This window comes from Phyllobates terribilis, unplaced genomic scaffold (genome assembly GCF_046119375.1).
Source record: "Phyllobates terribilis strain yellow unplaced genomic scaffold, ASM4611937v1 Scaffold_7__3_contigs__length_470593459, whole genome shotgun sequence".
Classification (NCBI taxonomy): Eukaryota; Metazoa; Chordata; class Amphibia; order Anura; family Dendrobatidae; genus Phyllobates; species Phyllobates terribilis.
In genome coordinates, this window is record NW_027362767.1 from 273,185,207 (window position 1) to 273,257,295 (window position 72,089).

Sequence of the window (72,089 nt, forward strand, 5' to 3'; positions counted from 1 at the left end):
GTCACGCACACACACAAACATATACAGACATATACATACACGCATAAACACATTTGAAACACAAAAATACATATAAACAGACATGACACAATATCTGCCCACACACACACACAAACAGACATCACACAATGACATCTGCCCACACACACACAGACATCACACAATGACATCTGCCTACACACACACACATACACACACAAACAGACATCACACAATGACATCTGCCTACACACACACACACACACACAAACAGACATCACACAATGACATCTGCCCACACACACACACATACAAACAGACATCACACAATGACATCTGCCCACACACACACACACACACCCACACACACACACACATCACACAATGACATCTGCCCCCCCCACACACAAACAGACATCACACAATGACATCTGCCTACACACACACGCACAAACAGACATCACACAATGACATCTGCCCACACACACACACATACACACACAAACAGACATCACACAATGACATCTGCCCACACACACACACATACACACACTCACACTCACACTCACACACCAACCCCCGGCTCGGCTCCAGGCCTCCTGGCTCCTGCTCCTCTCCCGTGGTAAGTAGCAGTGCAGGCCGGGCGCGCACTGCGTGACGTCACAGCTAGGAGACACGGCCGCGCACAGGGCCGTGTCTCCTAGCAGTGACGCGGCCGGGCCAGCACAGGGAAGTTAACTGCTGCAGTGCTGGCCCGGCCGATGAAGAAGTAGCGGCGGCTGCTGCTGGGGAAGCGGTATGGGGCCCCCCCTCCCGCCACTGCTACCGGTATGTGCCGCGGCGGCCCGCACATATAATGAGGGCAATCCGGCATTAGACACCCCGCCCGGAGCCGCGGGCCCTCTGCAGGCTCGGGGCCCCGGGCGGTCGCCCGGATTGCCCTCATTATAATCTGCCTATGATGGTGATTCATGAGTAAGTACACAGGACCCGGTCAGGGCAGAGTGTTCTCATTCGCTGACAGCAAGCAGAGACCTTGAAAATGGTGAAGAATTAAAAAACAAAGTGGGCAATTTATCAAATGTTTTGCATCGGGATTTTGGGGCATTTTGTGTAAATTTTAGACAGTCATGCTGCTGTAAATTTTAACCCATTACTTGCCAAATTAGCAATTTTTATTTATTTATTTTTTTTGGATCTAATTGGACCTAATTAGAAAATCTTAGTTGCTAGAAGCAAAAAATTAGGCGTCCCAAAAAAAGGGCATTGGTAGATAATGGGTTTTAAAGTGCTTTCGCACCAAATCCACCGTTTTTATTTTCAGCTCCTTATGGTCGTCTGGTATTATGACATTTTTTTTATATTGCTCCAGTAGGGGATGGCGTAAAAAGGGGAATATCACGATAACCTTCCCTCCTCCCAAAATCCTTCAGGAAACTGGAGAACTTTCCATGTCAGGGTGAATAAAGGCAACAAGTGGCCATTACCACTTTTTAACCTCTTGAAGACTGAAGTAACTAGTTATTCCTCATAATAAGTTTTACCAGCCTCTGACAGCTCACATCATATTGTCCTGACTCCCAACCTATTACTGCAGTGGATCCATCCCAGTGACCCCCAGTGCCGCCAGGGGGAGGGGAGGAAGAGCATCCCTTGACAGATGGTTGTATCCAGTCCTCCATTCACAGAATGACAGCAGGAGGCTGAAATCCATACTATGCCCTGACCACATGGTATGTGCCTGAGGGTGGCCTCGGGTAACCATTTCAGGGCCAGTCAAGGCGCTGCTTGGAGGAGTCAGAAAGTTTCAGGGTCTGAGATGTACCAGTGTATTTTGGGCATTGCTGCAGCCTCTAATGGGAATCGGAGGCCTGGGAAGCTCGAGAGATTTCAGATGATTTAAGGTGGAATTCTCCTTCAAATGGGAAAATTCTCATCAGTGTAAAAATCAGCACTATTATTAAAGGGGTTGGCGGCAGGCCCTGAATCCTAATAGGGCCTATGTTTGGGGGTCACTGTACAGTTTTCTGATGCTGTCACCTGAGTTGTCAGTTTAACTGTTGCCAATAGAACCACAAGTACCAGCAGGCTCTGCATCCTATGATTTCACTGATGACCCAGGATTGACTACAAGTACCAGCAGGATTTAACATGCTGTAAGTTGCAATCACAGCCCTGCACACTGCTGGGATTTACAGCCCCCTGACAGCTCTTCCTGTCACCAGTCCCTTGGGCACTGTGCCTGCAGCCATAGCCAGCCCCCCCGGGACCCTTCCCCCTCCTCCATGGCAGCACAGCGCCCTCCACACTCCCATTCACATGGTAATGAGTGAGCATCAGCCGGATCCCTCCGCAGCCACAAGTCACAACTTTTGAAGTTTATACAGAAGTCCCTCCCTCTGTCGGCGGAAGGAGACTCGGCGGTCGCGCACACCCTGCGCTGCGCTCACTCTGGCATTTCTCTGCTGAGAGCTGGAGCAGAGCGGGGGCTCTGGGGACTGATAGAGACCGGACAACTGCGCGGAGGAAGCCGGCCACAGTGCGGGAGACAGAGAGGAGCCGGGATTATACCGAGGAGCCGCGGCACTCCGGGACTTATGTGTCTGCTGTAGCCGCATCCAGGAGGAATGGAGCGGGCAGGAGCCGCCGCTATACTGCTCCTGGCGCTGACAGTCACTGCACAAGGTAAAGCCTGAGCCCAAGAGCTGACACTCCACACAGACCGACAGTGTCACAGTGCAGGAGCTGTGTATATATACTGATACAGTGTAACGGTGCAGGAGCTGTGTACAGACTGATACAGTGTAACGGTGCAGGAGCTGTGTACAGACTGATACAGTGTAACGGGGCAGGAGCTGTGTACAGACTGATACAGTGTAACGGGGCAGGAGCTGTGTACAGACTGATACAGTGTAACGTGCAGGAGCTGTGTATATATACTGATACAGTGTAACGGGGCAGGAGCTGTGTGTATAGACTGATACAGTGTAACGTGCAGGAGCTGTGTGTATAGACTGATACAGTGTAACGTGCAGGAGCTGTGTATATAGACTGATACAGTGTAACGGTGCAGGAGCTGTGTATATATACTGATACAGTGTAACGGGCAGGAGCTGTGTATATAGACTGATACAGTGTAACGGGGCAGGAGCTGTGTATATAGACTGATACAGTGTAACGGTGCAGGAGCTGTGTATAGACTGATACAGTGTAACGGTGCAGGAGCTGTGTACAGACTGATACAGTAACGTGCAGGAGCTGTGTATATATACTGATACAGTGTAACGTGCAGGAGCTGTGTACAGACTGATACAGTGTAACGGGGCAGGAGCTGTGTACAGACTGATACAGTAACGTGCAGGAGCTGTGTATATATACTGATACAGTGTAACGGTGCAGGAGCTGTGTACAGACTGATACAGTAACGTGCAGGAGCTGTGTATATATACTGATACAGTGTAACGTGCAGGAGCTGTGTGTACAGACTGATACAGTGTAACGTGCAGGAGCTGTGTGTATAAACTGATACAGTGTAACGTGCAGGAGCTGTGTACAGACTGATACAGTGTAACGGGGCAGGAGCTGTGTATATATACTGATACAGTGTAACGGGGCAGGAGCTGTGTATATAGACTGATACAGTGTAACGTGCAGGAGCTGTGTGTATAAACTGATACAGTGTAACTTGCGGGAGCTGTGTGTATAAACTGATACAGTGTAACGTGCAGGAGCTGTGTATATAGACTGATACAGTGTAACTTGCCGGAGCTGTGTGTATAGACTGATACAGTGTAACGTGCAGGAGCTGTGTATATAGACTGATACAGTGTAACGTGCAGGAGCTGTGTATATAGACTGATACAGTGTAACGTGCAGGAGCTGTGTGTATAGACTGATACAGTGTAACGTGCAGGAGCTGTGTATATAGACTGATACAGTGTAACGGGGCAGGAGCTGTGTATATATACTGATACAGTGTAATGTGCAGGAGCTGTGTGTATAAACTGATACAGTGTAATGTGCAGGAGCTGTGTGTATAGACTGATACAGTGTAATGTGCAGGAGCTGTGTGTATAGACTGATATAGTGTAACGTGCAGGAGCTGTGTATATAGACTGATACAGTGTAACGTGCAGGAGCTGTGTATATAGACTGATACAGTGTAACGTGCAGGAGCTGTGTATATAGACTGATACAGTGTAACGTGCAGGAGCTGTGTATATAGACTGATACAGTGTAACGTGCAGGAGCTGTGTATATAGACTGATACAGTGTAACGGGGCAGGAGCTGTGTATATAGACTGATACAGTGTAACGGTGCAGGAGCTGTGTATAGACTGATACAGTGTAACGGTGCAGGAGCTGTGTACAGACTGATACAGTAACGTGCAGGAGCTGTGTGTATAAACTGATACAGTGTAACGGTACAGGAGCTGTGTACTGTCACAGTGTAACGGTACAGGAGCTGTGTACTGTCACAGTGTAACGGTACAGGAGCTGTGTACTGTCACAGTGTAACGGTACAGGAGCTGTGTACTGTCACAGTGTAACGGTACAGGAGCTGTGTACTGTCACAGTGTAACGGTACAGGAGCTGTGTACTGTCACAGTGTAACGGTACAGGAGCTGTGTACTGTCACAGTGTAACGGTACAGGAGCTGTGTACTGTCACAGTGTAACGGTACAGGAGCTGTGTACTGTCACAGTGTAACGGTACAGGAGCTGTGTACTGTCACAGTGTAACGGTACAGGAGCTGTGTACTGTCACAGTGTAACGGTACAGGAGCTGTGTACTGTCACAGTGTAACGGTACAGGAGCTGTGTACTGTCACAGTGTAACGGTACAGGAGCTGTGTACTGTCACAGTGTAACGGTACAGGAGCTGTGTACTGTCACAGTGTAACGGTACAGGAGCTGTGTACTGTCACAGTGTAACGGTACAGGAGCTGTGTACTGTCACAGTGTAACGGTACAGGAGCTGTGTACTGTCACAGTGTAACGGTACAGGAGCTGTGTACTGTCACAGTGTAACGGTACAGGAGCTGTGTACTGTCACAGTGTAACGGTACAGGAGCTGTGTACTGTCACAGTGTAACGGTACAGGAGCTGTGTACTGTCACAGTGTAACGGTACAGGAGCTGTGTACTGTCACAGTGTAACGGTACAGGAGCTGTGTACTGTCACAGTGTAACGGTACAGGAGCTGTGTACTGTCACAGTGTAACGGTACAGGAGCTGTGTACTGTCACAGTGTAACGGTACAGGAGCTGTGTACTGTCACAGTGTAACGGTACAGGAGCTGTGTACTGTCACAGTGTAACGGTACAGGAGCTGTGTACTGTCACAGTGTAACGGTACAGGAGCTGTGTACTGTCACAGTGTAACGGTACAGGAGCTGTGTACTGTCACAGTGTAACGGTACAGGAGCTGTGTACTGTCACAGTGTAACGGTACAGGAGCTGTGTACTGTCACAGTGTAACGGTACAGGAGCTGTGTACTGTCACAGTGTAACGGTACAGGAGCTGTGTACTGTCACAGTGTAACGGTACAGGAGCTGTGTACTGTCACAGTGTAACGGTACAGGAGCTGTGTACTGTCACAGTGTAACGGTACAGGAGCTGTGTACTGTCACAGTGTAACGGTACAGGAGCTGTGTACTGTCACAGTGTAACGGTACAGGAGCTGTGTACTGTCACAGTGTAACGGTACAGGAGCTGTGTACTGTCACAGTGTAACGGTACAGGAGCTGTGTACTGTCACAGTGTAACGGTACAGGAGCTGTGTACTGTCACAGTGTAACGGTACAGGAGCTGTGTACTGTCACAGTGTAACGGTACAGGAGCTGTGTACTGTCACAGTGTAACGGTACAGGAGCTGTGTACTGTCACAGTGTAACGGTACAGGAGCTGTGTACTGTCACAGTGTAACGGTACAGGAGCTGTGTACTGTCACAGTGTAACGGTACAGGAGCTGTGTACTGTCACAGTGTAACGGTACAGGAGCTGTGTACTGTCACAGTGTAACGGTACAGGAGCTGTGTACTGTCACAGTGTAACGGTACAGGAGCTGTGTACTGTCACAGTGTAACGGTACAGGAGCTGTGTACTGTCACAGTGTAACGGTACAGGAGCTGTGTACTGTCACAGTGTAACGGTACAGGAGCTGTGTACTGTCACAGTGTAACGGTACAGGAGCTGTGTACTGTCACAGTGTAACGGTACAGGAGCTGTGTACTGTCACAGTGTAACGGTACAGGAGCTGTGTACTGTCACAGTGTAACGGTACAGGAGCTGTGTACTGTCACAGTGTAACGGTACAGGAGCTGTGTACTGTCACAGTGTAACGGTACAGGAGCTGTGTACTGTCACAGTGTAACGGTACAGGAGCTGTGTACTGTCACAGTGTAACGGTACAGGAGCTGTGTACTGTCACAGTGTAACGGTACAGGAGCTGTGTACTGTCACAGTGTAACGGTACAGGAGCTGTGTACTGTCACAGTGTAACGGTACAGGAGCTGTGTACTGTCACAGTGTAACGGTACAGGAGCTGTGTACTGTCACAGTGTAACGGTACAGGAGCTGTGTACTGTCACAGTGTAACGGTACAGGAGCTGTGTACTGTCACAGTGTAACGGTACAGGAGCTGTGTACTGTCACAGTGTAACGGTACAGGAGCTGTGTACTGTCACAGTGTAACGGTACAGGAGCTGTGTACTGTCACAGTGTAACGGTACAGGAGCTGTGTACTGTCACAGTGTAACGGTACAGGAGCTGTGTACTGTCACAGTGTAACGGTACAGGAGCTGTGTACTGTCACAGTGTAACGGTACAGGAGCTGTGTACTGTCACAGTGTAACGGTACAGGAGCTGTGTACAGTCACAGTGTAACGGTACAGGAGCTGTGTACTGTCACAGTGTAACGGTACAGGAGCTGTGTACTGTCACAGTGTAACGGTACAGGAGCTGTGTACTGTCACAGTGTAACGGTACAGGAGCTGTGTACTGTCACAGTGTAACGGTACAGGAGCTGTGTACTGTCACAGTGTAACGGTACAGGAGCTGTGTACTGTCACAGTGTAACGGTACAGGAGCTGTGTACTGTCACAGTGTAACGGTACAGGAGCTGTGTACTGTCACAGTGTAACGGTACAGGAGCTGTGTACTGTCACAGTGTAACGGTACAGGAGCTGTGTACTGACACAGTGTAACGGTACAGGAGCTGTGTACTGACACAGTGTAACGGTACAGGAGCTGTGTACATAGACTTGATACAGTGCAGGAGCTGTGTATATAGACTGATACAGTGTAACGGGGCAGGAACTGTGTGTACAGACTCATACAGGTAAGGTGCAGGAGCTGTGTGTATAGACTGATAGTGTAACGGTGCAAGAGCTATGTACAGACTGATATAGTGTAAAATGTACATCCGTTCTGTGAATAAGAGGTTTAGGGGACGCTGTTGCTCCTGCCCTGGGTCTATGATCCGCCTACACATTCATTATTGGGGGACAGTGTGTAGACCTCTGGGGATTGTGTGTGTATGTGACATCAGCCTCATCCTTCTCTCAGTGTTTTCTGATTCTAGTACACAAGGTGGGGGATGTGTGTGTGTGAGATCAGTCTCATCCTCTCAATGTGTGTGTGTGAGATCAGTCTCATCCTCTCAATGTGTGTGTGTGTGTGTGTGAGATCAGTCTCATCCTCTCAATGTGTGTGTGTGTGTGAGATCAGTCTCATCCTCTCAATGTGTGTGAGATCAGTCTCATCCTCTCAATGTGTGTGTGTGTGTGTGTGTGAGATCAGTCTCATCCTCTCAATGTGTGTGTGTGAGATCAGTCTCATCCTCTCAATGTGTGTGTGTGTGTGTGTGTGTGTGTGTGTGTGAGATCAGTCTCATCCTCTCAATGGGTGTGTGTGTGAGATCAGTGTCATCCTCTCAGTGTGTGTGTGTGTGTTCAGTCTCATCCTCTCAATGTGTGTGTGTGTGTGTGTGATCAGTCTCATCCTCTCAATGTGTGTGAGATCAGTCTCATCCTCTCAATGTGTGTGTGTGTGAGTGAGATCAGTCTCATCCTCTCAATGTGTGTGAGATCAGTCTCATCCTCTCAATGTGTGTGTGTGTGTGTGTGTGTGAGATCAGTCTCATCCTCTCAATGTGTGTGTGTGAGATCAGTCTCATCCTCTCAATGTGTGTGTGTGAGATCAGTCTCATCCTCTCAATGTGTGTGTGTGTGATCAGTCTCATCCTCTCAATGTGTGTGTGTGTGATCAGTCTCATCCTCTCAATGTGTGTGTGAGATCAGTCTCATCCTCTCAATGTGTGTGTGTGTGATCAGTCTCATCCTCTCAATGTGTGTGTGTGTGATCAGTCTCATCCTCTCAATGTGTGTGTGAGATCAGTCTCATCCTCTCAATGTGTGTGTGTGAGATCAGTCTCATCCTCTCAATGTGTGTGTGTGTGATCAGTCTCATCCTCTCAATGTGTGTGTGTGTGAGATCAGTCTCATCCTCTCAATGTGTGTGTGAGATCAGTCTCATCCTCTCAATGTGTGTGTGTGTGTGAGATCAGTCTCATCCTCTCAATGTGTGTGTGTGTGTGAGATCAGTCTCATCCTCTCAATGGGTGTGTGTGTGAGATCAGTGTCATCCTCTCAGTGTGTGTGTGTGTGTTCAGTCTCATCCTCTCAATGTGTGTGTGTGTGTGTGTGTGTGATCAGTCTCATCCTCTCAATGTGTGTGAGATCAGTCTCATCCTCTCAATGTGTGTGTGTGTGTGTGAGATCAGTCTCATCCTCTCAATGTGTGTGTGTGTGTGTGAGATCAGTCTCATCCTCTCAATGTGTGTGTGTGTGAGTGAGATCAGTCTCATCCTCTCAATGTGTGTGAGATCAGTCTCATCCTCTCAATGTGTGTGTGTGTGTGTGTGTGTGTGTGTGTGTGTGATCAGTCTCATCCTCTCAATGTGTGTGTGTGTGTGTGTGTGTGTGTGTGTGATCAGTCTCATCCTCTCAATGTGTGTGAGATCAGTCTCATCCTCTCAATGTGTGTGTGTGTGTGTGAGATCAGTCTCATCCTCTCAATGTGTGTGTGTGTGAGTGAGATCAGTCTCATCCTCTCAATGTGTGTGAGATCAGTCTCATCCTCTCAATGTGTGTGTGTGTGTGTGTGTGTGTGTGTGTGAGATCAGTCTCATCCTCTCAATGTGTGTGTGTGAGATCAGTCTCATCCTCTCAATGTGTGTGTGTGAGATCAGTCTCATCCTCTCAATGTGTGTGTGTGTGATCAGTCTCATCCTCTCAATGTGTGTGTGTGTGATCAGTCTCATCCTCTCAATGTGTGTGTGAGATCAGTCTCATCCTCTCAATGTGTGTGTGAGATCAGTCTCATCCTCTCAATGTGTGTGTGTGTGATCAGTCTCATCCTCTCAATGTGTGTGTGTGTGATCAGTCTCATCCTCTCAATGTGTGTGTGAGATCAGTCTCATCCTCTCAATGTGTGTGTGTGAGATCAGTCTCATCCTCTCAATGTGTGTGTGTGTGATCAGTCTCATCCTCTCAATGTGTGTGTGTGTGTGAGATCAGTCTCATCCTCTCAATGTGTGTGTGAGATCAGTCTCATCCTCTCAATGTGTGTGTGTGTGTGAGATCAGTCTCATCCTCTCAATGTGTGTGTGTGTGTGTGTGAGATCAGTCTCATCCTCTCAATGTGTGTGTGTGTGTGTGTGAGATCAGTCTCATCCTCTCAATGTGTGTGTGTGTGAGATCAGTCTCATCCTCTCAATGTGTGTGTGTGTGAGATCAGTCTCATCCTCTCAATGTGTGTGTGTGTGTGAGATCAGTCTCATCCTCTCAATGTGTGTGTGTGTGTGAGATCAGTCTCATCCTCTCAATGTGTGTGTGTGTGTGTGAGATCAGTCTCATCCTCTCAATGTGTGTGTGTGTGTGTGTGAGATCAGTCTCATCCTCTCAATGTGTGTGTGAGAGATCAGTCTCATCCTCTCAATGTGTGTGTGTGTGTGTGAGATCAGTCTCATCCTCTCAATGTGTGTGTGTGAGATCAGTCTCATCCTCTCAATGTGTGTGTGAGAGATCAGTCTCATCCTCTCAATGTGTGTGTGTGTGTGTGAGATCAGTCTCATCCTCTCAATGTGTGTGTGAGAGATCAGTCTCATCCTCTCAATGTGTGTGTGTGTGTGTGATCAGTCTCATCTTAATGCTTTCTGGTTCTAGTACACAAGGTGCAGACTGCTTGGGCACCAAAACTGCAGGTGAGGTGCGGTGCCTGCTGGGCCTTGTAGTTTCCAGGTGGAAGGAGCTGCAGATTCATCTTCTCATTGTCTTGTTTGCATTTGAGTTTTTGGTATTTTGGCAACTAAAATAAAAACAAAAACCTCTGATATCTGTGACTTCTGGCGGCTGACGCCTTGGGTCGTAGTCTGTGTACAGTGCTGTGGAGGTGCTATGAGGTCACATGTAAAATTCTATCTATCCAATGTATATATTATGGTGGGGGACTGCTGGTGCTGGACTCTGAGTAGATTCTTGGGCTGCTGGACCTGTATGGGTGTTTATGTCTAATTGGGTGATTCTTTGTATTTTGCGGTCCACCTAGTATGATGTTTCAGGCCTGTACTATTTTCTGTTCACATCTATGAAACCTCTTCTGGGGGGTCGTTATAGCAATGAATCTGCCTATGAGCTGTTGTTACTGGATGTCTTGTCCCATGAGCTTGCAATCATTACCAGTGGCCTCACTGTCTGCTCCATTTTGAGGGTTTCTGGTCTCTCAGATTAGGGACAGTTATTCTTCTGCTTTCTGTTTAGTAGCGGAAGCAAAGTCCCCCCACGCATAGGTGTCCTCCAAGCCTTATATCTATACTGACATTTCTCCTTAAACACCCTCTGCAGTTATTGAACCCTTCATAGGATATATAGGCGCCATGTCTCCCCCTACCATAACAGTAGTTATCAGCACAGGAAATGTATCAGGAAGGGTTAAATATCGTGTTTATATAGAAATATCTTTTTTTTTTTACTTGGATACTTTATTATTTATTATGTGAGGGAGTCTGTCTGTGAAGCAGCACCCCCAGTGGTCATATTAGGAATTAGATGAAAACTTGACTTTTGCATTGTGCAAAGTTTTTGACTTTTCCCATTGAGAACCGTGTATAATGATTGGCACAGAGGGGTTAACAGGCCATTATAGAGCTTAGTGATTGATGTTCAGGCTGCATGGTTTGCCGCATGTGCTCGGTGGACAAGTCTCTGAACTTGTTTTGGAGCTCAATTCTGTTCCTCTACGAAGAAGCTGGAGGCGCAGACTTTCCCCGTCTAGTTTCACAGCTCAGATCATTTCCTATCGCAGAATGACTTGTAGGGAAATGGGAGGGAGGGGGTGAATGTGAGACTTGTCTGGTTCTTAAACTTCTGAGTTTCCAAGCGTCTAAACTATTTAAGCAGTCCCTAAGAGAACGATACCAAGTGAAAATAAGACTGAGTCGTCCTTTTCTGCATTTTGCTAATTCTATCTGAGTCTTTAAAAATTGGGTAACTTCCACTGTGTCCGACATAACAGGATTGGCGCCCAGGTCTCATTGTCACTTCTGTCCTCTAGTATCTGCTCAACAATTGTGCTGTCCCAGTTCATGGCTTTTAAGAGAGGCTGCCATAGCCTGCTGGGGTTTGTAGTATCACAGCAGCCATGGCTTTACAGGTGGAGCATTGCTCCTACTAGTTTTATTTATTTATTTTTTGGAGAGGTTTTGTTCTGAAGAGTTAATTGGCCTTCTCTTTGATGCCCCCCTTTCCAGGAGGGCAAACACAGGCGACAGTGTGCTCTCCTAGCAGGGGGTTATTATAGGCCCAGCTCCGGGCTGCAGGTATTATGTGACAGGGGGAGCAGGACATGGATTCCTGCCCTGTGCTGAACAATATGCCAAGAGGTGTGTGGATCCTCACAATGGCCGGCTCTGATTTCCCTCTTTGTTGGGAATGAAGAATAGACCCTGCTCTGCAGCTGTTGTTTTCCCAGGAGCAGCCTGGAGGGGTGGGGGTGGGTGGGGAGCGTTGTTTGTATGTCACACATCCCCTCTCCTGCACTGGGCACTTCAGGACACATGGGGGTATTATTCCATCGGTAGTGATGCTGAGGTATGATCCTTAAGATGTGGCATCATCTAGTCCTCATGTTTCTAAACTTTGCTTCGGGCAAACCTGTCCAGTAGTAATGGAATAACGAGACATAACTAGTAAAAGTGCACAGGAAACTTTCATCCTGAGAGTCCAGGAAATATCGATTACTAAGCTAACGGTCCAAAATTAAGCTGCTGGACACTACAAACCCCAGCATGACCAAGTCGCAGAAGTTGTAAATTATTGTCAGCTATTGCCCCCCTCCCCGCATATGCTCATAGTGAAATATTTCTCACAATTTTGCTTTCTGCTTCTTTTAAATGAAGACACCAGTGCAGGAATTAACAAGAACGTGTCTCCTGTCTGCAGCGATAAAACCTGTCCAGGTGACCACAGGGTAGTGCCCCACTGAGTGCGATGCCCATGTCAGTGCCCGGCAGAACAAAGCCGCTTCATACCCGGGTGTAGTGTCTGTATATGAGGAGCAGACTGCTACGTCTCCGTTATAATGTTGTGCGTTCTCATTCCTGCCACTGATCTTTCATCCTTATGTCGGTGTCCAGAGCACATGATGACAGTGTTACAGCTTTCCAGGCTCCGCTCCCGAGGGGGCACATGCGACTTGTGGTTGGAAGCCGATGTGTCTGGGGAGTCCATTTCTAGTGACGTTGCCGTGGCCAGTGCCTGGTGAAGCTGCCCATTCACAGGGGTAACTGTCACTATGTATCAGTCACAGTCTGCATCCACCATAGTATAGTTTAATACTGAGCTGATAATTTCTTTTGCACTTCGCTGCCAGACGTTAATGGTGCTGTCACTTTTTACAGGATTACGGTGTACGCAGCCAGGAGAAACATGCCTGAATAATGGGAGATGTGATGCTAGCGGGACGGAGTGCAGGTGAGTCACTGCCATTTGTGCAGCTATCTCTCCCTGAGGCTATAAATACAAATGTCACCATATAATGGAGTTCACGCTATTTTTTTGCTGTTATCAGCCATTTCAGGCTGGGAGAGGCTGACTGTGTTCACCTATCCTGGTGACTATGTCTGTACAGCAATGTGGAATTAATGTTGCTATATAAGTGAATAAAACTATTACTTTCTGTTCTCTGCCAATTGAGGGCGTGGAGGGGCTGACTGTAGTCTACAACATTGGGATGAGTGACCGGTGCAGATGCCTCACTACCTACCCGCCAAGATCACTATAGATATCACATATGTCCAGTGCCGATATAACCATTCTACATATGTGACGCTGCTGCTATATGAGCTCAGTTCTATCTGGGGCTACAAACTTGGCATTTTATTTGGTCACACAGGTATTTGGGCGCAGACATGAGGCAATTTCCTGGCAATGTTAGCAGCTTCCCCCCAGGATGATGCTGATGAACAATAGTGAGTCGTTCTGGCCCATTGACAGGCAGTGGTACAAAGGGCAGCCCCTCTATTGTCAGCCCCTAATGAATACAGACCACTTTTTTCCCTCCACCCTTCACACTGAAGCCACATGGCCGCTTGACGCTGTAAATCTTGTTTTCTTTTCATTGAGAAAAGCGACAGCTGGGGTTCGCTCGAAATTTGGTCTCCATTATTCAGAGATGCAGATTAACATTGTGTAACTAATCACCCGCTGGCCCAGAATGCACTGCGGACACTTTTTATTCTTGGGGGCAGATACTATTACCCACCCCCAATCCCGAGGACAGTGAATAAAAAAAAAAAAAAATGATAAAACTTTGGCGGACAAGCAATGAGAACTTGTATCCAGAGAAATCCATCATGGAATATCCCCCACCTTCAGGATTGGGGGCTGGGACACTGAGGCTTCTGTTCAGGAGGGGGGAATCTGTATAAAAAAAAATACAATTCTGAAATGTTCCTAATATTTCTTCACCAGTGAGTTTTTATCTAATTGGATGGATTTGTTGTTTCTTCAGATCAGCATGACGCTCATGAATCCCCTGAATGTGCGTTTTATTGCAGCGTCTGAATGAAACGTGTGATTGCAGATTTCTCTCCAGGAGTTTTCCAGCAGCTGTATCTAAATGAGCGGAGCCCGCTCTGATTATTTTTTTGTGCTTCTGTGTGTAATTTGTCTCTAGGAGCCAGATAAAGCGAAGCCGAGGTGGCAAGCTGCGAAAACAGCGGTCTTAAATGAGCGTGGTGCCCATAATCTGCAGGCAGATGGCTGCCCGATCCCAGGGGCCCTCTGAATAACACAACTGTTCTGATGAATGTTTTCCAATGGTTCCTCTTGGTGTATTTGGCTGTGTAATGCTAAGTAGCGCAGTCATTTTAAGCCACATCATCTCCTTAAATAATTTTCCCAAAGGGCCATTTTTTTTAAAGAAAAGTGCAATTATCACCTTATGTTCATGTGCCCTGCCCCTCCCCCCAACTACAGGAACCCATGGACCTTAATTGCACCAATTAAACTCCTGGATTATAAGGAGTAAATTCTTAGTGAATTGGTTAATGAGAAATTTCTGGTATTTGCAGTACCCTGCCCTTCTTCCGCTCCCTCCTGATTTTGTAGGAGTCTCTGTCATCACAGCTCCGGGTCCAGATAAGCGCCAGGATAGCGTGGCATCTGAGCCGGGCTGGGATACAATATGGCGCACTGGCTGGCAGCCACATCTCCGTTTCACCTGTCTCTTATCAGTTTTGTCCACAAAGGTTCCATTATGTTTCCCCCAAATCCAATTAGAAAGTCAAGTGAAATAAAAAACCGAAGGAGATTCCTGCTTTTCTGCAGCTGACGTGTAAAACGAACAAGTCTCCTCCGTTTATGGAGTCTGAATTGCAGCCAGATGCTAGATTATATTGGGGGCACCTCCAAGTACTGGGGGCCTGAAGGCACCTATTTTTTTAACAAAATTTCACAGTTAATATTAAGAACTTTTCCTTCGGTCACGTTGGTTATTGCACCAGTTATCCTATGGGTGCTGGACATTGGTTCAGCCGGCACACAGCTTTTTCGGGCTGCTGAACGACGACTAGTCTGCCCATCGACATTAGATTCTAGTAAAGCTGGGTGACAACTGTGTGAGCTGCAATGATGCCATACTGGTTATCACCCTGCTTTTCCTTATGAAGTTCATCCACATGTAGTCCTGTTATGAGGACGGGGAGTCTCCTGCTCTACAGCCTTTGTATAATGGGCTGTATGAGAGAGGTCCATGCCCGTCCATCTGCCAGCGCTGTAGTCAGCAGATGTTTGCACAGACTGCCTCAGCTCTCCCCCCTCTTTCATCTTTTTTTTCCTGCTTAAATAAGGAGGCATTACTCCCCAATAAAGGAGCACATATTGCCACCACTGGTTCCCCCTGTATGTATGGTCACAAGTTGTTGTAGGCGCCATAGCTGTGTTTGAGGAAATTTGGATAGCAGTGATAAAAATACTCTGATATTTACAGGACTAAGTCCTGACCTGCGAAGGGCTAAGGAAAGTTCTTACTGAAGCTGTGTCCATTACCACTTACCACAGAGCCCACCACAGTATGTGTCAGTGCTATTGTGGTAAACGCCTTTCACCATTTATAATGTACTCTTTGCCATTTTAGTCACTGATGTTAGTTTCCTAACAAACAGGTTACAGATTATTTTTGTTTTCCAAACTAACATTTTCTCCCGCTGTTTTTGGGGTGCACACATTGTGCCTGGGTAGAATCTCCAAATAGCTGATAAGGAATATTCTATGCACCACGTGCCCGGCCGGCTCTGCCATGTTTCTTGTGTGGCAATGTGGTGGGAAGCGTGGACCTGAGTATACAGGCTGCTGTGCCAAGAGGTGACGCCATGCCTGACTTGCCCTGACTGCCATTCCTGGAGTTTAATGTTCCATCCCCTGCCCTGCGGTTCCCATGCCCGGTGTGTTAATATTCCTCGTATCTACCTCCTCGTGAGCGTAACGTCCATACAGAGGTGGGAGATTCACAGCTCACTGGAAGTTAATAACTTGTTCAATGAGTTGAACATGCAAATAAGCCCCAAGGCTGCTTGGAGTTTATAAAGAGAGCGATGGAGGTTGGTGTTTTGTTTTTTTTTTTCCTGCCTCATGCATCCAAAGTGTGGAGATTAATGGAGCAGGGTGCTTATACATTGAACTGAGCGTTGCAGAAGACATTGATATAAACCTGTGTGTGTTTACAGCATGGTGACAAAAACATTAACAGGTATGACTGCAGATTATTGGGATTCTGGCTAACATGATGCATTTTTTTTTAGGTTGAGGCCACAAAAAAACCTTCAAATCCTCATACATTTTAGTCCAGGCAGTATTGGAAAATCCTGTCCTCTCACATTTGTTGAGTCTCCTGCTCCGGGTCTCCCAGGATCCTAGTAAAGAACGTGATCCCATACTTTAGGAGTACATTTCCTCCTATTGTCCATGCTTGACCACTTGGAGTTTGTTGGAGTTGACAGGGCTCAGGGTTCTTGCAAAAAATGTCATCCATCATCCCAATCACTGGGGTCATGGATCCTGAGGAATGCCACCAGGGGGTGAGGCCAGAGCTTTCTCTGCAGGTCTCTTGGCTTATAGAGATCCTCTTGGATATTTGTTCATAGAATTTATTGAGCCTCTTGGATGATTAATTTATGTGAGGGCTCATGCACATGTCCGATTATCTCATAGAGTGCTATCCATAGTTTTCAGGGATAGCACTCATACCTATGATACTCTATAGGGCTGTGCACATCTCCAATTGGTCCACAGAAAACATCTGAGGCACACACGTCCAATTTTGATCCAAGGGGTCGGATCAAAATCTCCAATGAAAGTCTATGGTTCTGATTTTACATGGACTGACAAAGGATAAGGTGGTGAGAAACTTTTTATTTTTCTCTCCACATACAAGAAAAATTGATGCCAATCTGATCAAAGTCTGATCAGAATAATTGGTCCATTTTTCATATATGTAGAGAAATCGGTCGTGTTGACCTACTCTAATTCCTAGCTCCCATATTCCGACATTAGTAGGTACTATCGCATAAGAAGAAAGCAGGATGAGCTGTAATTGCCGACTTGAAAAGTAAAGGTCTGAGTGTGAGATAAACACTTGATGGAAAGGACAGGTGAGATTTAGTTTTCTGGGAATATCCTTTCTTTTTGGTTCGTACCCTTGATGACTGCACATTTCATTGGGTGTTATCTATAGGAAGCAATAAGATGCCTCCAGTGAGGACACTTTACTCTGGTTCTCCTGATGTACTTTTGCAGTGTATTACAGGTTATTAGCTGTAATGTTCAGTCTCTTGGGTAGGTTATTATTTCTTTTCAAGGTTAATAATCTGATAATTTTACCCAATTTTACAGAGACGCCTGTTTAACAACGGGCCATAGATTCCTGGAACAGATGTAAAGAAACCACATGAAACTCCCATCCAGGTGGAGATCCATCTGCTGTGAAGGGGGGCAGGAGGCAGTCTGCTCAGTGGGTTAAACCGATCACTTGTGGTTTTGGGGGGGGAGGTGTTCTAATAACTATCCCCACATTCGGCACAGGGAGCTTCAGGCATCTGTTGAAGATGTTGTCCGTGTTCTGAGGCTGCATATAGTAAAAAGGCTCCCTCTAAAGTTGGTAAGAGACCATGGACTAGTAAACCCAATTTTGAGTTCTGCACAGCAATTGTGAATCTACTTTCAACACCTAAAGTTGTCAGAAACTGATGTGATGTTGAGGTTGGTTCTCAGGAAGTAATGATTGCCCCAAGTGGACAGGCTCTGCCAACCCTTTATTTTATTTTTTTATCAGATGAATGGGTCTTCATTGAGCACTGTTTGGTAACATCAGCTTTCCTCTTAGGTTCATGGCTTTGTGATCGATCTCACTCTTAGTGAACAGAATGAAATGACAAGACATGTCTCCCTCCTATAACATCCATTTGTAAGACCGGGATTGTGTCCTCGATAGTGGGTGCTGACTGTATCCTAAACTAACTCTTTTCCGGCACCTGGAAACATTTAGAGATTCTCTGAGCACTCAGAAACTCAGTGATTACTCTCAGAGGCTAGGGAGGGGGATGGAGCTAATTAAAGTCATGACCCCTTTACATTTTAAAACTTCTTTCCCACGGTTAACTTTATTTCTAGTGGAAGCAGAGAGGATGTTGGGAGAAGAACACAAATCTGTGTCTACCACATAAGGCCACCAAGAGGATAATCTGACTGGAGCAAGCATCAATACAAACCCCAGTTATCTGTCAGTGGAGATTTCTCCCACGACTGAACTTTCGCCTGGTTGTGATCTCTGCTGCATTTTATAAGAATTTAAGTTGGAAGCAGCCAACATTGCCACCAGTTCAGCTCCCCAGATTGCCTCATATTCCTACACTCCTGAATAATCGGTAAATGAACAAATTGACTGACAACCCTAAGTGCAGCCACACTGACTGTTTCACAACTTTTAAGTGACTGGATGAAAAGGAGTCCAGGACTGATACTGGGGTAGATGATATTTTCTATTTGGAGTTTTCTATCCGATTCTCACGCTGCTTTGCGGCCCAGACTGGGGCTTTTCCCCTTCTTGTTTTGTGCTTTCCCTCTTGCTCCATTGTTGCTGTCGTATTTCTAGGGAGGAGGCGGCAGATGGCTGCACACACAATGGCTACAATCCCTGAACTCAGAAATAAGACTGGGGTCAAAGGTTACTGGGAAACATCTGCCATCTTGAGAATTGTGGCAGCGGGGCGATCAGCACAAGGCAATAGTACCAAGTTTTATTGAACTTTTAAAGTGCAGTAAATGTGCCACAGATGGTTATAATATAGATGACTGGGATGTTTGCATTGTATAAGCAACTTCTGCTGCAAATTTTTTTTCTACTTTTTTAATTTCATTTTTGTTGCAGTGAAAGAAATGTATTTTTGGTTCCTTTTTTCTGGGCATTTATTATGCTTTGTAGAAGTCACTGCTGCTTCCTGTCATCTCTGTGCATAGTATGCAGCACATCCTGCACAGCCGTCCATTCCCACTCTGCAGCTTAGTCTAATTTTCTGCTGTCTACAGGGGGATTCTCAGGGTTACACCACATAAACTGAATCCATTTCCACCTGTTAGAGGTAGTATACTTGAATGTGCGGATTTAAAGGTCCTGTCATACGGATGGCTATAATGTCAGGCCCAGGTTGGGAAAAACCATAGTTAGCTAGAATAATGTACAATCAGTGAAGAAGATTAGGCAGTTTACCCACTGGACATTAGCAAGGAAAAAAAAAACCTGTCATAGTTAGTCATCAAAACTAATTTTAAAAGCTGAAACAAGAATTTCACAGACGCTGGCGATGGTTTGCTGCCTGACTGCCAGGCACACACAAAATCAGCTGGCTATGTATTTAGCATCTCTTTGCTACTTTGGGTAAAATGTCTCCAGATTTCACAAGTGCCGACCAGGTCACTTTACAGATTAACCTATTCATACCCATGGTCACTTGATGTATTGAATTGCTGGAAATGATTTAATAATGATGCAATCAGTAATGTTACATATGTGATCGTGTCGTTGATCTCAGCTGTTTCTTCTTTTCTGACATTCGCCTTAACGTTGTTTTCTGTAGATTATAGAATTCTTTTTGCCCTCATGGAGATTTTCAGATCTGAGGCCTGTGTTGTTTGGGATGTGATGAGGCTTCATTAGACTCGTCATGTGCTTCTTGTAAATGGCCTAAAGGAGAAGTGTTGACTTGTCTCCACATCCTGAAACTGTTTGTCAGTGACGTCTCAGATATTTATCATCTGGAGAAAAAAAAAAAAATCCTGCTGGAGTTTTTATTGACCAGTTTAATACATCATCCACCTTACAAGAATAAAGGGTGTAGGAGAAATTGGAATGGTCCAACGTGTGTTGTTTACAGCGATATTCACCTGTTAAGATATTTTGCAATGTGAATATACAGAGCCAGTCTTGGTCACACAGATGAAGGTTTGTTAAAATGCATCATTGTAGGTACAGGTACATCTCACTAAATTAGAACATCATCAAAAAGTTAATTTATTTCAGTTCTTCAATACAACCTTAACCCCATAGAGAAACTATGGGGTATTGTCAAGAGGAAGATGAGAGACCCCAGACCCAACAATGCAGACGAGCTGAAGGCTGCTATCAAAGCAACCTGGGCTTCCATAACCCCTCAGCAGTGCCACAGGCTGATCGCCTCCATGCCACATTGCCGCATTGATGCAGTAATTGATGCAAAAGGAGCCCGACCAAGTATTGAGGGCATTTACTGAACATACATTTCAGTAGGACAACATTTCGGATTTTAAGGCTGTGCGCCCACGATGCGTCTTTTAAGTGTTTCCGAAGCGGCAATTCTGCTGCAGAAACGCTAAAAAACGCATGGTAGAAGGTCTGCCATGGTCCCCAATGATAATCCGCATGTGCTGTGCACATGCTGCGGAAATTTCCGCTGCGGATTATCATTGCGGAAAAAAACGCAGCACTACCAATTATTTTGCGGAAGCGCTGCGTTTTCGCCGCCATTGACTTGCATTGGAACGCTTGGATTCCGCATCACTGGATCTGTAGATGCGCATTCCATGTGTTTCAATGTGCGGATGGTACCCGGGTCTGGAGAAGAGGAGACTCTCCTCCAGACCCGGGTACCATAAAACCTGTAAAAAAAAGAATAAAATAAAAAATATATTATACTTACCTTCTGATGGCCCGCGGTGTGCTTGTCTCTGCTTGCTGGCAGCTCGCGGTGGACTCAAGGACCTGCGGTGACGTCATTTAGTCATGTGACGGGTCACGCGACGCTGACGTCGGCAGGTCCTTCAGTGTACCGCGAGCTGCTGGCAAGCCGAGATGCATCGAATAAAGACTCCGGGGGCCATCAGAAGGTAAGTATAGATTTATTTTTTACCATTCTTCCGGTCACACTATATAAATCCATGCCGTTTGCATGGATTTATATAGTGTGACCAAGTTGTCAAGCACTTTCCAAGTGATGCTAAAATCGCTTGGAAAGAGCTTGTCAACCCGCATGCGGAAATGCATGTGAAGAACGCTTCACATCCGCATGTCCCTGGCAGGAAAAACACATGTACAATCCGCATGTACAATCCGCATGCGTTTTTTCTGCCAGGGAGATGCAGAAACGCTCAGGAAAGAATCCAGAGCATCATGGGCACATAGCCTTCAAAGTATTTTTCAAGCTGTTGTTATAAAGTATTCTAATTTAATGAGATAATGACTTTTGTGTTTTCATTGGCTGTAAGCCATAATCATCAACATTAAGAGAAATAAACACTTGAAATAGATCACTCTGTTTGTAATGACTCTATATAATATGAGTTTCACTTTTTGTATTGAAGAACTGAAATAAATTCACTTTTTGATGATATTCTAATTTAGTGAGATGCACCTGTAATTGCTATTCTCCTGGAGTTAAAGCCATTTAGCTTCCTAACATTCCTACCTATTTTGGCTCCAGGTATGACAACAAGTTTTTGGTTTTTACTATAGTTTCATCTTCTGAAATACAAACTGTGAAAAGTTTCAGGACTTTATTAATATTGAACGATTACAGTTTTAGATTTTTTTTTGTACTCCTGTCCCTTTTAAAAGAAGAAAATATGAACAATTTGGGAAATTCTATTTACTCAAAAGATGCTAAAAATATTCCATAGTCTTTATCTTAAGCCAGTCCCTCGAGTTGGGGTCCACTCAGAGTAAACACCTCCTACGTGTCACCTGGGGTCCGCACAACTCTTGAGTCGCATATCTGGAGTCGCTTCCCTTTTGTATCAGAATGTGATCTTGTCCTGCAGTTTAGTTACTGTTAAAAAATCAAGCATCAGTCCCAAATTCCTTGCCCATTGACAACTTGATGTGACAGACACCAGATCATGAGTCAGGTAATGGCTGTGCTCCTCTCGCACTGGTTTTCATCCTGCATTGTTTCACTGTCGTTAGGTCTCTGATTCTTCTCAGCGATTAGTCGGAATAGTGGTAGTAAGTGGTTGGCGCAGCCTCTGGAATGTCATCCCCTGCAGGTGTGTCCGGCCTTAGATAACACAGGGAACCCACAGGATAGCTGGCAACGTATTAATATTAGCATGCATCCTGGAAAAGTGCGTAGCGAGGTGGACTTTCCAGCCGAGTGCACACTTCATACAAGCCACATGCCTTCACTGGCCTCAGCGGCCATAGGACAATGGCCTCTCTCATGAGCGCAGCATTCTCCGACTGGAAGCAGAGAGAGCAGCCACCCACAATCCTGGGCTCATTCTTCATGTTGATTGGGCCCCACTCGCCAGAAGCAGCTGCCGCCTCTCATTAATATGCACACCTGTTCTTTGCAGCTTTTGTGCAGCGGGCAGATGCCCTAATTAATTTTGCTCCTATTCTCTGCGCTCCTTTTGGCCGGCATAATGCTTTCTCATTAACTTGAAATGTCTCCAATTCCTAACAAATTCTCTCACAATTCCCTAACCAAGAAAATGTGAGCAGGGAAATCCAGGGGCAAGGGTCCTCCCTTGGAATTAAGAAAAAATAATCCAGACTTTCCCCAAAGTTTATTTTGTCACTAAAAAAGTACAGAAATAAAAAGTAACTAAGTTGAGAATTGTTGATCTAACTAGATGTCGTAGGAACTTCTTTTACAGAACATAGAAGCTCACAATCTAATCTCGCTTAGTATGTCACTCCATTACACACACACACACACACACACACACACACACACACACACACACACACACACACACACACACACACACACAGTCTCCTCAGTTCAGAACTTTAGCTATTCAGGAACCTGGGAAAGCCAAGTAACAACCCTTACGCGGACTATTGGTGGCCATTTTTTTTTCCTCAGGCGCTGATATAACCTAGAAATAAGATCCATTAGTGTCTATAAATGGGGCCAGTTCAGGCCTCCTTCTTAAAGCAGTAGATGGGGCAGGTGTCGCAGACTCCTCACATGTATCTCTTCCCTTTTTGTGCAGTGGATGCAAATGGTCGGACCTTTTGGTTTATAACAGCAAATGGTGCGATGTCCCATTTTGGCCCAGCCCATTTTTTGGTGCCTGAAGCTTATCTGAGTCTATAGATGACTTTGCTCATTATTTAGGGTTGTTAAAATACACATGTAATGGTGCATTTGATCCAGGCAGAGATGGAAGGGGATCAATGTCCCATGATGTGACCGATGCTTTGGAGGGTCCACATATAGCGGGTGAAATAAGTATTGAACACGTCACCAATTTGCTAAGTACCGTATTTTTCGGACTATAAGACGCACCGGACCATAATACGCACCTAGGTTTTAGAGGAGGAAAAAAAAAAAAATGTAAGCAAAAAATGTGGTCATGATGCACTTTTAAGGGGGAGGGGGTCTTCTGCTGACACTGGTATAGGGGTAATGTCCGCCAATTCTGACAATATCCCCCATCCTGGTATATATGCCCCCCCCTTCCTTTTATACATGGTCCCCATCCTGGTATGCCTGGCATCCCTCCATCCTGATATGCATGGCACCCCTCATCCCTGTCCTGGTATGCATGGCACCCCTCATCCCTGTCCTGGTATGCATGGCACCCCTCATCCCTGTCCTGGTATGCATGGCACCCCTCATCCCTGTCCTGGTATGCATGGCACCCCTCATCCCTGTCCTGGTATGCATGGCACCCCTCATCCCTGTCCTGGTATGCATGGCACCCCTCATCCCTGTCCTGGTATGCATGGCACCCCTCATCCCTGTCCTGGTATGCATGGCACCCCTAATACCCATCATGCTGCGCATTAAAAAAAAATAAACACTCCTACTCACCTTTCTTCTCTCCTCCAGCGCTGCGTCCTGTCTGCCTGCTCTGATCTCTCCATGTGAGCCGTGCATGACGTCAATGCCATGCGCGGCTCACAAGGAGAGATCAGCTGCCGCAAGTCACTGCTCCCCACGCCGGGTCTGTGTGCACGGGGAGCAGTGACTTCACTTTCCTTCATAGCCGGCACACAGCGGAGCCGCGCTGCGGCTCCTGCTGCTGCCGGGCTATTGCGTGTGCCCGCTTATTAAAGGGCATGAATATTCACCCCCTCCCCACGCCCATGGGCGTAGAGAGAGGTTGAATATTCATGCCCTTTAATAGCGGGCACAGGAGATAGCTGGCAGGAGCCGCAGCGCAGCTACACTGTGTACCGCTATTAAGGAGCATGAATATTCAGTGCTCCCCTCCCCCCATGGGCGTGGGGAGCAGTGAATATTCATTTTCTTTAGCAGCGGTGACAGTGTAGGCTGTAGCAGGCGGCTGCTGCCTCCTGTGCCCCGCTCCTCCACCGCTACCGCTCCCCCCACAACACACATAAATATACACCCCCCAACATTCGGACTATAAGACGCACCCGCCATTTTCCTCCAGAATTTTGGAGGAAAAAAGTGCGTCTTATAGTCCAAAAAATATGGTAAACATATTTCTAAAGGTGCCATTTGACACAAAATTCTCACCAGATGTCAGTAGTAAACCATCCATTCCACACAGGCAAATAAATTAAACCATAGATGTTCATAACTATGTGTAATAATGAGAAATGACATGGGGAAAAAAGTATTGAACACGTTTACTGAAATGTAATTAATATTTCATACAAAAGCCTTTGTTGGTGATGACAGCTTCAAGACACCTCCTGTATAGAGAAGCTAGTCGCAGGTCAGGTGTGATTTTTTTGTCCATTCTTCCACACAAACACTCTTCAAATCCTGAAGGTCCCGTGGGCTCCTTCTATGACCTTTTGAGCATTAGCTCCTTCCATAAATTTTCTATTGGATTCAGGTCTGGTGATCGGCTGGGCCATTCTAGCAGCTTTATTTTCTTTATCTGAAACCAATTGAGAGTTTCCTTGGCTGTGTGTTTGGGATCATTGTCTTGCTGAAATGTTAGCCATTGTTTCATCTTCATCATCCTGGTAGATACCAGGAGATGTTTATTAAGAATGTCTTGGTATATTTGTCCATTCATCTTTCCTTCAATTATATGACGTTTGCCAGTGCTGTATGCTGAAAAACAGTCCCACACCATGATGTTCCCACCTCCAAACTTCACTGTTGGTATGGTACTTTTGGGGTGATATGCAGTGTCTTTTGGCCTCCAAGAATGGTGTGTATTATGGCATCCAAAGAGTTCAATTTTGGTCTCATTTGACCAGAGTATATTCTCCCAGTATTTCACAGGCTTGTCTAAATGTTGTTGAGCAAACTTTAAACGCGCTTGAACATGCTTTTTGTTCATGAGTGGAGTCTTGCGCGGTGAGCGTGCATACGGCCATGGAGGATGAGTGCATTACTTTTTTTTTTTTAAACAATTGTACCTGCTTGTAGGGGATCACGCAGATCCCACTACTGTCACCAGTTTGACAGGGGAACGCAACTTCGCTGCCTCCAATCGTGGAGGCCGCGGCTGGGGTGCTCACACCTCCAATTCACTGGCAATGTACTGGAGAGAAGATGTGTAACACTAAGATTGTTAGCTCCAGTGATATAAACATAGAAAAGGTGTTCCAGCACACGAAGTATAGAAATGGGTTAATTACCCATCTTAGTTCTAGAGTGATTAAACACCTGTAGAAAGGGAGGAACTCTGAGGATAAAATCACAGCCTTTCAGAGCATTTAGAGTGGGGTGGGCTTGGCGGTGAAAGCTGTTTTGTCATGTGAAGGAAAGACAAACCTTGGGTTGTTTTGTTCCTGAAGCGGGCGGTTACCCATAGCATCAAGGACTCTGCCTTACGTTATGTTTTGTTTTCCTGTTAGGCCAGGAAGGCTGTGTCTGTTTTTGCTAACATTGCTGTAGTTTATGCCGTGCTCTTAATAAACTCAGCAGAAGATTTAAAGAGACAGTGTTCATGTGTACCTCGATGTGCAACCAAGTGATATATGTGTGTATGTACACACACACACACACACACACACACACACACACACACACACACACACACACACACGCACACCGTATTTTTTGGATTATAAGACGCACCCTCACCTCCAAATTTGGGAGAAAAAAGGGGGTGCGTCTTATAATTAGAATGTGAGCCCTCGCTCCTCCTGTACCAGTCGCTGACTCGTTTTGTTAAGATTATGTAAATGCTTTTGTTATGTATATCCCTATCACATGTAAAGTGCCACGGAATAAATGGCGCTATAATAATAAATAATAATAATGCGAAGGTACAGTATTTTACCTGGGGGCAGCGTCAGATCGGGGTCACAGATAAAGGAGGTTTGCGGCAGGAGCAGGGCGATACTGCAGGCCCCGTCCTCAGAAGAAGGGTCGCTGGTTCATGGCAGTGGTAGTGGTGGCGGGAGCGGAGCGATGCCCCGTCCTCAGAAGAAGTCGGCGGTGAGCAGAGGTTTCCTATCCCTTACATAGCCCTGTGGTGTACTTCGGCAAAATGGCCACCGGAGCATGCACAGATTGAGATCTCGGGAGATGAGAACTAGTCTCTCGAAATCTCGATCTGCGAATGCTCTGGCGGCCATTTTCCCTAAGCCCACCGCATGGCTATGGCTACGGGATAGGGAACCTCCGACTTCTGAGGACGGGGTCGTCCCGCTCCTGCCGCCACCATCACTTCCTTGAATCAGCGACTCTTCTTCTGAGGACGGGTCCCGCAGCATCGCCTAACTCCTGCCGCCAATCTCCTGTATGTGTGACCCCCGCTCCATCACTGCTGCCCCCCAAGTAAAGAGAATTTTAAGGCCCACCATTTTATTTAAAAAAAAAACATTTTTTCCTATTTTGCGATGCGTCTTATATATTGTGTGTGTGTACCATATTTTTCGGACTATAAGATGCACTTTTTTCCTCAAAAATTTTGGAGGCAAGTGGGGGGTGCGTCTTATAGTACGATATACATAAATACTGTAGCTGTGGGTGGTGGGGGAAGCAACAGTGGCGGAGTAGCGGTGCACAGGAAGCAGCAGCCGCTGCTGCAGCCTACACTGTGCCCGCTACTAAAGAAAATTAATATTCACTGCTCCCCACGCCCATGGGGAGCAGGGAATATTAATCTTCCTTAATAACCGGCATACTGTGCACGCAGTGCGGCTCCTGGTATGTATGGCACCCTTCATCCCTGTATGTATGGCCCCCCTCATCCTGGTATGTAAGGCACCCTTTATCCCTGTATGTATGGCCCCCTCATCCAGTTATGCTTGGCACCCCCTGATCCCCGTAACGCTGCACAGAAAAAAAATAAACTTTCATACGCACCTCCTCTCTCCTCCAGCGCTGTGTCCCGCTCTGTGCCGGAATAGTCACTGCTCCCCACGCCGGGACTGCGTTCGTGGGGAGCAGTGACCATTCATCCTCCCTAATAGGCCGTAGCGTGGCTCCTGCTGCGCTCGGCTGTCAGTGTGCCCTCTATTAAAGGCCATGAATATTCACCACTCCCATGGGTGTGGTGAATGTTAATGGCCTTTAATAGCGGGCACGCTGACTGCCGAGCACAGCAGCTAAAGTGTGTGTGCTATTAGGGAGACTGACTGGTCACTGCTCCCCACGCATGAGGGGGGCCATACATAGTGGGATGAAGATTGAAGGTGCCATACATACCAGGAGGAGTGGGGGTGTGGGGCCATACATAACAGCATAACAGGATGAAGGGTGCCATACATACCAGGATGGGGGGTATTAATAGAATTGGGGGACATTACCCCTATAACAGTGTCAGCAATAGACCCCACCCCCCCCCTCCTTAACAGGGCATCATGACCACATTTTTTGCTTACATTTTTTTTTATATTTTCCTCCTCTAAAACCTGGGTGTGTCTTACGGTGTGGCACGTCTTATAGTCCGAAAAATACGATATATATTATAACATATTCCAGTGTGTGTATGTATGTCCTCATTGTTGGACAGAAACAAAGCCACATGGGCTATATATATATAGATAGATAGATAGATAGATATACAGTACAGACCATAAGTTTGGACACAACTTCTCATTTAAAGATTTTTCTGTATTTTCATAACTTTTGAAAATTGTACATTCACACTGAAGGCATCAAAACTATGAATTAACACATGTGGAATTATATACTTAACAAAAAAGTGTGAAACAACTGAAAATATGTCTTATAGTCTAGGTTCTTCTAAGTAGCCACCTTTTGCTTTGATGACTGCTTTGCACACTCTTGGCATTCTCTTGATGAGCTTCAATAGGTAGTCACCGGAAATGGTCTTCCAACAATCTTGAAGGAGTTCCCAGAGATGCTTAGCACTTGTTGGCCCTTTTGCCTTCACTCTGCGGTCCAGCTCACCCCAAACCATCTCGATTGGGTTCAGGTCTGGTGACTGTGGAGGCCAGGTCATCTGGCTTAGCACCCCATCACTCTCCTTCTTGGTCAAATAGCCCTTACACAGCCTGGAGGTGTGTTTGGGGTCATTGTCCTGTTGAAAAATAAATGATGGTCCAACTAAACGCAAACCGGATGGAATAGCATGCCGCTGCAAGATGCTGTGGCAGCCATGCTGGTTCAGTATTCCTTCAATTTTGAATAAATCCCCAACAGTGTCACCAGCAAAGCACCCCCACACCATCACACCACCTCCTCCATGCTTCACGGTGGGAACCAGGCATGTAGAGTTCATCCGTTCACCTTTTCTGTGTCGCACAAAGACACGGTGGTTGGAACCAATGGAACCAAAGATCTCAAATTTGGACTCATCAGACCAAAGCACAGATTTCCACTGGTCTAATGCCCATTCCTTGTGTTCTTTAGCCCAAACAAGTCTCTTCTGCTTGTTGCCTGTCCTTAGCAGTGGTTTCCTCGCAGCTATTTTACCATGAAGGCCTGCTGCACAAAGTCTCCTCTTAACAGTTGTTAAGAGATGTGTCTGCTGCTAGAACTCTGTGTGGCAATGACCTAGTCTCTAATCTGAGCTGCTGTTAACCTGCGATTTCTGAGGCTGGTGACTCGGATAAACTTATCCTCAGAAGCAGAGGTGACTCTTGGTCTTCCTTTCCTGGGGCGGTCCTCATGTGAGCCAGTTTCTTTGTAGTGCTTGATGGTTTTTTCAACTGCACTTGGGGACACTTTCAAAGTTTGCCCAATTTTTCGGACTTACTGACCTTCATTTCTTAAAGTAATGATGGCCACTCGTTTTTCTTTACTTAGCTGCTTTGTTCTTGCCATAATACAAATTCTAACAGTCTATTCAGTAGGACTATCAGCTGTGTATCCATCAGACTTCTGCACAACACAACTGATGGTCCCAACCCCATTTATAAGGCAAGAAATCCCACTTATTCAACCTGACAGGGCACACCTGTGAAATGAAAACAATTTCCGGTGACTACCTCTTGAAGCTCATCAAGAGAATGCCAAGAGTGTGCAAAGCAGTCATCAAAGCAAAAGGTGGCTACTTTGAAGAACCTAGAATATAAGACATATTTTCAGTTGTTTCACACTTTTTTGTTAAGTATATAATTCCACATGTGTTAATTCATAGTTTTGATGCCTTCAGTGTGAATGTACAATTTTCATAGTCATGAAAATACAGAAATTTCTTTAAATGAGAATGTGTGTCCAAACTTTTGGTCTGTACTGTATGTGTATATGTGTGTGTGTGTATATATATATATAGATAGATAGATAGGTATGTGTATATAGATAGATATAGTATATAATAACCCTGTACGGTCACTACCAGCTCCACAATAACAAATTTTACAGACCGATTGCACACCCGTTACAGGTAGCGTATGGCTTCAGGGGTGCGGTTTACAGAACAAGAGGAGCAGAGCTATTAAATTTTATATATTTAATCCAGAAAGGTAGGCAGTGTTTATAAAAATATACAAAGATGATACAAAATGGGAGCAAAACAATACGATATATACAATTACATGAAATAAAAAGGAACAAAGAAAGAGAAAATTACTAAATCTGATGTCACTAAAATGTAAAGTGCTGCAAAATATGTTGGCGCTACAGAAATAAAAATGATTATTATTATGTCACGGAAATGGCTCGACGCTTAAGGGAGGGAAGCGTTCCGATTGGGAAAATGGAACACTCTTCCAGTGAACTTATGTCTTCTAGAATGAACGAAGACCCAAACTTTCATTTTTATTAGCTCAATGTTACACGCACATACCTCCCCTTGATGAGCTCACATGGGGGCTAGTGGTGGGATGTGCTAGTCTTTTCAGAGTTCCATAAGATCTCTAATTTATAGGATATCTTTGCCCCTGGAAGGCACAGGCGATAGATATTATTGTCATGTTTCATATCGCGATTTTATCTATATCTATCTATTAAACATGGCCTAGATAGCACCATTTATCTGACCGTTAAATTGGAGGGGTTAGAATGGCCTTACGGTGATGTGAGAGAATGTGTTATGTTCGTCCCTTCACTACAACGCCGAAAATATATCTCCCATAAATATCTGATCGATGCAAAACACCAATATTCATATCTGGACACCGGAGACAGTGTGTCTAACTGCAATTGTCAAGTTTTTCTTTGAAGAGAAGAAGAGTTACCTCTGGAAGGTGTTAGATTTTCCACTTCAGCTTCTTGAATATGTGGATCTCATACTTTTTCACAGAGCATTTCTCTGTTTGCATTACCTGGTTACTGCAGGAGGCCCCTGCTTCAATGGAGATTGAAGTGTTAGTTCTCTCTCCCATTGTCCTTGTTTTAATTAGTTACTCTCTTCCCAGCCACAATTATTCCCATATGTTCAATGTGAGCTTGATGTTTCTGCTCTCCAGGGATGTCTTATAGATTTTTTTTTCTCTCTGACACTGCTGATTCCAGGTCTTTCTGTAGCTCTCCACAGTTGGTCCTTGCCTCTTGGACAACTCTTCTGATAATTCTTTTCACTCTTCTTGCAGGGAGCACCTGGTCGTGGCCCTTTTCCACTTCCGGATTATGGCCCCAACTGTGCTCACTGGAACCTTCAGTATTTTAGAAATTCTTCTGTGACCAATGTCATCAGTATATTTTGCAACAATAAGGTTGCGAAGGTCTTGACAACTCACTGGTTTTACCCATCATGAGATGTTTCTTGTGTGGCACCTTGGTAATGAGGCACCTTTTTATAGGCCATCAGTTAAACAAACTGATGTTATTTTTCACTAAGTGGCAGGATTGCTTTCTAATTACTGATAGAGTTCAGTTGGTGTCATGACTTTTCATGGCTTTTTTGCACTTCTCTCTCATGTGTTCAATCCTTTTTTCCTGTGTAATTACTCATTGTTACACATAACTTTATTTATGGACATCTATGGTTTGATTTAATTGCCTGCGTGGATTGAATGGGCTGTTAACAACATCTGGTGAGAATTTCTTGTCAATGGCACCTTTAGAAATATATTTACTTAGAAAACTGGTGACGTGTTCAATACTTATTTCACCCGCTGTATGTACCAATATATCCTTTCAGCTATAAACGGGTACATGGTCTTTCAGTATGTGGAACTTTTTGGAAGGCCTACTATTTGTGTGTTGTGTTTTCCATCACTGCTCAGTTTCCTTCTCCAGATTACAAGGAGCCTCTACCTCCAATCATCTGGTGGGAGTTTGCTGCTTTGTGTTTGTTTAGGTTCTTGTTCTGTTGACTTTTGATTTTTGGGATGATTGGGAAGTGATGATCCCTGACTGCAGGGGCTGCGCACTCCCACAAATCTCCCTTTAATCTGTTTAGTTTGAGGCAGGCTTCGCTGGGTAATGCGTTGGTAACAGGTGGTGATGTAGGGGTCACACATCTGCTGCACCCCCTCTGATCGCCAGGCTGCTGCTCTGCATGCTTATTTCATGCTTTTTACATGCGACACAGAGTCATATTAAAGGCTTATCACCTGGAGGTGTACGATTCTCCCGGGGCCGATCTTACTGATGGAGGACAGATCTAGTTACCTTTCGTGTATTGAATGAGCTCCTAAACTAATCCTGAGGAAAAAGAGCTAAGAATATGCAACCATTGAGTAAAACCTATAAAGAGGGGCAGGTGGCAACATTTCTACAGTTGCTGTCACTCATCCCATTAAATAACACATCATCTTGGAAGATAACAAGGAGCAATAAATTGTTTATACCTGTCCTAAAAACAGCCACTCTCTAGCCCTAATGGTTGCCAACATGGAGCACCAAACTGTTGTCCTACAGTCACATCACCTCCCTAGCCTGAACTGGCTGATAACTAAGAACATTGCAACATTGAATTGAGTTTGTGTGTAAAAATGTCTTCTCATATAAGCTATTTACAGGCCGAATTCTGATATTCCCCTTACAGATGCCAGAGTCCATATATTGGCGAGCGCTGCCAGTTTCCCAATCCCTGCATGAGTAACCCATGTTTAAATGGTGGTTTCTGCCAATACGACATCAGAGGGAACGGAGCTTATTTCACCTGCAGCTGCCCGCTGGGTTATCAAGACTTGCGGTGCATCACTCGAAAGGACAATGTGTGTCTCAGCAACCCCTGTCGCAATGGAGGAACCTGCGATCTTACCACAGATGAGTGGAGCTATAAATGCAGATGTCCCCCAGGATGGACAGGTAGGAAATACATGTATATGGAATGGTGCTAGTGCCTGGGAGTCATTAACTCTGACGTTCAGTAGTGTCTTTGTCTCATATTGCCTTTTTATATTTGTACAGGTGACACATGCCAGAAAGCAGACCCATGTGCATCCAACCCATGCGCTAATGGTGGAAGCTGCGTCCCCTTTGATTCTCAGTATGTTTGTAAATGTCCGGAAGGATTTCATGGAGAAACATGCAAATTGGATATTAACGAATGCAAACAGAACCCCTGCAAGAATGGAGGGTCATGTACAAATGAAATAGGATCATTTTCCTGCAAATGCAAAAGCAGGTTTACTGGAAACTACTGCGAAATCCCCTACGTGCCATGCAACCCGTCACCGTGCCAAAATGGTGGGACCTGCCGTCAGACAGATGACACATCGTATGAATGCACATGTCTGCCAGGTATGTCCATTTCTAGAAATTATATGCAGAGCACTAGAACTGGTTGTTGAATTGAAATGACCTCACATGCAGCTGGATGGTGACATAAAACCAATTATTGTAAGGTTTTAGTGCAATAATGAAGTTGCGAGGGGGATCCTGCGGCTGCAGATCTCTGTGTAGGCTTTGGGTCCTCTTGTACTGCGGCAGGAAGGGTTATGTTTGCTGTAATCACTCGCCGCTTAACCCCACAATTCAATGATATGACCATGCATTTTGCCCTGTAATAATGTATGGCCCTTTATAAAAATTACTGACTTTCAGCCGTAGCCTTAAAGGGGGAAGCTGTTAAATGGTGTAAGTGTACATGTTGTTATACGCCTTTAAGAAGAATGTTCGGCAATGTGATTTTCACACTGTATGCTCCAGTCACATCCGAAGCTGCATATACAGACCTACCTGGTGGAAGCGCTGCACCACAATAATGGACACTTTCTAAAGAGCAGGAGGAAGATGTCTGGTCCGGCAGCCTCCACAGTAGAAAATTGTAGGTGATTAGGGTATACAACCAGATTTACCTCCATAATAGCAACAAGATAAGTGAAGCGAAGAATAATGTGTATATTCAGAATTAAGCCTCATTGCTCTGGTTGCAGTTCCCTAAGGGATCCTTTGCCTGTGTCACCGCTCACTGTACATTGGGACTGATTCTGAGAAGTAAGATGATGACCCCAGAGCCGCACACATCGCACATTTCTAGAATAGCTTCAACCTCACACAAAGCGGAAGTTATTTCTTCCTCCTCAGCTCTGAAAAGCAATAAAAATACAGAAATTCCCTCTGTTCACACCAAGAAGAGTATGAAAATCCTTGATATTCCAACATGCGCCTGTAGCATCAGTGGCACGTTGTAAAACTGCTGACTGCGGCTCTTATAGTTCCAGTACCTGCTCCTCCTGTGGAATACCGGGTGTCAATTGTTCCACTGGAATTTTTCTTTTTAATTGAATGAAAAGACAAAATTAAGATGTTAAAAAACATCTAATTTTATTGGAGAGCAAACGGATATAAAAATTAGGAGCCCAGATCCCCAAGCTAAATTAATAGGTGGTTTAGGGGTATGTGATTTGCAACTGAATAATAATAATGATAATAATTTTCATCTTAAGGCTATGTGCCCACGATGCAGAAAATTTCTGCAGCATTTCTGCATCTCCCTGGCAGAAAAAACGCATGCAGATTGTGCATGCGTTTTTCCTGCAGAATACATGCGGATTCACATGCGTACCCACATGCGTTAACGCATGTGTTTCCGCATGCGGACTGACAAGCACTTTCCAGGCGATAGCATCATTTGGAAAGTGCTTGACAACTAGGTTACACTGTATAAATCCATGCAAACAGCATGGATTTATACAGTGTGACCGTAAAAATAAAAAATAAAAGCTATACTTACCTCCGATGCCGCCATGTGTGCCGTCGCGCTCCTTCCTGGTTCCTTCCTGGCTTGCCAGCATCTCGCGAGACAGCCTGCGGTCGCATGACCGCAACGTCATCTCAGGTCCTGGAAGGAGAAGCGCTGCAGGGGCTGCCGGACAGGTGAATATAAACTTTATTTATTATTTTATTCTTTTTTTCATAGGTACAATGGTACCCAGGTCTGGATGAGAGTCTTCTCTCCTCCAGAACTGGGTACCATCCGCACATAGAGACGCATATAATCCGCTTGTACAAATGTACAGACACGGATTCTATGCGTCTCAATGCAAGTCAATGGCGGCCATTCCGCTGCACTTACGCAAAATTAATGAACATGCTGCGGATTTATGAGCGCTGCAGAAACGCTGCGGAAAAATCCGCAGCACGTGCATTGACATTGCGGAATGCCATTGGGGACCATGGGGTGCGGATTACCATGCGTTTCCGCTGCGGAAATTCCGCAGCATAAACGCATGAAAAACGCATCGTGTGCACGCAGCCTTATAGCGCCAACATATTCCGCAGCACTTTACAAATTTTAGGGGGACTTATACAGACAATACAGAATAAGCATATCTCATATCGAAAGGAGTGAGGGTCCTGCTCGCAAGCTTACAGTCTATGAGAAAATAGGGGAGACACAAAAGGTAGAATGTACATATATTGTATAATGCAGCCTTGATATACTAAATAGGATAAATAATACATGGACTGGTCGCCTGCCAGTATGTGTGCAGTCCTGACCGAGGCTATTATGTGCATGGTTGGTATGAACCTGAAATTGAAGAAGATTTTAATATGGGGGAAAACTGGGACGGACAGATAGTGTGTGGAGGCAATACACCAGTCTAAAGAAATGGGTTTTTAGGGTCCGCTTGAAACTGTGGGTATTGGGAATTAATCGAACTGTCCTGGGTAGTGCATTCCAAAGAATTGGCACAGCACGCAAGAAATCTTGGAGACGGGAGTGGGAAGTTCGGATTATGGAGGATTTTAGTTTTAAGTCACTGGCAGAACGGAGGGCATGTGTAGGGTGGTTGACTGATTCAAAGGAGGAGATGTAGGGGGGGTACTGAAGCATGGAGCGCTTTGTGGGTAAGCTTGATAAGTTTAAATTGAACTCTATATTGGATGGGTAACTAATGCAATGACTGGCACAGGGAAGAGGCATCGGTGTAGCGGTTGACGAGGAATATGATCCTGGCTGCTGCGTTAAGGACGGATTGGAGAGGGGAGAGTTTAGTAAGAGGGAGCCCGATAAGTAGAGAGTTGCAGTAGTCCAGACGAGAATGAATAAGAGCTACAGTAAGAGTTTTTGCTGAGTCAAAGGTGAGAAAAGTCCTGATTCTTGAGATGTTTTTGAGGTATAGATGACATGAACGAGCGAGTGATTTGATGTGAGGAGTGAAGGAAAGATCTGAATCAAAAATGACCCCAAGACAGCGGGCTTGTTGCTGGGGAGTGATGGTTGAGCCACAAACGGAAATGGCAATATCGGGCACAGGTAGGTTAGTGGAGGGTGGAAATACGAGTAGTTCAGTTTTTGACAGATTCAGTTTTAGACAGAGGGAGGACATATTGTTGGACACAGCAGAAAGACAATCACTGGTCTTTTGTAGTAATGCAGGGGTGATGTCTGGAGCAGAGGTGTATAATTGGGTGTCATCAGCATAGAGATGGTACTGAAAACTGAATCTGCTGATTGTTTGTCCAATGGGAGCGGTGTATAAGGAGAAAAGAAGGGGGCCTAGGACTGATCCTTGAGGAGCCCCGACAGTAAGGGGAAGGAGAGAGGAGGAGCCGGCGAAAGACACAGAGAAGGAGTGGTCAGAGATATAGAAGGAGAACCAGGAGAGAACAGTGTCCTTGAGGCCAATAGTGCGGAGCATAGTGAGGAGGAGCTGGTGATCCACAGTGTCGAATGCTGCAGAGAGATCCAGGAGAATCAGCAGGGAGTAGTGACCATTAAATTTAGCTGTTAGTAGATCATTAGAGATTTTAGTGAGGGCAGTTTCAGTAGATTGTAAAGGGTCAAGAAGAGAGTTGTCTGAGAGATAGCGGATTAGACCGGAATGGACCAGGCGTTCCAGGAGTTGAGAGATAAAGGGAAGATTGGAAGCAGGTCTGTAGTTGGCCGTGCAGTTCTGGTCAAGGGATGGCTTTTTAAGTAATGGATGTAAGATACCAGATGAGAGGGAGAGGTTGAAAATTTTAGTTAGGTGAGTGGTGACAGCTGGAGAAAGGGACTGAAGGAGATGTGAGGGAATAGGGTCACTGGTGCAGGTGGTAGGGCGAGAAGATGCAAGGAGCCTGATCACTTCATCTTACGTGACTGGTTCGAAGTCAGAAAGTGAGCAAGATACAATGTGGTGGGGGAGAGCATGCATAACGTTTGGGGATTGGGAGAAAATTTCCTGTCGGATATGGTCAATTTTTTCTTTGAAATAATTGGCCAGATCGTCGGCGCTGAGGTCGGTGATCGGGGCCTGTGCTGTTTGATTGAGGAGAGAATGAAACGTGTCAAAGAGTCGTTTAGGATTATTGGAAAGTGAGATTATGAGGTTGTTAAAGTAGGTTTGTTTGGAGAGGTGAAGCGCAGAGTTATATGTTTTCAGCATGAATTTATAATGGAGGAAATCTTCGGGCAGATTAGATTTTCTCAACAGCCTTTCAGCACACCTGGAGCACCGCTGGAGAAGACGTGTTTGAGGTGTGTGCCAGGGTTGTCGCCGTCTATGCCGAATTGTTCTTTGTGTAGGAGGTGCGGCTTCATCCAGGGCGCATAGCATTATTTCGTTATAATGCTTCAATGCAGAGTCGGGACATGAGAGGGAGAGGAGATTGGGGCCAATGATGATTGCAACTTTTTCATAAATTTCTGGGTGTTAATGGCGCGTATATTTCTATAAGTGTGGAAAGTTGGGGTGTCTTGAGTACAGTCACAGTTCTTGACAGAGAATGAAAGAAGATTATGGTCAGAGAGTGGAAGGGGAAAGTTAGTAAAGTCATGTACTGAGCAAAGCCGGGAGAAGATCAGGTCCAATGTGTTCCCGTCTTCATGTGTAGGAGAATTAGCAGGCTGTGAAAGGCCGAAGGAGGAGGTTAGTGATAAAAGGTGAGCGGCAGATGGGGAAAGAGAATCGCTAATTGGGATGTTAAAATCTCCCATGATTATCGTGGGGATGTCGCAGGATAGAAAATTTGGAAGCCAGGCAGCAAAGTGATCCAGGAACTGACGGGAGGGACCTGGAGGGCGACTCGCAGAGATAAGGGCCGGTAGAGTCTGACTGTGTGGGCCTCAAAAGAAGGGAAGATAAGGGAGGGTACTGGGGGGATAACCTGAAAAGTACATTTTGTTGAAAGAAGCAGACCAACACCTCCACCTGATCTGTTGTCAGGTCTCGGAGTATGAGAGAGGTGTAGGCCACCATAGGAGAGAGCTGCAGCGGCGGTGGTGTCCGACTGCTGGATCCAGGTTTCAGTGAGAGCCAGAAGGTTGAGGGAATTAGAGAGGAAAAAGTCATGGATGTAAGAGAGTTTATTACATGCTGAGCGCGCATTCCAAAGGGCACAGTTGAATGAGACAGAAGATATGCAGGGAATATTAATGAGATTAGCAGGGTTACTGAATGTAACAGGGAAAGAGTTAGTGTTATTTCTGGAGGGTCCTGGATTAGGAGAAATATCACCTGCGACTAAGAGAAGGAAGATACAGAGAGTGAGCAACTGAACACTACACTAAATATATTAGGCACCAGGAGAAACACGGAGCATTAATCTTACCGCTGGGTCAAGAAGTAACCAAATTTAAAGGCATATTGATGTCCGGTGTATAGTGCTGAATGTGTGCATGAGGCTTGTGCCTATTGACCTGCGCCTGCTGCAGGATGTATGAAGCTGCCTGTGTGGACATGCTGGGAGTTGTGCTTCAGAAGCTGTATCCGGACAGCATGTATGCAGTAAGATGTCTCCATTGTCTCGTGATTTCCAGACCATTCCATGGGTTAAGTTGTGAATCATGAGGCATTTTCTCCTTCCTCTTAGTTCTGCACCCAGGCATGTTAAAACTGGGCAAACATTAACCTGCATGATACTTTGAAGCTGAACAACAATAGCCACCTCTATTTTATGGGCTTGTGGAGCAGGTGTCTTTAACAGCACATGCGACTTGGGACATTTTATCATAAAAAAGAAAACCTCCTCTAGAGATTGAGAGATCAAAGAGCAGACCACATGATCCCTGGGTGTGTGTATGGCGGCTGGCGGTGGGGCGTCCCGCGCTGCCATCACACCTGGATCATTACCGCCTTTTATTGGGCCGGGTGCAGCAGAGAGCTGTCCCTTATGTTTGCCGGCTCCTGATACATCCTGACGTTATGGTGTCTCCTACAGCATCCGTCATTTGAGAGTTGGTTAGAACCAGTTTGGTTGCATGGAATGAGGTGGCGGACGGCTGCACCAGCAGATTTAGAAACGCTTTCGGAAAGACTTGTTTCTTATTGTTGGATAAACACGTGCAGATCAGATTACACCTGGCAGAGCACTGGCAGCTGAACGGCAATGTTGTCACTGTACACACAACGATGGATGGGGGCATACATTGTTCACATTCAATTCCAGTATTGGGCCCCTCCTGGGCCCCGTTGCTGAACTGAACCATTTATGTTCTCGCCTACAGGCTGCACAATAAAGCTCTGCTGCTGTTTGCAGTAGAAATCCTGCTGTTATCAGATAAGTTGTGTGCAGTGATTTATGGCATCGCCCTGGTTCTCACATGCAGTAATGTGTTCTGTGAATGGGAGCAGCGCTGTGAAGGAACAGGTTCACACCGACCTGTATGCTGATTTATCCCTGCCTTTAGCGAAACTACGTCGCTCTGTGTACAGTAAATTTAGATTTGATTAGAAACGTTTGTTTTTCTCACAGTAAAAAAAATGTTCTCTAATGTCTTTCAAACTATCAATTATCCAGTAATCTATAGATTTGTGTTTACTGTAACTGAAGGCGTTACAATGTATTCAGTACAACTCTCTTCCTAACTATCTCCTGTCCTTGCTACAAACGTATCAGCCGCTCACAGAGGATTGTTACGATCCCTCTGCTGTGATAAGGATGGTCAGCTTCTGGGTTTATAGAAGCACTTGTTCGCTGACACCAAGCAGAGATCTTCAAAATGGCGAGAAAGTGAGATATGAAGTCATAGAGCTGCAGAACTTTGTCAATAGGTTGGCTGAAGAATCCATATCGAAATGTCCAAAGGATACATTTTCTGCAGAGTTTCTGATCCAGATTATCCATTTGGTGCCCATGAAACAAACCAGCTGATCATCTATTGTGTTTGTGGGTGTCCTAACTCTTCTCCAATGGCAGATGTTGGGGGAGCTCGGCATGCTTGATTTCTACTTTCCAGATAAACCAGTATCCGTGGTGCCTGGTCTCTGCTTTCTTCGCACTTGATCTGCTGCGCCCATCATGCTTGTACATGGGGTGTTTGAGAGGAAACTTATCGACCAAATGAATGTTCAGCCAGCAGCCATCTAAGGTTTATGACCACCTTTAGGAATGGCAAGCGTTATCACATAAGATTCATATGCTGCAGTAGCCGGATTAATAAGTAACTTGCCACATGTTGGTCTTGTGTAAGAGCTTCCAACAATCAGGCTGGCGGCAGTAATAGAAGTCTATTGTGTACGTTTTATGACTGGCCTACTCCTGGCCCTTCCCTGGCACATTGATTGCTGCTGGAGACTTAGTCTAATCTCACTTGTTGCTCAATTTCCATTTTCATCACACTTGGCAAACAAAACAACAAACTCCATGTAACTAAGAGTGAAGTCTTCTCCATCTAGTACAAATCCCGGAGAGTAAGCTTTTCGTATTGTGTATACAGCGACTGCTGCCACCAGATAAGGTCAAATGTGCTGTAATTTAATCCCAATCCTGTTACAATTGGTATCGTTCATGAATATTTCACCTACACCTACCTGCATCTGGTATCTAGATTCAAATTGAACCTTTTCCTCCCCACTATTCAGTTTTGATATAAAATAATTCCCTTTATTATTTCTTTTTTTATTTCTGTCACTTATTTTGCACTTTTTTTTAAGGATTTTCTGGCCAAAATTGTGAGGAGAATATTGATGACTGTCCAGGAAACCAATGCAAGAATGGAGGCACCTGCGTGGATGGAGTGAACACCTACAACTGCCGGTGTTCTCCTGACTGGACAGGTAGGGATAACTTTGTGTATTGTATGTTTATAATTTATCAGTGCTACTGCCTCAATGTCTTTGATTTTTCGTCACGCAGGCCAATACTGCACCGAAGATGTTGACGAGTGTCAGCTGATGCCAAACGCCTGTCAGAATGGAGGCACCTGCCACAACACCCACGGAGGATATAATTGTGTCTGTGTCAACGGCTGGACGGGAGAGGACTGCAGTGAGAACATTGATGACTGTGCCAATGCGGCTTGTAACAGTGGAGCCACCTGCCATGATCGAGTAGCATCCTTCTACTGCGAATGTCCACATGGCCGCACTGGTGAGAATAATTTCTGAGACTTCTAGGCGTGTTTTATAGCTTATTTGCTCAGAATTGACTAAAGCCTTGCTGTACTTTTTTGCGCTACAGGTCTGCTTTGTCACCTGGATGACGCTTGTATTAGCAACCCCTGCAATGAAGGCTCCAACTGTGACACGAACCCAGTGAATGGCAAAGCTATCTGTACCTGCCCCTCTGGGTATACGGGCCCTGCCTGCAACCATGATGTGGACGAATGTTCTCTAGGTAAAAAGACTTACAATAAGCATCAATGAAAACCCTAATGTTAGACATTACTGGAAAGTCACACTAACTCTTGGTCTGCCTATGCAGGTGCCAACCCATGTGAACATGGTGGTAAATGTATCAACACTCAGGGCTCTTTCCAGTGCAACTGCCTCCCAGGCTACACAGGACCTCGCTGCGAGATTGACGTTAATGAGTGTCTCTCCAACCCATGTCAGAATGACGCCACATGTCTGGACCAGATTGGCGAGTTCCAGTGTATCTGCATGCCAGGTGCGTCCATTACCGATCATAGGAAAATTTGGAGCATGCACCGCCTCATTCTGGTTGTGTGGCTTTTAAAATTTCATCTGAACTGTTACTCTTTAATTCATTAGGTTATGAAGGCAAGTTCTGTGAAATCAATTCTGACGAATGTGCCAGCAGTCCTTGTCTACACAATGGCAGATGCATCGATAAAATCAACGAGTTTCACTGTGAATGCCCCACAGGTGAGAAAACGGATCAATAGTACAGTGCTATCTGGCAAGGCTACAACTAATCTGCACCCGCAGGCATCTTCCTTCCATCACCTCAGGAAAATCCCTCCCATCAGCTGATGCTCATCTGCCGATCTGAGATGGCTTGATTACATTTTATAATTCTACATTCTACGTAGGAATAAATAGGCTCTCGATGATCACAGCATTGGTTGCATCTTCTGACATTGTTTTGGTGTGCATATTGGCTGCTGTTCTCTTTTTGTATATATTAAAAACCTAATTGTAAATGTGAATATTTCACATAAATTTCACATAATGGACATTAGCACCGATAAAGGGAAAATCCTGTGTCCTGATGAAAGATTCTGCATATTATATGTAGTGGCACTGACAGGTGCAATACACATGTGCAGTATAGAGAGGGGAAACTGGATGTGTGAGGAAGGGGGTTAGGCTTTAGAGATGAAGGCAGCATAACATAGTAATCAGGAGACGTCTAATCTCTGTAAAGAATGTCAATAACATGATGTGAATGCGGTATCAGGGGCCCTATTCCCATTCATTCCCAGCGTGGATGCCTGCATGGTATCCTAAGGGAAGCACGTGCTTTGGCCCCTTGTGTCTAAGGATCAGGAAAGTTTAAATCCTAAAGTCATTCATAAGGTTACTGGTTCCTCTGGTCTCATGTGACCTGCGGTGGACGACAATGTGGTGTGAAGATGGACAATGAATGTTAAACTGAGCTGTGAGGATTGTAGGGCTGAGCCGGCTGCAGTAATGGGGCAGACTGGATTCATGCTGAGAGGCACAGGCTCTCTGTATTCCAGCTTAAGATGGGTATACAAGGCCTGGTGGCCATATTGGGTCTTAGGCTAGACTGTCCCCCCTCTCCTATCTTCCTAATATGTTTATCGTAGTGTGTGGATGAACATTTGGACAGTGCATACATTTCTGGTCATTGCCAGGACACACATTTTCTTATAGTTCAGGTAGATTCCAGAGCACAGTTGTAAACCGCCACCTGAAGCACGTTGACATCACCAATACCTCATTATATTTTTGCAAAAAATATTGCCCAAAAACCCTCCAACTTTTTCCCCCCCTAGGATTTAACGGGCACTTATGTCAGTATGACATTGATGAGTGTGCCAGCACGCCCTGCAAAAATGGCGCCAAATGCGTGGATGGACCGAACACCTACACCTGTCAGTGCACAGAAGGTAATGTAATATCGGCATCAGTTCTTTGTCTCTGTTTTGTCTGGCAGTTATCCAGAAAGAAATTCTGGGATTTGTGGTTTTGTACTGACCAAAGAGAGAAATAATTTGATTGTCCAGAAGATTAGAGAATCTCTGTCCTATGTTGCAAAAGCCAATGGATTAATGATGAAAGAGCCTGGAAAGTGATCTGCGCTGGAGCAGATGTCTGCAGCTTTGGTGTCGCAATTAGAATGAAAGTGGAGCGCTCCCCATGTGGAACGCAGGGCAGAGGTGTTGTCACACAGGGGCCCTTTTCTTTTCTCCTTTTGTGCTTTTATCTTCTCAAGCCAGAACATTTTTTTTTTCTGTGGAGAAGGGTGGGGGGGAGACGCGGGAAAAGTTGGTGGCCGCTCTACAGAAAGCTTTTTTTTTTTCTTTTGCATTGAGCGGCAGGCTGCGAGGAGTGGCCTTGATGGGACGATGACATGAGCCCCAAGGGGAGACAATGGCACTATTGTTGCGTCTGAGGGCTCACAGCTGAATAACTTCTAATCAGGCTCCTGTGAATGGCAGCGAGCGATGAAAAGCTGTTATTGCCAGCAAGTGCGGCCACTGTGTGCTCTGAATGCTTCTCTCTGCAAGCAGACTGAGAAGACGGAGACACTTCAGTGTTGCGCATAGTTAATCACTGCAACCCCCCCATGTTTCATTAGTGACAGAAGTAAAATTTCAAGAGGAGAAAAATGTTAAATACTTTCAGATGATTTACTGAACGTCGGAAGATTACTTTAATTTTGCAGGCGATATCTTACTGAAATAGGACCTGTGACCACTTTGTCCCATATAGTTGTAGCTCCCCTAGATGCTAATAGAGGTGACACAGTCATCAGAGACTTGCACTGGTTCTTGCTGCTAACGCAAATTACCCCTTCAGGAATCTAAAAGTCCAGCTCTAGTGCTCATGTGCAATCTAGATAGGTAGAGATACGTTTTGGACAAATGACTGCTAGAGACAATAATTTATATATCGCCATTGAAAAATTGTAATAACTCTAAGGCTGTGTGTCCACGATGCGTTTTTTAAGCGTTTCCGCAGCGGCAAAAACGCTGCAGAAACGCTTAAAAAACGCATGGTAGAAGGCCTGCCATATTTCCCAATGATCATCCGCATGTGCTGTGCACATGCTGCGGAAATTTCCGCTGCGGATTATCATTGCGGAAAAAAACGCAGCACTACCAATTATTTTGCGGAAGTGCTGCGTTTTCGCCGCCATTGACTTGCATTAGAAATCGCCAATTCCGCAAGACTGCATCTGTACTTGCGTAATTGGTGCATTCTAATGTGCGGATGGTACCCAGGTGTAGAGGACAGGAGACTCTCCTCCGGACCCAGGTACCATTAAAAAAATCTGTAAAAAAAAGAATAAAATAAAAAATAAATGTATATTTACCTTCCGGCGGCCCGCGCTGCGCTCCTGCTTGCTTTCCGACACTTCACGGTGGATTGAAAACCTGCGCTGACGTCAGAGTCATGTGACGGGTCACGCGACGCTGATGTCGGCAGGTCTTTCAATCCACCGCTACCGGCAAGGGAGAACGGAGTGAGCAGGACACCGGGGGCCATCGGAGGGTAAGTATACATTTATTTTTAACCATTCTCTCGGGTCACACTATATAAATCCATGCCGTTTGCATGGATTTATATAGTGTGACCTAGTTGTCACAAACACTTTCCAAGTGATGCTAATCGCTTGGAAAGCACTTGTCAACCCGCATGCGGAAATGCATGTGAAGAACGCTTCACATCCGCATGTCCCTGGCAGGAAAACGCATGTACAATCCGCATGCGTTTTTTTCTGCCAGGGAGATGCAGAAACGCTCAGGAAAAAATCCAGAGCATTTCTGCATCGTGGGCACGTAGCCTTAGGCTTCTGACAAAGTTATATTGATACCAACATTTGGTCCACAAAATGTAATTTCCCTTCAGCTCCGTGTTTCTCGGCTCTAAGGTTGTGTTCTTGTTTACAGGATTTGCTGGTCCCCACTGTGAAGTGGATATAGATGACTGTAAGCCAGAGCCCTGCCACTACGGAACCTGCATCGATGGCATTGCCACCTTCACCTGTGAATGCAAACCTGGTTATACTGGAAGGAAATGCGACACAGACATTAATGAATGTCTAAGCATGCCTTGTCAAAATGGCGGAGAGTGCTTAAACAAGGAAAACTTCTACATCTGTCAGTGCCTCAAAGGAACCACAGGTAAGAGGCACCATAGTCCTCTCCAGTGAATGGAACATACATTGTCCTCTGGCATCTGTTTTAGGGAATTTCCCTGGGAAGAAATTTAGATAATTCATGAGATTGACTGATTACAAACTGTAAAATGCAACTTTAATGTATTTATCTCCTCTTTTTACAGGAACCAACTGTGAAGTAAATTTAGATGATTGTGCCAGCAATCCCTGTGACTCTGGAAAGTGTATTGATAAGATCAATGGTTACGAGTGTGCCTGTGAGCCGGGCTATGCTGGTAAGTCAGCCAGATACTCCATCACAGAGGAACCACAATTAGAGCGCAGTAAGTGGACTGCCGGCAGCTAAGATGCTGGGATAGAGTAGACACTCGAGGACAGTTGTTATTATTCCATTCATTTCATCAGCGATCGGGTTTGAGCTAGTCTGACTGCTGTCTGAAATGGGGAGGTTAATAATCTCTTTTGATTAAGATTCTGCCCTCCTAGATGACCCATTGCCCACCTGTGCAAAGCCTAATTTTATGGGACTCCTCTCTCCCACCCCCCAATTTCTCATATGTCCTGTGATCAATAGAGCCTTTATTCCAGTTAAAAGCCAGTGTGCGCCCCATTACAGTCCTCCCTCCCATGTGGAATGGGAGTAACTGGAGAAGTGACCTGGGAGACACGGCCACTGTCGGGAGGCTCCTTACTTCACTGAATTCAGATCCTTCTCTTTATAGGAATGCAATCCACCATTTGTGACTTTTATGTTATTTTCAGGGAAGATGTGTAACATTAATATCGACGAGTGCGCCAGCAATCCCTGCCACAATGGGGGAACCTGCGAAGACCTTATTAACAGCTTTCGGTGCACATGTCCTGAGGGTTTCCAAGGACCAATGTGTCTGTCTGAAGTGGATGAGTGTAGGAGCAACCCTTGTATACATGGACTTTGCCGTGATGGCATCAACGGGTGAGTGTTGACAAGGGTTTGATATCACAGGTTACAAGCTAGTTTACCCTCTTGGATGAACTTATTTCTTAGTTTGCTCTATTTGTGGGAAAATTGGCTAAGAATATAGTTACACAGTTACCCATAGTAACTCCTCCAGGGGCTCACTAAACTTTTCCTCGCCCTCTGAATGGTAAATATGCCTGGTCATGGATGAAGGGATGTATTGGTTCATAATTATGTAGGTTTGCTATCCCAGGAGCTGGCCCTATAGGAACAGCTATCTTGGATGACCATATAATTTCGGCCGCAGATCACATTTCATGTCTTTTCTCTAGATACAAATGTGACTGTGATTCGGGCTGGAGTGGAACCAACTGTGACATTAATAACAATGAATGTGACTCCAATCCGTGTATGAACGGGGGAACCTGTAAGGATATGACCAGCGGCTACATCTGCACCTGTAAGGAGGGCTTCAGTGGTAAGTGTCGCCATCCTCGCCCATCAGTACAATCAGAATTCTAATGGATAATTTATTCCTGATGCTATGTGCTTTACTTTTTAGGACTGAACTGCCAGACAAACATCAATGAATGTGCTTCTAACCCGTGTCTCAATGAGGGGACGTGCATTGATGGCGTGGCTGGATACAAGTGTAACTGCATATTACCATACACTGGTAAGTCCCACAGATGGGACGCTGTACACAAGGTCCTTTCTAATATAAGCAGTGCTAGTGCCTGGGAGACTCAGCTTATGTTCATTGTTCTTTTCCAAGTCAAGGGAAGAAAATATTTTGCTTGGAAAAATTATCCATTGCCCCCTCATATACAGTCTCTCTCCAAAAACAACATAGTCTTCCCGCAAACAAGTTGAGGCTGTGTGATGAGTCTCTCCAATGATCCTGTCAAAGGTGAAAAAATCCTCAGTGTTGGCATATTCAGTGCCATTTTTTGGACTGTTCTCGGGCGGGCGGCCGGCCCACAATGCGCGTCTCAAGCTCTAGTGGGTGGGTGAGGGATTATTTTGACAGATTTGCGGTAAATGGGAATTGCTGTCAGAGTGAAATCCTGCTTACCGGCTTCCTGCTTCCCTTCCATTAAAATGGCAATGTGCACAATTGCAGGAAACCCTACTGAATTTCCTGCCTGGCCCCGGTCTCCACAGTAACCTGATGAGGATAGTAAAGGCTTTGGAAAAAGGCCACAGCCTATCTGGGAGGTAGAGGTTCACGGAGAAAATAACTTTCCTACGTTTTATTTTTTTCCGTATTGCTGATGTCACATTTTTAGCTGCTTACTTGTGTAATTTTTTTTTTTTTATCTACTACCAGTAACATTGCAGCACAAAACCTGGAGATGAGGCACTGATTATAATAAAAGGGGTCTTGGCACACTGTTTTGGTAATGCTGTTTGTCTACCATTTCCAGGGGCCACATGTGAGGATGTCTTAGCCCCCTGTGCGAATAGCCCATGTAAAAATGACGGAAACTGTCAAGAATCAGAAGACTTTGAAAGTTTCTCCTGCGTCTGTCCCGCTGGTTGGCAAGGTAAATTTAGCCCTGCGTTTATCCTGGCATCGTAGCCTGATAAGGAGATATTCTCTCCTGAAATGCCTTGCAGCACAAGTTGCTTTACTTGCCTTTATCTTTGTGTAAAATGATGGAGTGGAGCTCCAGGTAAATGTCGCCGCGTATTTTGTAGTCTTCTCCATGTTTCTGTATTTGATTCCATTGTGTAATATATTAAGTCCTCCAGTTGATGGCCGACTAGCTGCCTTGTATGTTCTCAGTAATAAAGCCCCTGTAACTTGATATTTATAAATCTTTTGCTATAGAAACTCCTGCGGCATCCGTACCAGTGTGTGATCATTCAGCTGAGTGACTTGCAGATATTTTCCATAGACATAACAGCTAGTGACCTGAAACCATCCTCCATATCCGTACAATCTTAACATCCTTTTTTCCCCCCCTAACAAAGGACAAACATGTGAGATTGATATCAATGAATGCGTGAAGAACCCCTGCCGAAATGGCGCCCTTTGTCAGAACACGAATGGCAGCTACAAGTGCATATGTAAACCTGGATACACCGGCAGGAACTGTGAGACTGATATTAACGACTGCCAGCCGAGTGAGTGCATTGTGCCAGCCATCTCTTCTAGGTGGTGGAATTTTAAGGGGTGGGGTGAGCAAGAAATGTATTGCCTTCCTGTGATTTTAATTTTCAGACCCCTGCCACAATGGAGGTTCCTGCACGGACGGCATCAATGCTTTCTACTGCAACTGCTTGCCTGGCTTCCGTGGGCCAAAGTGCGAAGAAGATATTAATGAGTGTGCCAGCAATCCCTGCAAGAATGGGGCAAATTGCACAGATTGTGTGAACAGCTATACCTGCACCTGCCCTTCGGGGTTTAGTGGCATCCACTGTGAAATCAACACTCCAGACTGTACAGAAAGGTACAGCAGCCTCGAGAGCTCATACTCCCACGAGAGAAAATGACGACCTCATTATTATATACAACTGAATAATCACCAGTCTTCTCTTTCCAGCTCCTGCTTCAATGGTGGCACCTGTGTGGATGGAATAAACACCTTTACCTGTCAGTGTCCGCCCGGATTCACCGGGAGCTACTGTCAACATGACATTAACGAGTGTGACTCCAAACCTTGCCTTAATGGTGGCACGTGCCAGGATAGCTATGGGACCTACAAGTGCACCTGTCCCCAAGGCTACACCGGACTCAACTGTCAGGTACCCAGTACTAGAGGCTGCAGGTTTATTTCTTCTTACATAGGAAAGTAATTTTTTCCCTATTCCACAATGTAACAATATTGATTTTATTTTCTACAGAATTTGGTGAGATGGTGCGACTCTTCACCATGTAAAAATGGGGGAAAATGCTGGCAAACCAACAACCTGTATCGTTGTGAGTGTAACAGCGGCTGGACCGGGCTGTATTGTGATGTCCCCAATGTTTCATGCGACGTTGCGGCTTTACAGCGAGGTAAGGGCTTCTTGGAGACCTGTGTTTTATAATCACACGTTACTGCTTTCTTAAAATGCTGTTTTGTGTGACATTGCACTTTTTCTGTCACCAGGTGTGGATGTCCATAGTCTCTGCCGGAATTCTGGGTCTTGTCGTGACACTGGGAACACCCACTACTGCCTGTGTCAGCCCGGATATACGGGAAGCTACTGCGAGGAGCAGGTGGATGAATGTAGTCCCAACCCATGCCAGAATGGAGCCACCTGTACAGACTACCTGGGCGGCTATTCCTGTGAGGTGAGTATCTATGGACCTTGCTGCTGTCAGTGCTGAGTAAAATCGAGATCGGATATTTTTGTTATATATTCTTTTCTTTTGCAGTGTGTTGCAGGCTATCATGGGGTTAACTGTTCAGAGGAAATTAATGAGTGCCACTCTCACCCCTGCCAAAATGGAGGGACCTGCATTGATCTTATCAACACCTACAAATGCTCCTGTCCCAGAGGCACCCAAGGTAAAGCAGAAGCTGTAAAAAGGACAGTGCAAATATCCAGGTGCCATATCATCCCTCCAGTTCTTATATTGTATCAATATACCACATTTTTCTATTTTTTTTCATTCCAGGAGTTCACTGTGAAATTAACATTGATGACTGCAATCCGCTGTATGAAGGGCCCAACCAAGAACCTAAATGCTTCAATGGCGGCAAATGTGTTGATCGTGTTGGCGGATATCATTGCAAGTGTTTACCAGGTTTTGTCGGGGAGCGCTGTGAGGGCGATGTGAACGAATGCCTTTCTAACCCCTGTGATGCCCGCGGTACCCAGAACTGCGTCCAGCTGGTGAATGATTATCGCTGTGAATGCCGACAAGGATTTACAGGTAACAAATATCCCTGGTCCCATTCTTTCCTCGTCGGCAGTGCAAACCTCGAGTACTAATCCAATTCCTTATTTCACTAGGGAGGCGCTGTGAGTCCTTGCTTGATGGATGCAAAAGTAAACCATGCAAAAACAGTGGAACTTGTGCCATTGCAACTAATACGGAGCGAGGCTTCATCTGCAAGTGTCCCCCGGTAAGAGATGAGCAGGACGACGCCATGTACTGCTGGGCATAAAACATATTGGTCCCAGTTCATCAAGACTGTTAGTTTTTCTCCACAGTCTTGATGGGGGGGGTGGGCGTCCTGGTTCATGAAGAGTTGCTTGTGTCGTCATGAATTGGGAGCATCTGACGTGGGCATGTGCCTTCATGTGCCATGCCATGAATCTGATTGGAGTAAGATTTCTAGCATACGGAACACCGTAGCTAGTCATGAATTAGACCAGCAGTGGCATCCGGCCCCATCCCTCCTCCCGTCCCAACTTTGCTCATTTTGGCAAAACTGAAAATCACAAAAGTTGTTAATTTTTTACACAACTTCCAAATTGCTTTGACGAATTGGGGCCCAGGTGTAGTTAACAACTTTTCTATAAAAATGACATCTGGTCTTTTAAACTGTAGATCACTACGATTAACATGAATTTGGAGATGAAAACCTGAGTTGTTGTTTAATTATTTATTTATTTATTTATTTATTTAAGGGATTTGATGGCGCCAGTTGTGAATATGACACCCGTCTGTGTGGGAATCTTCATTGTCACAATGGTGGAACCTGTATATCTGCCCTCAAGACCCCTAAATGTGTCTGTCCAGATGAATTCACTGGACCCCTGTGTCAGTACCCCGTCAGCAGCCCCTGTAATTCCAACCCTTGTTACAATGGCGGCACATGCAAGTTTGTGACAGAGGAACCTTTCTTCCAGTGCATCTGCCCCCAGAACTTTAATGGTCTGTTTTGCCACATCTTGGACTATGGCTTTAAAGGCGGCCAAGGACAGGACATCGAACCACCTGATTTTGAGGAGGCTTGTGGGATTGACCTATGTGCGGATCAGGCAGGAAATAAGATCTGCAACACGAACTGCAACACTCATGCCTGTGGGTGGGATGGAGGCGACTGCTCCCTGGATTTCCACGATCCTTGGAAGAATTGTACCGAGGCTCTGCAGTGCTGGAAATATTTTAACGATGGAAAATGCGACTCCCAGTGCAACAACGCAGGATGCCTCTATGACGGCTTTGACTGCCAGAACATCGACAATCAGTGCAAGTAAGTAAGAAAGTAGTGGCAAGTTGGGTGAAAAAGGGGAGGATGTGCCAATACTGGGGCGAGCATGGGGAAGGCAGTGAGGAGAGCGTGGGGAAGGTGCATGCGGACAGTGCAGCAAATTTGGGAAAGATGCATACCGACATGGCAATCTGCATTTGAAGCCTCTGTGAGTGACTCCATTTTCCTACTTTTTTCCAGCCCCCTGTACGACCAATATTGCAAGGATCACTTCCAAGATGGTCATTGTGACCAAGGCTGTAACAATGCCGAGTGCGAGTGGGATGGTCTAGATTGCGCTAATAATATGCCCGAGAAATTGGCTGACGGCACCCTGGTATTAGTGGTCCTGGTACCCCCAGAAAAGCTGAAGAACATTTCCGTAGACTTCCTCCGAGAGTTGAGCAGGATCCTTCACACAAATGTTGTGTTTAAGAAGAACGAGCATGGAGAATACATGATTATCCCATACTACGGCAACAAAGAGGAGCTGAAGAAACATCACATCAAAAGGTCCACAAGGGATTGGGCCGATGCCCCAAGTGCCATCTTTAGTGGTGTGAAGGATTCCCTGATGTTTGCCAGATATCGGAGAGAACTTGACCAGCTGGAGGTGAAAGGGTAGGTGGACTATTTTTTTCCAGCACGAAGTTACATGTGATAAAGCTGGCTATGATTCATTCGTAAGTGACCTCTAACCCTCTATACACAGGTCAATCGTCTACCTGGAGATAGATAATCGGCAGTGTTTCCAGACCACTTCTCAGTGCTTCAATAGCGCCACGGACGTTGCGGCATTCCTCGGGGCTTTAGCATCACTTGGCAATCTAGACCTCCCGTACAAGATAGAAGCTGTTAGAAGTAAGTTCCCAGACTTCAGGACTCCATACAATAAATCAGCGTCCTTTTTTTTCATAAAGCTTAGTAAATAAAACGCCTTTCAACTTTTTTTTTTTTTTTCTACTGGATTTATGTCAGGATCATTAATTCTTTAAGAAGGGAGAAAAGAGAGGGAGAGAAATTGATCAATAGCGTACACGAGGTGGTAGAACCGTTATCTTGAAAATCCCATGTAAATCCTCTGTCTTAGCAGCTCAACGAGAGCGCAGTGATGTGAAGTTGATTAATCCGTTTTCTTAAAGGAGTAAAGAAAACCTGTCTCTTGATACTGCCATTCGGGGCAGGAGAGAATTTTAAGGGTAATTTGCAATTCTGATGAGTAATGGAAAATAATCTTATTTTTGTAACGATTTTTTTTTTTTTTTTAAGAGATTACGATGTCCTTTTTTTTTTTTTGTACGGAGAATTCCACTCATTTCCATTGTGCTTGTGCTTTGAAATGCAGCTTTAATGTCTGTCTCACCGAGCTTCTCCTGGTTATCTTCAGGTGAAACGGCAACTCCACCGACCAGCTCGCCACTCTATCCCAGCCTAGGTGTCAGCCTGTTCGTCATCCTTGTCATCTTTGCTGTCGTGGGAGTCCTCATCCACAACAAGAAAAGACGAAGGGAGCATGGTCACCTCTGGTTTCCCGAAGGGTTCAATGCAAAGGAGTCAACCAAAAAGAAGAGACGAGAGCCCCTCGGGGAGGATTCAGTAGGCTTAAAGTAAGTGTTGAATCCGGTGCTGGAAATGTGCTGATTGCCGCTACCTTTCTTTCCATCTTTTACATATTGGCATTTTGTTTTTATACTGCTTATGTGTATTTAGATCTGGGTTGACCATGTTAAATAATATACAAATGTTTTTGTTTTGTTTTTTACATTTTTTGGTTCTTCTTTTTTTTTTTTTTTTCATTTTTATTACTTCATTATAGGCCCCTAAAAAATGGTGCAGATGGTTCTTTGATGGATGATAATCAAAATGAGTGGGGAGATGAAGAAGCCTCAGAAAGCAAGAGATTCCGGGTAAAACCCATCTTTGGATAGTTGTACTTTATTTTGCATTGAGCTTTACATATTGAGTCTCCTTAAGGAAAACTGTGCTTTTGTTTGGTCTCTGTAGAGGTATTTGTGCTGTTTCTGGGCCTTTTTTGTCATATTTGTGCTGAATTTATAGATCAGGGAACTCCATAATCTGTGTGTCTTTGAGCTGTGGGTGCCTCGTGCTGAAAGTTGTCTTCTCCATTAGTTTGATGACCGCGTCATACTTCCCAATCTTGATGATCAGACCGACCACAGACAGTGGACTCAGCAACACCTGGATGCAGCCGATCTCAGAGCTCCATCTATGGCTCCCACTCCACCCCAAGGAGAGATTGATACTGACATGGATGTTAATGTGCGAGGACCAGGTAAGCTCATATGTCTTTGTTTTATTTTTTATGTATTATATAAATGTTAGCTGCATCCTGGGTATTAGAAAGTATCATCTTAACAGTCTATTGTCTCCTTCCAGATGGCTTCACCCCACTTATGATCGCAGCTTGCAGTGGAGGAGGACTAGAGACCGGGAACAGTGAAGAGGAGGAGGATGCTCCTGCTAACATGATCTCTGACTTTATTGGTCAAGGTGCAAGTTTGCACAACCAAACTGATCGCACGGGAGAGACTGCCCTTCACCTGGCTGCTCGATATGCCCGTGCTGATGCTGCCAAACGGTTGCTGGAGTCCAGTGCCGATGCCAACGTGCCAGACAACATGGGGCGCACTCCTCTTCATGCTGCAGTGGCAGCTGATGCACAAGGTGTATTTCAGGTGTGTTTCTTCAATTATAGACATTGTGCGATAGAATGTTACGTTGCTGCTTCTGCCTCTATGAAGTGAGCACCAAGATAACTACAGAACGTTAATACATGACCCTCTTCCGTAACAGTCTCCAAGCAATGGCAGGAATAAACCTGAAGATGCGATTTTCTTGGAAAATGATCTTCTTTTTTTTTTTTTTCTTCTCGAACAGATTCTTATTCGGAACAGAGCAACAGAGTTGGATGCCCGCATGTATGATGGTACAACTCCGCTAATCCTGGCAGCTCGTCTGGCTGTGGAGGGTATGGTGGAAGAGCTGATCAACTCCCACGCCGATGTGAACGCAGTGGATGATCTTGGTAAGCATATGAACACCATTTTAGTCATCACATTTTTTTCATTGTCCTTCTGGGAAAGGTTGTAAAATGTATTCATTTATGTCCTCCCAGGAAAATCTGCTTTACACTGGGCGGCCGCAGTGAATAACGTGGATGCAGCAACTGTTCTCTTGAAAAATGGTGCCAATAAAGACATGCAAAATAATAAGGTGACGGAAAAAGTATTGTATTATCTATGGCCACGTGGCAATGTGATGAAATGTTCTGCTCTGGAAGAGTAGAGAAATGTATTGCTGCAAATCTTCTAACCTACTGCTTTTTCACGTGCAGGAAGAAACTCCTTTGTTCCTCGCTGCAAGAGAAGGAAGCTACGAAACAGCCAAAGTGCTTCTGGATCACTACGCAAACCGAGACATCACTGACCACATGGACCGCCTTCCACGTGACATTGCACAAGAGCGCATGCACCACGATATTGTTAGATTATTGGATGACTATAACCTTGTAAGGAGTCCGCAGCTTCACAATGGTCCCATGGGAGCTCCAACTTTATCTCCCCTCTGCTCTCCTAATGGTTATATTGGAAACATGAAGGCAACAGTGCAAGGCAAGAAAGCTCGAAAGCCAAGTGCCAAAGCTTCTGGGTGCAAAGAGTCTAAAGACATTAAAGCCAGGAGGAAAAAGTGTCAAGATGGCAAAGGTGGGCTGCTAGATAACAACAGCTCTGGTGTCCTCTCCCCCGTCGACTCTCTGGAGTCTCCTCATGGCTACCTGTCGGATGTATCCTCTCCTCCATTGATGACTTCCCCATTCCAGCAGTCTCCATCGATGCCGCTCAACCACCTCAACAATATGCCTGATACCCACATCAGCATGAATCACATGAATATGTCTGCCAAGCAAGAAATGGTTGGTGGTAATAACCAAAGGGGATTTGAGTCCATGACACCCCGTCTTGCTCATCTCTCCGTGTCGAATCCCAGCACTGTGCTGAACGGAGGCTCCATGCAGTTTACAGTGGGTGGTTCAGTGATAAAAGGCCAGTGTGACTGGTTGAGGCTGCAAAATGGGATGGTCACCAACCAGTACAATCCCATGAGAACTAGTCTCCAGCAGGGAGGCCATCAGCAAACTACAGCAGCCCTCCAGCACAGCTTGATATCTTCTTTACATAATGGCTTGCCAACCACAGCTCTCTCGCCGATGATGACCTATCAGGCGATTCCCAACACACGGTTGTCCGGACAAACTCATCTTCTGCAAGCTCAGCAAATTCAGCAGATACAGCAACAAAACCTGCAACTCCAGCAACAAAATATGCAACAGCAACAGCAGCAGCAGCAGCAACAACACAATGCAACTTCTGCATCTACCACCCACATTGGTGCACCCTTCTGTGGAAACGACATGGCACAATCAGACATGCAGCAATTGACGAGCAACAGCCTGCGTTCGTTAATTCCCCAGGATACCCAAATCTTAACAGGCTCTTTGCCAACCACTCTTACTCAATCTATGTCAACCACCCAATTCCTAACACCACCCTCACAGCACAGTTACTCCTCTCCCATAGACAATACCCCAAGCCACCAGTTACAGGTCCCAGACCACCCTTTCTTGACCCCATCCCCTGAATCGCCAGACCAATGGTCAAGCTCATCCCCTCATTCCAATATATCTGATTGGTCGGAGGGTATATCAAGTCCTCCAACAAATATACAGCCCCAACATAACCACATTCCTGAGGCTTTCAAATAGACTCTACTAAAGATGAGCCATGAAGCAAGGCCCCGGGCCGATATTAGATGCTGATACAGACTAAGGGTTAAAACATTTTATACTTCAAAGTCCAAAAATTTGTTTTATTTATTGGAGTACTTTTTAGTGCGGACCTAAACCTTAACACTGCCCCTTTTTATTTATGTTTTCTGGATGAACTTGTTTTTTTATTTTATTCTTTTTTTATATTCCTGCCTTTAAAGTATAGGACTATAGATGTCTATTGTGTGTAGACAGATTCTTTGTATTGAATATGGTATTTATTTTGTCCTCCTCTGACTTCGCCATCCATTGCAAAGAACAAAACACTTCGGCCCCTCAAAAGCAAAACATTGTACATTTAAGGTGTAAAAAAAAAAAAAAAGATATATATTTTATTGTAAGCAGCTTGTGTGGCCATGGAGCCAAACAACCTCAGCTGAGACCGTCTGCAGTATTATGGTCTATTCTTGAATGTGTTTTCCACAGGTAAACACTCAGATTATTGACAACTCTGTCGCACTGAAAATGTTTTTAATGCCCCCAAACATTTTTAATTTTTAATGGTAGAATGTACTATTTTGTGATACTAATACCCCCCCCCCCCTTAGTTACATGTTATAATGGTTTTTGGTCAGGTTTTATACATCTGGTATCTTTACCCCTGAGCCCTCGTTCCCACCAACCGGGAACAGCGCCTTGGAGAAACAACACAAAAAAGTGATTTTTTGGTACAAGCCTGTGGCATTTCTAAGCTTTGTATATAGACATTAGACCCATACTGTGGATTTTGTTTAAAAAGTCTACATGAATATTTCTTCAGAAAAACGTGCCCGCTGTGGTTCTACGCCGTGAACGCTAATCTCACAAAGACATTTCGGCAAGGGACGCTGTTATGAACACACGTCTGGAGAACTGTGAATTACGAGGTTGTCCCCCGCTGTAAAAAGCGTATTGAGACTAATGTAGCTGGAGAGATGAACTCTTTAGTCCCTTTCTATATGTGGATTAATGCCGGGAGCGTCAGACATCATCGTGTAAAGAGAAATGAAAAAAAAAAAGGTCTAGAATGTAGTGACAAATATTGTATCTATCTACACGCAAAGTTGTAGTTTGCAAATAATGATGTATTTTTTTTTTACGGCTTTGTAAGCAAACAGTTTTGTTATAATAAATCATATTAAAAAAATATTTGATTTGTTAAAGGACATGGGAGAGGGGTGGCATATAGTGAATCTATCAGCATTCCCTGCTTGATTAATGTCTGCACGACAATAATGTAGTCATCTATATAAAGTATCTGTATCAGTCATATGTATAAAGAAGTAATTGCCCTGACAGTACAGCAGCTCAGATGAGCTGTTAGGGAAAGGTGCATGTCAACAAGCTTCCTGTTTCCAAAAGAATTGTTAGTTACTTTGTACAAGATAAGTAATGAAATGTATGTACACAGTGTCTTCACCAGCAGAATAGTGAGTGCAGCTCTGGAGTATAATACAGGATGTAACTCAGGATCAGTACAGGATAAGTAATGTAATGTATGTACACAGTGACTGCACCAGCAGAATAGTGAGTGCAGCTCTGGAGTATAATACAGGATGTAACTTAGGATCAGTACAGGATAAGTAATGTAATGTATGTACACAGTGACTGCACCAGCAGAATAGTGAGTGCAGCTCTGGAGTATAATACAGGATGTAACTCAGGATCAGTACAGGATAAGTAATGTAATGTATGTACACAGTGACTGCACCAGCAGAATAGTGAGTGCAGCTCTGGAGTATAATACAGGATGTAACTCAGGATCAGTACAGGAAAAGTAATGTAATGTATGTACACAGTGACTGCACCAGCAGAATAGTGAGTGCAGCTCTGGAGTATAATACAGGATGTAACTCAGGATCAGTACAGGATAAGTAATGTAATGTATGTACACAGTGACTGCACCAGCAGAATAGTGAGTGCAGCTCTGGAGTATAATACAGGATGTAACTCAGGATAAGTAATGTATGTACACAGTGACTCCACCAGCAGAATAGTGAGTGCAGCTCTGGAGTATAATACGGGATGTAACTCAGGATCAGTACAGGATAAGTAATGCAATGTATGTATACAGTGACTGCACCAGAAGAATAGTGAGTGCAGCTCTGGAGGATAATACAGGATGTAACTCAGGATCAGTAATGTATTGTATGTACACAGTGACTGCACCAGCAGAACAGTGAGTGCAGCTCTGGAGTATAATACAGGAGGTAACTCCGGATCAGTACAGGATAAGTAATGTAATGTATGTACACAGTGACTGCACCAGCAGAATAGTGAGTGCAGCTCTGGAGTATAATACAGGATGTAACTCAGGATCAGTACAGGATAAGTAATGTAATGTATGTACACAGTGACTGCACCAGCAGAATAGTGAGTGTAGCTCTGGAGTATAAATACAGGATGTAACTCAGGATCAGTACAGGATACGTAATGTATGTAAGGACTTATTTAATAGGGATTTTACATATTCAGGGTGAAGCGGTTATATTCTGCACTTGCTCCCTACTTACAGTTTTGTTGTGCTGACTGCCTGTTGCTCGCTGACCATTTCCTGCTTTTTGGCCGATGGGGTGAGCGATGGGCTGGGGTTTCATTCTTTACAGCAATAATAAGCTTTCTAAGGAAAGTTGTTTTGTCAGATCTATATCTATTACTGTTGCGAAACATGCAATTCTGATCTATTTTTTGCTTACGGGATGTGATACCTGTTTGCGGGGTCATCAGTGGACTGGAGGGTTCTGTCATAAAATCTCATCACACAATTCCCTAGTAAAAGTGCGGCTCTGATGACTTCCACTGGAATGATAAACATCCATCTAGGGAAGTGATTAATCATCACACTGACGAAATGTATCCCTGACAGGAGGGAACTCTCATATGGATGTCAAGCTGCTAACTAGACCGAATAACGCTTTATGAATGTAATGACCAGGTATGACACAGTCTCCCATACACAGGAGAGCTCATTCGGACGAGCGCTCCCAAATTTTCTATGAGAAAGATGCCAAGTGACATGTCAGCTAGCGGCTTATCTCAGGGAGAACAATATGATCAGCAGTCCGAAATCAGACATACGGTACTGGATCATAATCATCTCACCAGATCATCATCATCCTCCCCCGATGATCAGTCACTCAATGCCCCATACACATTAGACATGTTGGCTGAACCCGTCTATCGGCCAATATTAGTATAGTGTGTATGGAGGCTCTAGTGCCTCATGTCTTTTTCTGAGCTCTGATTTATGACAAAGTTAAATGTGCAGGGAAACGAGAGCCTGTAAAAGCAAAACAATGCAACATTTTTATTGAAACAATTGCAAAATTATTTTTAACCTCAAATACATTTAAGTAACAAAGAAAAAAATGGGCCCAAAGGTAAAGAACATATTTAAAGAAGACCGTTCCTGTTTATAAGCTCTACATAAAGTATTGCCTTCATAGTGTTGGCTGTTAACTCTTCCCTGCTCCTGGCTATCTGGGGCTAAATCTCCGAGCAGGGAAACAAGTTTACACCATGTTACCCATTGCATGTATGATGCGCTTTCGCCCTCTAGCGGCCCCAGTTAGATCTGCACTACTACCAGGAACCAAGGATGTTAAGATTTGATTGTTTGTGATGTCCCTGCAGGGAAGAAGAAGCCCTACTATAAAATAAGGGGCCATCAGCTGCACAGAGTATTTCAGCAGAAGAGTGTGTTGATCTTGTGGGAGAAAGTGACCTGTCTGATGTGACTCTGTTAGTGAGTAGTGTCATATTACCATTGTTATGATCTGCAACATAGGCTAAGGAAAGATGGGGAGAGCTGTCCCTACAGTAAGACTAAGCTGAGCCCCTACGTTGTAGTGGGCTACCTGTTCCTTGTGAACAGACCCACCTTCGTCCTCGGCTAGTCTGAACGGAGACCTATAGAGAAAGGGAGGGGTCCCTAAAGGAACTAAGGACTGGGACAAAAATGGGACACCTCCTAACAGAATTTGTTGCAGAGCAAAAGATAAACTGACAAAAAGTACTAGAGGTCCCAGAGGACCAAGCAAACTAGAGAGAGATAGGCACAAAAGCACCTGGCTAGAGAGACAGTCAAAACAACACTGAAGTCCAGCAAAGCCAGAAGGGCAGAGCTGGAATATATAGGCAGCTGGTCACGTGACGGCAAAACACAAGATAGCAAAAACTAACAGGAGGGTTCTAACAGTACCCCCTCTTTTATGAGGATCCTCCTGATCCTCCAAGCCCAGGCCTATCAGGAAACCTCCTGTGGAAAGCTCTGACAAGTCTAGGAGCAGAGACATCATCTGCCCTTACCCAGGAGTTATCCTCTGGACCGAAACCTTTCCAAGCGACGAGATATTGCAATCTCCCTCTATGCCCTCTGGAATTCAGGATACGAGAAATTTCATATTCGCCGTCTTCCACCACCGGAGGAACTGTGACAGTGACGTCCCTATCCGATACATCAGCCTTTTTCAACAAGGAAACATGAAACACAGGCTTAATCTTCCAGGAGGTGGGGACCTCCAACCTAACAGCAGACTGGTTAACCACCTGAAGCACCTTAACCGGTTCCCGACCGCCCACTGAAGATAAACGTCGGCGCTCGCTGGGCTCTGCAGCGCCGACGTTTAAAAACGGTGGGTGGTCTCGCAGCGCTCAGGACCCCCAGGGTCCTGCAAGCGCTGCGATTCCGGTGCAGAGCGTTAGCTCTGACAGGGGACATCATCGGGACCTGATTGGATCAGGTCCCAGTGATGTTAACCCTTTGCTATGTTCTATATGCCGCGATCTATAGTGATCGCGGCATATAGAAGATAGACAGAGGAGAGGGGGTCGTCTTACTTACCTCTCCGACGACCCCTGATACCTTCCAGGACCTGGGGTTGCTATGGCAGCTGGAGGTCACATGACCGCCTCCAGATCTGCCATATATGGTGTCCTGCCTGGCTCAGCCTGCAGCTGAAGCCAGGCAGGAGACTCTGACTGTGAAACAGTCAGCGAAGATCTCATGTAATGTAATACATGTCTATTACATTACATGAGATCAGTGATCAGAAAAATAAAAATTAATGTCCCATACAGGGACTAAGTAAAAAAAAGTAAAAAAAAATGTTTTTAAACTGTTAAAAAAAAATCACAAAATAAATAAATAAAATATTAAACCAATAAATCCGTATATTTTTACAAAACCAAAAAAAGTACACATATTTGGTATCGCCGCGTCCGAAACAACCCGAGCTATAAAACGTCACGCTAATTAACTCCTTCTGTGCACACCGTAATAAAAATAAATAAAAAACGGAGCAAAAAAATATGCTTTTTCATCATATCACCAAACAAAAAGTGGAAAAAAATGCGATCAAAAAGCAAAATAGAAATAAAAATGGTACCGCTGAAAACGTCATCTTGTTCCGCAAAAAAAAAAAGCCGCCATACAGCTCCATCAGCCAAAAAATAAAAAAGTTATAGCGCTCAGAATAAAACAATGCAAAAAAAATATTTTTTTCTATAAAATAGTTTTATTGTGTAACAGCGCCAAAACATAAAAAAAAAATACAGTAAGTGTAGTATCGCTGTAAACGTACTGACCCGAAGATTAACGCTGCCTTATCACTTTTACCACACGCAGAACGGCATAAAAAAAACCTCAAAAAACAATTCCTAAATTGTTGGTTTTTGTTAATTTTACCTCCCAAAAAACGGAATAGAAAGCGATCAAAAAATGTCACGTACCCAAAAATGGTACCAATAAAAATGTCAACTCGTCCCGCAAAAAACAACCTGTCACATGACTCTGTCGGCCGAAATATGGAAAAATTATAGCTCTCAAAATATGGTGATGCAAAAACTAGATTTTGCAAAAAAAAGCGTATTTTAGTGTGTGACAGCTGTCAGTCATAAAAACCCGATATAAATCTGGTATCTCTGTAATCGCACCGATCCGAAGAATAAAGTAATCTAATCAGTTATATCACACTAGGAACGGCGTAAAAAATAAATAAAACCAATTCTTCACCTGCTACTGATTTGTTTATTATGTCTCCCAAAGATCCCAGTAAGGCTCTGCTCACATTTATCCTGCGCTCTGCGCTAAGCGCTTACACCAGAGTTTCCGTGTAAATCTCTGAAATATGTGATTCAGCCGGAACCCATGACGGAAGATTCCCTGTAATGAGGCAGATATAGGCCACTGTGGACGCCGTCTAGCCTGGGATCCCACGGTGTCAGTTTTCTTAGGTGTGCATAAAAGTGCGGTTGGCCACAGTTTTGTGCACTTCTGAAAAAAAGGACCCTGCTAAACAGAGGCCAGACGGAGTCCAGAGTAACTCTGCTGCCTCATTACAGTGAATGGATCCCGCAGGGGTTTCATCTGAATTACATCACTTGGAAATTTAGATGGAAACCCCGATGTAAGTGCTCAGCCTCGAGCACCGGATAAATGTTACGTAAAATGTTCCCAATAAAAGCTTCAACTCAGTACTCAAAAAAAGCTAGTCCCCACTCAGGTCCATCATCTGTTAAAAATGTAAGGGACTTCCAAGTTACTGGTAGCAGAAAGGCTCGGGAAAAGCGAAATGGCCCTTGCCCCCCAAAAGAAATTCAGAAAATTTTGTGCTCCCAAATCCAAATGCCTATTCTACAATAATTTGTTCTCCAATTGTCAAATAGCGCTCCGTCCCCCCCAGATCTCGCCGTACGGCTGAGCGGTACGATACAGCCACATATGGGGTATTGCCACTTTTAGAAGAAATTGTGTGACACATTTCGGCACCATTGTTACCCATTGCCCTGTGTGAAAATGTAAAATCTGAGGGTAAAACATTTTTTTGTGGTAAAAATATAATTATGCTTTTTTCACTGCCCAATGGTATAAATTTAAAAATTAAAAAATACTCACTACTTCCCTAGAAGAATTCCTTGAGAGGTGTAGTTTACAAAATGGGGTCACTTGTGGGGGTTTCTGCTGTTTTGGCATGTCAGCGACTCTTCAAATGTGACATGGTGTCTGCAACCTATCCCAGCCAACATAGCGCTCCTTTCTCTTCCGAACCCTGCCGTTCACCAAAGCAGTGGTTTTCCCCCACATATGGGGTATCGGCGTACTCAGGAGAAATTGCACAACAAATTTCATGGTGCAATTTATCCTGTTACCCTTATGATAATGCAAAATTAGGGAATGAAAAACATTTTTTGTGGGAAAAATGTGAAAATTTTATTTTTACGGATCAATATTATAAACTTCTGTGAAGCAGCTGGGGGTGCAAGGTGCTCACCACACATCTAGATAAGTTCCCTAAGGGGTCTAGTTTCCAAAATGGTGGCACTTGTGGGGGGTTTCCACTGTTTAGGCACATTAGGGGCTCCCCAAATGCGACATGGCGTCTGCTAATTATTCAAACAAATTTTACATTCAAAAAGTCAAATGGCGCTCCTTCCCTTTCAAACCCTGCCATGCGCCCAAACAGTAATTTGCCTCCACATATGGGGTATCGGCGTGTTCAGGAGAAATTGCACAACAAATTTCATGGTGCAATTTATCCTATTACCCTTATGATAATGCAAAATTAAGGGATGAAAAATGGTTTTGTGGGAAAAATGTGAAAATTTTATTTTTACAGCTCAATATTATTATCTTCTGTGAAGCACCTTGGGGTTCAAGGTGCTCACCACACATCTAGATAAGTTCCCCAAGGGGTCTAGTTTCCAAAATGGTGTCACTTGTGGGAGGTTTCCACTGTTTAGGCACATCAGGAGCTCTCCAAACGCAACATGGCGTCTGCTAATTATTCAAATTTTACATTCAAAAAGTCTAATGGCGCTCCTTCCCTTCCGAACCCTGCAGTGCGCCCAAACAGTGGTTTTCCCTCACATATGGGGTATCAGCACGCTCAAGAGAAATTGCACAAAAAAATTTGGGGTCCATTTTTTCCTGTTACCCCTGTGAAAATAAAAAAATTGGGTCTAAAGTAACATTTTTGTGAAAAAAGTTAAATGTTAATTTTTTTCTTCCACATTCCAAAAATTCCTGTGAAGCACCTGAAGGGTTAATAAAGTTCTTGAATGTGGTTTTGAGCACCTTGAGGGGTGCAGTTTTTAGAATGGTGTCACTTTTGGGTATTTTCTGTCTTAAAGACCCCTCAAAGTGACTTCAAATATGATGTGGTCCCTAAAAAAATGTTTTTGTAAAATTTGTTGGAAAAATGAGAAATCGCTAGTCAACTTTTAACCCTTATAGCTCCCTAACAAAAAAAAAATTTTGGTTCCAAAATTGTGCTGATGTAAAGTAGACATGTGGGAAATGTTATTTATTAACTATTTTGTGTGACATATCTCTCTGATTTAAGGGCATGAAAATTCAAAGTTTGAAAATTGCAAAATTTTCAAAATTTTTGCCAAATTTCCGATTTTTTTCACAAATAAACGCAAGTTATATCGAAGAAATTTTACCACTATCATGAAGTACAATATGTCATGAAAAAAACAATCTCAGAATCAGGGGAATACGTTGAAGCGTTCCAGAGTAATTACTTCATAAAGTGACAGTGGTCAGAATTGAAAAAATTGGCCCGGTCACGAAGGCAAAAACAGGCTCTGGTGCGAAGTGGTTAAATGGGCCCACAAACTTCAGACCCAATTTTTTAGAGGTAATCCTCAACCGCAGATTCTTTGAGGACAACCAAACCATGTCGCCCACAGTAAACAAAACCTCTTTACGTTTCCTGTTAAAATACTTCTTGGACTTTTTGTTAGCCTCTTGAAGGTTACAACGTACATTAGTCCAAACTCTCTCCAAATCACCGGAAAAATTCTCCTCCTCCGGCACAGCCGACCCCAATTTGGAGAACAAACCAAAAGACGGATGTCTCCCAGTACAACAAAAAAAAGGAGAACACCCAGCAGAGGAGGATGTATGGTTGTTAAGAGCAAATTCTGCGAGTGGCAGAAACTCAGACCACCCCTCTTGATTGTCTGCCACAAAACATCGTAAAAACTGTTCAACATCCTGGTTCTTTCTTTCAGTCTGTCCATTAGACTCAGGATGATATCCAGACGAAAATGACAAATGGACTCCCAACCTGTCACAAAAAGCATGCCAAAAGAGAGCCACAAACTGAGGTCCCCTATCAGAAACAATGTCAGTGGGAATGCCATGGAGCCTGACAATTTCCTTAACAAACGCCTTAGCGAGTGTCTTAGCGCAGGGTAGCTTAATGAATGGAACCAAATGACACATCTTGCTAAAACCGTCCACGACCACCCAGATGACAGTGAAACCCTCGGACACAGGAAGGTCAGTAATAAAATCCATTGCCAGATGTGTCCAAGGCGCACTAGGAACCTCCAGAGGGCAAAGCAACCCCACAGCAGGAGTATGTGAAGCCTTTGACCTAGCACACACCGTACATTGACGCACCCACTTGATGACTTCCTTCTGCCACCCAGGCCACCAAAAACTGCGACTGATAAGTCTCTTAGTCTCAGAAATTCCTGGATGACCTGCCAACCGAGACTCATGATACTCCACAAACAAATCTCTCCTAAAGGTTCTAGGCACAAACAAGCTCCCATGGGGAGTGTTAGATGGGGCATCCTCTTGGGCTTTCAGAATCCCATCTTCCAAAACGGAGTCCAATGCTGCTACCACAACTCCTTCCTGTAAAATGCTCTCCTCCTCCTCGGTACCAACCATGGGAGAAAAGCTGCGAGATAAAGCATCGGCTTTAACTTTCTTAGTACCAGGGATGTAAGTAACAGAAAAATTAAACCGAGAAAAAAAAAATGCCCACCTAGCTTGACGGGCATTCAAGCGCTTGGCAGCATCCAGATAGATCAAATTCTTATGATTTGTGGAAACCTGAATAGGAAATTTAGCACCTTCCAAGAAATGACGCCAATGTTCAAACGCGAGTTTAATAGCCAGCAATTCCCGATTACCAACATCGTAATTAAGTTCGGTTTCTGAAAATTTTTTCGAAAAAAAAAGCACAGGGATGTACTCCATCCTTGTTCTCCTGAGACAAAACTGCACCGACCCCCACCGAAGAAGCATCAACCTCGACCAAAAAAGGCTTGGTCTCATCAGGCTGCATAAGGATAGGGGCAGAACTGAACCTCTCCTTGAGATACACAAAAGCTTCAATGGCCTCAGTAGTCCACTGGACCGTATTCGCACCTTTCCTGGTGAGATCGGTCAGCGGCTTAACAATTATAGAAAAATTCTTAACGAATTTCCTGTAATAATTGTCGAAACCCAAAAATCTCTGTATCGATTTCAAACCAATAGGACTAGGCCATTCCTGCACAGCCTGAACCTTCACCGGGTCCATCTCAAAGCCCTCACTGGAGATAATCTAGCCCAAAAAACTAATTCTCTGCACAGCGAACTCACATTTCTCCAGCTTAGCAAAAAGTGAATTATCACTCAATAACTGCAACACCTCACGTACGCTCTGCCCATGGGACTCCAGATCTGGTGAATAAATCAGAATGTCATCCAAATACACAACCACATTCTTACCAATCAAAGGTCTCAGGATGTCATTAACAAGGTTCTGAAAAAAAGCGGGTACATTGGTAAGACCAAAAGGCATCACCAGATTCTCAAACTGACCTACCGGAGTAGGTCCGCAGTTTTCCATTCATCACCCTCCTTCATACGTAACAAATTGTATGCCCCCCGGAGATCAATTTTAGAGAACCACTTGGCCCCCACTAACTGGTTAAACAAGTCAGGAATTAACGGCAATTGTGTACGGTAATCTTCTTAATTTCACGAAAGTCCAGACATGGACATAAACCCCCGTCCTTTTTTTTAACAAAGAAAAATCCAACGGCCACAGGCGACTTAGAAGGTCTAATGTGACCAGCAGCCAGGCTAGTCTGTATGTATTCCTCCAAGGCCTTTCTCTCAGGGATAGTCAGATTAAATAAGCGACTCTTGGGAAGAGTAGCTCCAGGAACAAACTCAATGGTGCAATGATAGTCCCTATGAGGAGGTAAAACTTGCAACTCCTCCTCTGAAAAAACCTTCCAAAAAATCCTGAATAGGAACAGGTAATTCCCATTTTTCCACAGCCGCAATGCGACCATTACAACACTTATCATAGCACTTAGGACTCCAAGACTTAATCTCATTAGTAGACCAGTCCAGTAAAGGATTGTGCAGTTTTAACCAAGGCAAACCTAAAACGACTGGAAAGGGTAAATTATTTAATACCAAGTCCAAAATTTCTTGGTGAATACCATTGATAGTGAGGGGATATGCCGCAACCTTGTGAGTAATACATTTCAAAGGAGTGCTATCAATTGCAATCACAGAAATAGGTGATGACAAAGGTTTGGATTCCAATTTAAGTTTTTCCAAAACCCCTTATCAATCACATTAAGTGTTGAACCACAATCCACAAATACCTGAAATTCAATCAAATCTTCCTGCAATGAGGTACACCCTGAAAGAAATACTCCCTTAGAGCTCAAACAAGCAATACGGGCGTAACTGACCTTTTTTTTTTCTTTACTTAAACGAAGCTCACAGTTCTAAATCAAATGGTCAGTTTTACCACAATAAAAACACAATCCCTTGGAAAACCTGCGGTCTCTTTCCTGAGAGTGGTGTGACATCGCCCCAACCTCCATCGGTTCTCCGCCGTCCGAGCAGACCCTCCGGGAACTAGGAGCTGCCATTGCAGGAATTTTTTCATCATTAACCCTGGCACGCAGTCTCCTGTCCACACGTATAGCTAATTGTATGGCTTCTTGCAAGGTCTCAGGTGCTGGAAATGCAATCAGCAGATCCTTAACCCTTTCACTTAGACCAGCAAGAAAAAAACATTTTAACGCCGAATCATTCCATTTCACTTCTGAGGACCACCTTCTGAAGTGTGTACAATAATTTTCAACATCGCCTGACCCCTGCTTCAAATGTCTCAGTTCTGTCTCAGCAGATGAGACTCGATTAGGATCGTCATACAATAGCCCCATAGCAGAAAAAAAATCCTCCACTGACCTAAAACACGGATCATTAGGTTAGAGAGAAAAGGCCCACCCCTGTGTTTCCTTGCGCAAAAGTGACATGATAAACCCAATGCGCTGTGATTCATTCCCAGAGGACCTTGGTCTCAAACGAAAATATAATAAACAAGCATTTTTAAAGGAAAAAAAATCTTGTTGTTTACCATAAAAAATATCAGGCAGTCCTACCTTTGGTTCCACAAAATGCGCTCCAGAGCAGCTACTCACGTGTTGCCGGAGCTCGGACACCTCCAGAGACAATCCCTGCAGGCATTGAGCCAAATCCTGAACAGAAACCATACTGATCCCTGAATTTCTTTCCTTAAAGTTTTTGTTTGGGCTGGACTTACTGTTATGATCTGCAACATAGGCTAAGGAAAGATGGGGAGAGCTGTCCCTACAGTAAGACTAAGCTGAGCCCCTACGTTGTAGCGGGCTACCTGTTCCTTGTGAACAGACCCGCCTTCGTCCTCGGCTAGTCTGAACGGAGACCTATAAAGAAGGGGAGGGGTCCCTAAAGGAACTAAGGACTGGAACTAAAATGGGACACCTCCTAACAGAAGTTGTTGCAGAGCAAAAGATAAACTGACAAAAAGTACTAGAGGTCCCAGAGGACCAAGCAAACTAGAGAGAGATAGGCACAAAAGCACCTGGCTAGAGAGACAGTCAAAACAACACTGAAGTCCAGCAAAGCCAGAAGGGCGGAGCTGGAATATATAGGCAGCTGGTCACGTGACCGCAAAACACAAGATAGCAAAAACTAACAGGAGGGTTCTAACAACCATGGTCACATGCAATGTTCCCAGCAACACAAAGTATTTCAGAAAACCTGATGCAGTAAAGTTGGGTCACACCCATGTCACCCATGCTTTTTATTTATTTACAGCAGGGTTTATGTTCATTTTGCTTCTTGTAGGTTTTTCTGATTCATGGCCATTGTGAAACATGCATTTATGTGCTGCATGTATACCAACTTAAAACCAAGCTCAAATTTTGTGCTTTTTCTTTGTATTTTTGCATTTTGTGCAAAATAGAGTGTAGACTCCCTTCCTAGAGCTGGATAATACATTTATAAAGCTTCCCTTGGCTGGTGTCCACAGTTCGGGACCCAGCCCTTTGTCTGCCCTTATTCACACAGAGGTCAACTTTGACACATGGTAAAGTTTTTAATATTAGACAGTGTAGGACTTTCCCGAATGGTTTCACTTTGTCGCGGTGGGAAAGCTTTTATACTATTTTTGATCATAAACAGTGTTACTAAGAACCCTATTTTATTTAAATGCACTAGCTTTTTATTTATTTACAGCAGGGTTTATGTTCATTTTGCTTCTTGTAGGTTTTTCATATAGACAAAGTATCCGGCCACATATACCGTATTTTTCGGACTATAAGACACACTTTTTTCCTCAAATTTTGAAGGAAAGTGGGGGGTGCGTCTTATAGTCCGAATGTATGGCTGTATATGGTGGTGGGGAGTGTGGGGGAGCGGTATCGGTGGAGGAGCGGGGCACAGGAGGCAGGAGCCGCCTGCTGCAGCCTATACTGTGCCCGCTACTAAAGAAAATGAATATTCACTGCTCCCCAGAGAGCAGTGAATATTCATTTTCCTTAATAGCGCTCACACTTGTACCCACATAACTGCTCCTGCAGCGGCCGGCGGTCAGCATGCCCGCTATTAAAGTCCATGAAAATTCACTGCAACCCACTCCCGTGGGTTGTAGTGTATATTCATGCACTTTAATAGCGGGCACACAGACCGCCGGCGGCTGCTGGAGCCGCGCTACGGGTACAGTGTGAGCACTATTAGGGAGAATGAATGGTCACTGCTCCCCATGCACACAGTCCCGGCGTGGAGAGCAGTGACTCTTCCGGCACAGCATCTCACAGTGTGAGGGCGCCCTGCGTGACTCTCACTGTGACATGCTGTGCTGGCAGCAGAGCAGGACGCAGCACTGGAACACAGGGAAGAAAGGTGGGTAGACTTTTTTTTGTGTGCAGCATGGGATGGGGGGTGCCAAGCATACCAGGAAGAGAGATGAGGGGTGTCAAGCATACCAGGAAGGAGGATGGGGACCAGGGGCGCCATGCACACCCGGATGGGGATGAGGGCCACGTATAACAGGAAGGAGGTGCCATATATACCAGGATGGAGAATATTAACAGAATTGAGGGACATTAGCCCTATACGAGTGTCAGCAGCAGCCCCCTCTCCCCCATAACAGTGCATCATTACCACATTTTTTGCTTACATTTTTTTTTTTCTATTTTCCACCACTAAAACCTAGGTGCGTCTTATAGTCCAAAAAATACGTAATTAATGAATTTGGCTTTCACATTCAGCCCATTTGCCCCCCCCCCCATCCCTTATTTATAACATTGTATTACACCGGGGTCAATAGGGCCAGATGTATCACTTCTGACTGCTCCCACCCGGTGTCTAAAATCTGGCCCCCGCCATGCCGTTTGCCTTTACTAACGTGACTGAACGGATGGTGGTGCAGAGCTCAGTGATACCAGCACGGTCCTGTAATAGTAGCCACCGGGGTAACAAGTCTGTTCATGATATAATTTTTCTCCTAAATCTTCCCTCGTCACCTGTGAGTAATATTATTGAGAAGTGTAAGGAACTTCTGCAACTCCGCCACGAAGTGCAGACCACGTAACGTTACAGAGAGGGGGGCCGAGTGCTGAGGGGCAGAGGGCAGAAAAGTCACCACCGCTCTGTTGACACCATGACTCCAGAGTCTAGACCTCCTCTTGGATTAACATTCACAAACACTGCGACCCCACCGGGAGCTTTATGGCCGAGCAGCTGCATGCAGCAGTACATCACTAAGCACAATGCCGAACGTCAAGTATAGTGGTGTAAGGCCGCCACCACTGGACTCTGGAGGAAATGTGTTCTGTGCACTGACGGATCACACTTCTCTATCAGCATCTGATGGAGGAGTCTGGGTTTGGTGAATGTCAGGAGAACGTTACCCCCTGACTGCATTGTGCCCGCTGTACAGTTTGGTGGAGGATAATGCTATTGGCTGTTATCAGGGCTCAGCCTCGGCCCCTTAGTTCCAGTGATGGAAAATTTTAATCTTCAGCACAAGGCATTGTGGACAAGTGTAGCCTCCAATTTTGTGGGAACAGTTTATGGAAGTTCCTTTCTGTTCCCCATGACTGTGCCCAGTGCACAAGGTCCATACAGACATGAAGGACGAAAAAACATGAGGAACCGTACAGAGCTGGGACTTCAGCCCATCCAAGAATGGAAATTGTAAGCCCGGCCTCCCCACTACATCAGGGTTTAACCTTATAAATGTTCTTCTGCACGAAGTGACACATCCAGGATCTTAATAAATAGGGATTTTTTATTTTATTAAATAGACATACACATACATATAATAAGGCATGCAAGAAACAGTTAAACTGTGTAAACAGATCAGAATAAATAAATGCTTATGGTATTAGACTGAACCCACTCTAAGGAAGTGTCATGTATACAATCAAGTATTTAGTGTCACAATAATGTGAATATCAAACTTAACACACTGGGAGCAGTGAGATAAAGAAACAGGGTCAGAAAAACATATAGATATAGAATACTAGAGAGGACATACCAATCTGGAAGTACACCTAGGACCACCCCTGATGCGTGTTTCGAAAGCTGGTTTCAAAAGACAAGTTGTTTATGCAACAGCAACAGCAACAGTTCCAGCAACAGCACCAACAGCAGCAGCAGATTGAATTACTTGCAGACGTGGTTCGTGGCACAGCGGCAGCTCTGACTCCAAGGTTAGCTGCTGATTTCTGTCAGAAAGGCGGTCAGGAGAGCTTTGCAGAAAATGCCCCAGGGTGACAACATAGAGGCCTTTTTAACAGTTTTTGAAAAGGTCGCTGATAGGGAGAAACTTCAACCAGAACAGTGGGCGGAAGTCCTGGCGCCA

General features: G+C 44.8%; 1 protein-coding gene across 1 annotated transcript; it reads left to right on the top strand.

Annotated features, from left to right (window-relative positions):
• The first annotated feature begins 2,297 nt into the window (after positions 1-2,297).
• On the top strand, positions 2,298-56,673 carry NOTCH1 (notch receptor 1). The gene is made up of 34 exons (XM_073640762.1): positions 2,298-2,664; positions 12,939-13,011; positions 32,356-32,621; positions 32,724-33,056; positions 40,622-40,744; positions 40,824-41,057; positions 41,148-41,303; positions 41,391-41,576; positions 41,681-41,794; positions 42,892-43,005; positions 45,013-45,246; positions 45,407-45,517; positions 46,005-46,197; positions 46,515-46,660; positions 46,745-46,858; positions 47,610-47,729; positions 48,160-48,312; positions 48,410-48,638; positions 48,732-48,933; positions 49,033-49,186; positions 49,281-49,465; positions 49,550-49,682; positions 49,793-50,050; positions 50,131-50,243; positions 50,752-51,320; positions 51,519-51,938; positions 52,030-52,178; positions 52,705-52,924; positions 53,134-53,224; positions 53,448-53,610; positions 53,715-54,013; positions 54,216-54,363; positions 54,454-54,551; positions 54,673-56,673. Exons 1-34 carry the CDS (start codon positions 2,607-2,609, stop codon positions 56,098-56,100), a joined length of 7,587 nt encoding a protein of 2,528 aa, XP_073496863.1. The 5' UTR covers positions 2,298-2,606; the 3' UTR covers positions 56,101-56,673.
• The last annotated feature ends 15,416 nt before the right edge of the window (positions 56,674-72,089 follow it).

What these genes read in the sequence shown, in the direction of transcription:
- NOTCH1 (XM_073640762.1), top strand. Translation starts at nt 2,607, where the DNA reads ATGGAGCGGGCAGGAGCCGCCGCTATACTGCTCCTGGCGCTGACAGTC. An exon ending in GTGTTCTCCTGACTGGACAG is followed by an intron (nt 40,745 to 40,823) that starts GTAGGGATAACT and finishes TTCGTCACGCAG; the next exon opens with GCCAATACTGCACCGAAGAT. An exon ending in GACCAGCTGGAGGTGAAAGG is followed by an intron (nt 51,939 to 52,029) that starts GTAGGTGGACTA and finishes CTCTATACACAG; the next exon opens with GTCAATCGTCTACCTGGAGA.